The sequence below is a fragment of the Papilio polytes genome, unplaced genomic scaffold (genome assembly GCF_000836215.1).
Source record: "Papilio polytes unplaced genomic scaffold, Ppol_1.0 DF824303.1, whole genome shotgun sequence".
Classification (NCBI taxonomy): domain Eukaryota; kingdom Metazoa; phylum Arthropoda; class Insecta; order Lepidoptera; family Papilionidae; genus Papilio; species Papilio polytes.
Genome location: NW_013524901.1, coordinates 222375 through 293387, shown reverse-complemented (window position 1 = coordinate 293387; position 71013 = coordinate 222375). Strand labels below are relative to the sequence as shown.

The window sequence follows — 71013 nt, the reverse complement described above, 5'->3', positions numbered from 1 at the left end:
TACTGATACAAAGCACATTCAAGCAAAAAAAAGAGACATTGCAAACATCAGATAAAGTTGTCTATGGAGCAACTGGATCCAGCCCAATGTGTGACGTGAGCGGTAACGAACTTAGCGCCGCCGCGCGCCGCGGCATTTTATTTTCACTTTGTAATTACATTGTGGTCAACAATATTCTGTAAAAGTGATAATGTTCCATTAAATTTGCGTCATTTTACACCGTCCCGAGTAAAAGGTTGATAAGTAATCACGTTATGTGAACGATACCGAAAAGCTTTTAACCATAGAAATAGAGTAAGTTTGCAAATATTAATTACGTTATGAACATTTGTTGGCAAATTTTAGTAACGCGCTGTAGAAGTGAAGTAGATATCAGTCTAGGATTATTTATAACGCAAACAAACAAAACAAAGCAGAGTTTCAAAGAATAAATAGAAAAAGCATAGTTGACACTTCACTTGAAACATTTCTCACATCATCCACTGACGTTATCTATTGATATCTCCTCAAAATAATGATACAATAATGTACAATAGGTGGTACGACGTAAAATTAAAAAAAGAATATTTTAAAAAAACTTTATTTGTAAAACGTTTTACAACATGTCAATACAACTAACAAGTTTCCTTTCAAAGAAGTCACCGGTGAAAATATTGTTCAGTATATCTAGTCCATATATTTCTTAAATGTCTTTGGTTCAAAGTAAAATAGAGGTAATTTTCAAGGAGGTTCTTGGATGTTGTCAACTGTGTGTGCTCCAGGGTTTAAGGTTGATGAAGGAGAGGAAGCGCGTGGCGTGGATCCTGCTGCTGCTGGCGGTGCTGTTCGCGCTGTGCTGGCTGCCATACAACATCATGCAGCTGTTGTTGGACATCAACGCTGTCGACCCCAAACATCTCAGCATCTATCTACCTTACGCATTATTTATAGGTATTATATTTGTATAATTCAATTTACACCAATTTCTCTGGTACAATATCATTGCTGTTTCTAGCAATCTTTAATTCATGTCAATGAATTAATTTGAAAAATACGTAACATTATTGTCTGATGAGAATGAAATAGAACTGGAATTCAATTATTTAAACCTAAATAACCTCCTTTACTATTATTAATGGATTGTTTGTGGTTAGTAATGTAGTGTCATTCCAGTAAATGGTATTTTTTGTGGGGCTGATAAAATTATCCGACGATGACAAGCATTTAGATGTTTTTCTTTAATACAAGGCAATAGAGGCGCTGTTAACCTTTCAACGGTTGCGAAAAGGAATCCTATACATCCATTGTTGTGACATTTGTGTCGAAGTAGTTTAGTAATTGAAAAGGGTGCGTTTGGCTAAAAGGGAAAACGTCATATCATGTTTTGGCTCGCAAACTCAGCTAATGTAAAGGTATATTGAATGTCTTGTATTTTGATCTATATTTTCATTTTATTATTCAACCGTTTTCCTCAACAATATTGATGTTAACGGATTTAGTTTTTATTTACCATCTGTGCGTAACTTGCGGATATTTACTTTTATCATGAACAATTATTTCTTCTATTCTAAAGAACTATCCCACCTAGTTGTAAATTGTCTGATAACAATCCATCGTGTAGAATATGCGACGAAAATATCGGATTTTGTTTCCTTATCTGACAGTGACATCATTTTTAAGCTATCTGAACCTCTATCAGCCAGTCGGGGGACGGGCCCTTATACTTGTATTAAGTTTTCTGAATACGGTTAGTAATTTTTAACGGTAAATTAGTAACATTTATAATATTCTGATGTTAGACTGTAGATTTCGTATGGGTTTATTATCATACTTTTAATTGTGTTTGAAATTACTAACTCTTGAACGCTGGTTGTAAATTACAACAGTCCATTTACATTAAACCCTATTTTCTAAGTTAGAAGAGGTTTATAACTGTGTTACTGTAGGTCACGCGAACTCTGCTATCAACCCGATAGTGTACTGCCTGATGACGCGCAACTTCCAAAGGTCAGTGCGGAAACTTGTCTGCGGCCGCTCTGCCTGCAAACAGAACGATTTCACGGTAAGATATGGTAGGATACGGTAACTTTAACACGCAATATCCGTCACATTTACATGCTTATGTTATCAAACCAGAAGTTCCTTGTAAACTATGTTATGTAAATCAGATAAACACGAAATTATTACCTAGACTTGTAATAAATACTAGTTGTTTCATGCGGCTTCCTTGTAATAAATTAAACATAATGAGATACATAACTTTGTTATATATTGAATGTGTTACAAATTTATAAAAAGTATGGGAAATAATGTTTTCTATAACTTTAATTTGTTTTTCAGTGGCGATGTAACCAGAAGACGGAGCGGTCCTCCAGTGACTACGAGCTGTATCACGAACCTCACAAAAGATGTTACATACATGTAAGTTACCATTTGTTTTCTTAAGATTTTTGGCCTAATTCAAATAGAATAGACATAGAATATTTTAGAGATTAAACATTACATTATCTGTATTAGGCAAAAAATATAGTTACACAACACTGTTAAGTCAAGCAAAAGTGAGTAGTCTATGTATTCTTCCATATTATCCTCTACAGATATACCAAATTTCATCAAAATCCGTTCAGCCGTTTAGGCTACAAACTCTAACAAACATCCATTGCTATCAGAGCTAGTATATTGCATTATGTGTTAGATGAGGACGCTGCGCGTGCAGGGCGCGGGCGGTGTCGCTGGCGGCGGCGGCGGCGGGTGCGGTGCGGCGGGGGGCGGGGCGCGCTGCACGCAGCTGAGCCACGTGACGCGCTCCTCGCGCCGCACCGCGCCCGCGCCCGCGCACCTCCTCTCCGCAGACATGCTGCAGCGACACGGACACGCCGATCTCAAACGTTAAACTATCTCCATTGTAAATTATTTTTTAAATAAATATACTTTCACACTATATTGGTTGTCGTTTCTCATTTTGAAAACGCCAACTAGGATTCATTTAAAAAAAAAACTAGCTGTTTTTCTATGAGTATATTGCCAGTAACTTTACCTGTAACTAAGGTAAAATCTATTTAATGGTATTATTAATACGTGTGGGAATTATTTTATACTAGCTTTCGCCCGCGACTCCGTCCGCCTGGTATTGAAAAAAACTAAAGTGAATAGCCTGTGTTCTTACAGACTATCCTCTTTGTGTATGCCAAATTTCATCGAAATCCGTTTGGCCGTTTAGGCCTCAAACATCCATCTATCCATCTATCCATCAATCCATCCATCCATCTAAACTTTCACATTTATAATATTAGTATGATTTAAAATACTGACCTGATCTATTTTTGCAGCCAACATAGTTTCGTTTATATTAAAAATGCCGAGTCCTACCCTTGTCTTCCCACGCGATACATGTAGCGTATAGTTTGCTCAAATGTTCATTTGTTTTGTGTGATATAAACTTCTTATATGTCATCCTTTAGTACTCTTACAATATGTATTTTATATTATTTCAATATAATATAAATAAACTAAGTTTCATTAGTTCCTGTCGTTTTGCTCTTTAAACTATATAAAGCAGTGTCTAGAAAATCGTTTAGTAATTTCCAGGGAGCAGCAAGCGTAGGTGGGATAACGCCGTCGGCAGATAAACAGTAAGCCTTTGTCTCACTGGAATTGGAATGACGCCCACAAACAACTGTTCATTGCTCAGGTAAGAAGCGTTAATTCCTCTAACTGTTTTACCAAAAGTTTTACTTACTAGTTTGCACGTTTTAGTGTTTACGTCCTGTAGGTCTTTCGACCGAATAATTTATAGGTATTCGGTTCTAATAAGGTTTGAGGTTGTGCGCTCCAGTAACCAAGTTTAAGATTATTCGATTTACTCTTGTACTAACAAAAGGAATTTACACAGAAGTCGAACAGTATATCCAATACATTTGCCATTAAATAACTTACACGAACATATTTATTTCAATTGTTTTCTACTTATAAATCTGGTCTGATTATTATTCTTTGTTTCGGTGTTTGAGTTAATTCATACAATCATGTATGTTAAAGGCAAATGTTTATTCTGATCTAATATGTGTACAGTTATTAATAGAGGTCAGATTACGTCAACAGAGTCCGTCCGAGAGACACATCTCGTTGATTAAAGCTGTATATCAGTATAACTTAGAGCGCGCACACCTTTGACTATCGGACACTGTTTAGTCTGTTGATTCCTATGAGCTTACATGGATGTGCGCACACTACCCGATTTTAGTTGTACAACTAAACAGTTGAATGAGTTACATAACATTCGACAATCGCACAACAGTTCTGCGATATCTATAGCTACACTGATGAAGAAATGTTTGTATTTCAATTTTTTTGATTTTTGTATGTATTTGATTTACGCAAAAACTACTACGCCAATTTTAAAAATTCTTTCACCATTAAAAAGGTAATTTATCTGTGAGTAACATAGGATAAATTTTGTATTATTTTTCAATTCCACGCCTGCGAAGCCGTGAGCAACAGCCGCTAGCAACAGTAATAATAAGTTAATTGGTTCTGCGATAATTTAGTCCAAGGTGTGCACCCGCTCTTGTTTTCAACATGTGTAAATATCTACAATCTACGGCAACATTTCTAGTAAAGTTTAAGTCTGACATATGTGTCCTATGTGAATGGGATAGTACTTGTTAAATCTTCCCCAAAAAAACACAAAGAAAACGATTTGAGGATCGAGAAATGTTTGTTAGTTTCAAATATCGTAGGTATCAGTCACAAAACTTATTTTATTACGCCTCAATATTAATATTGTTCGTCAATAAATGCGATATATTGAAAACTCTGAATAAGCGCGTATTTATATTGTATATACTTGTATCGAGAGGATCTAGTTTGGGTTTCGTAGAGAATTAACAATCTTTATTACAATCTTATCAGATTTGTGTATTACATAAGAAAACATATACGTTGATATTTGTTGGTTATATAAAAGAGGTAATAACTAATAATAAAAAAACCTCTTTAAAGATTTCTTAGAAAGATATAATCTTTAAACGCGTATAACAAAGCGCATTCAATGACACGATTAGATATACAGATTTGCTGTAAAGGTCACCACGAGTAAGTCTGTGTCAAGTCGTATTCTTTGCATGTTTAGTTACTATAACAAAATTCACGTTAAAAATTGACTAAAAAGGGGTAAGCGTTAAAAAGATATGTCATTATTTGAGGTTCAAGCTTTTTATACAGAGGTAGAGATTAATGCTTTCTAAGCGTACTATATAATACTGAGTCCCTGTCGAAGAAGTTTCTATAGTTTTAGGTTAAATGCCATTTGCGAAAAAGAAGAAATCAAATTTTAAAGTAAGAAACTTTTTTCATTGTCTTTTTTCTGTAAATATTACGCAATACATGTTTCTTTGCTCGATTAAAAGTGATTTTTTTATTTAAAACCTAAACAGTCCCCATTTAACGAACGCAGTGCATCAAATTTCATTTTATGTGTTTTTCCCCTGTTGCTATATGCTTTATAAAGGAAAATGTACTTTAATACTAATGAAAGAGGGCATAAAATGACTTTTACATATTACACTTTAGACATAACAAAGAAATGTTTAATTTGATAATCCAAACAGTTGTAGGTTATAGAAGCACCCAGTGGAGTTGTGAACTCAATTAATTAAGTTATTGTAACCATCTCCTTTGTTTATTCATCTGTACCGTAAAGATAATTGCTTTATTGGCTAACATATTAAAAAAACAACTTTTAAAGACGTAGTGAATTGTAGTAGAGATGCATTTATAAGTCGAGGAGATATGCCTAGAGACACGAGCGATAAAAGGTTTTACTGCATTGTTTAAGTGCAGTTTTAGTACGTGCGCATCGTTGGGAAATCCTGAGTGTGTGTTAAACATTTCACTTTATTTTTAATAATTTTTATTATAAGAGTCATTGAGATTTAACATGTGTGTTTAGATAAGTATTTATCTGCCAAAATAAACTCTTATCGCCGTAATAATTATACATAATAAACGTAGTGAGAAAAAAACTCAATGCGACTTCGAATTTTCATATTCAATTATGATTTGCAGTACAAATGAATAGCTTTTAGAAATGTAGGTTGCGTTACTTATGATATAATTGTTTAACAAAAAAACTTCCTTCTATGTTCTATTATCTTGTATTAGCTTTTTCCCGCGACTCCGTCCGCGTGGTTTTTAAAAATCAAAATAGCCTATGTGTTCTCCCAGACTAACCTCTACATCTATGCCAAATTTCATGGAGATCCGTTCAGCAGATTAGGCTGGCTAACATCGTTTTAGTTTGAACATTCGTGAAAGATACAATGATTTTCAATAATGTTGCGACTGTTCTTATTTAAAAAGCATTCGACTGATGCAAGTACTATTTCTGTTTTGCTAAAAAGATATGTACACGTCATTCATGCGTTTGCTTTGGGAAACGTAACGATGACGTAATTCTTGCTTTTTTTAATAATGTTAAAAATGAAACATTAGCGTAGTAATTTTCTTACATACATTTAGCTTTTAATTTATCTTGAGTTTCCTGTACAGAATGTTATAATGTAATGTTGCGCCGTTTTTTAAAAGAGAATAAGAGACAGGAAAATACAAAAGAGACGTCCAAAATCCCACGCAACTTTTTATACTGACATTGATATTTGGTTATTAATTTCCAATAAAATTTAAATGATATCTTTAAAATTGAAACAGATTAAATATGTTAATTGTTATTTCATTATAATTAATGTCCACTGAACAAATAACTGCGAGAGAGATGTATTTGTATAATCAACTCTTTTGATTAATTAAATAAATCCTCGTTTTATTCGCAGGTAACGGTTACAACATTAATTTTAAAGAAATTATATCGCTTATGGAATTAAGTTCGAAATAGGCTTTGTAAATGACACGTTGATTGAAAATCGTTTCACCTATAGTAGACAGTGAGGATTATTAAGATTATTGTTGTTGTTACGTAATGAAAATAGTTTAAAAGTATATACTTGTATCGTCGAAGTGATACTATGTAAATCAAATTTAATTGAAGTAAAATATCTTATTTTCTTTTAGACAAAAATACATGTCAAGTAAATTAATTAAATCATAGGATTCTACGTAAATTGATGTCGTCATAAATGTAATAATATATTATTAATTAACCAAATGTTATATTTACACGTAAACAAGCAGTGGACAACAAATTAATTCGTTCTCATGAGCAATTAACTGTATATTGAAACGAAGCTTTAAAGTTTGATGAGCGGAAAATTAGAAAACTGGATACAAAGAGAATGCAGGAAATGAATAGTTGATATTTTTTGTACCAGTTAGGTAGCAACATTTTCAAGGAAGCAGTTTATTAAAAAAATATACATTCCTCGAATAATAGGTAGTTATGCTTACAGGTTATAGTTATTTACTTAATAAATAAGACAATTAAGGAAGGGTTTTTAAATTAATTTAATTCACCAGCATAGAAGATATATAGTGACGGGTCTATTGTATTCTTTACAAAGCGACAGGCTTTTCTCTGTCAGCCCAAGTGATTAAAAACAATTAATGGACTTTTTACAAACATTTTGGGTCTTTAAATACAAAAAACCCTACAAACTCAAACTCTTATTGTCCATAGAATTGAATTTATGTTCACATAAAGTACTGAATTTATAAGATTACTTCTATGGGTTTCATCCCTGAATTTACATAATTATTTTAACTTTCTATACGTAAATTAAAGTCAAATTAATTTTTGTATCAATTTGGTAAATGATAAAAATGTACCACGATAGCCATGAAATATCTTATTAATGTTATAAATGCGAAAGTTTAGATGGATGGTTGACTAGACGGATGGATGAATGTTTGTTAGTGTTTATAGCCTAAACGGCCTAACGGATTTTGATAAAATTTGGTATAGATGTGGAAATTAGTCTGGAAGAACACATAGGCTACTGACTTTTGTTTTTTTTTTAATTCCACGCGGACGGAGTTGCGGGCAAAAGCTAGTAAAAGTATATTTATCTCTTTAAGAATGTTGTCGATAATTATAACTTCATTCGTTAGGACAGATAAAATATAAAACTGATGGCTGATGGCCTAGTTTTAATCAATATGTATGTCACAGTGTGCTGTGTCAGCTAAAACATAAAATCGGTCAAGGCGAAGAAAAATATCGTTTTTTTGCTTTACTTTGTTATATTCTTTTAATAACCGTGTAGGATATAGGTAAAAAAAAAAGTAATCGATTTGTAATTTGGGTAAGTGGATGGAGCTTTGGTCAGCTTTTGTTACCTTTCAAAATCGAACAAACGCAAAATCATCTGGACTGATTTTAAAAATATACCCTATTGAGAGCTACACTGATAGTGTTATTTCAAAATCCACGCGGACGACATCGCGAGAAAACGCTAGTCAATACTAGATTTGTATTTTTGTATGAATTGAAATTGTTAACTCAAAAACCACTGGGCCAGTATTTATAATTCTTTTAGCATTAGAAAATTAATTTATCAATGAAGAACATGGGCTATGTTTATTTTATTATTTTCTAAAGTCCGAGGAACAGCTAGTGTTAAATACAGAACATTGCTTTGAATTGTATTGAAAAAAATGGCTTTGTTTAGCTAGAGTGTTAGTTATTGCGAAGACTGTGCCGTTCTAAACTTGTGCGAGACTGTATGAGAATGTTATAGACTGCAAATGTAATTTACGCACTTCCTGTTTTCAATAACGTGAAAACTGATTGAATCATCCTGACTTTGACGGATTAATTACAATTTGTATCGACGATTCTTTTTCGTCTGTTAAGTAGATAAATTGCTTTGTTGAGTTTCGAGCGGAAATGTAAAAGTCATTGGAAGAGATAAATTACTTAACAATTACGCACATAGAAGTCTGTAAACAAATGTTGACATATAGAATACCAAAAAAAATATAATTAAGTAAATAAAAAACCTATAAGAGAGTGAGAGTAGCCCCCGTAGTAGAGAAGGTAAGGGGTAAAAGGTGCATGGTATGAGCATGTTTTGAGGAGGGATGAATCGCATGTTACAAGGAGAACGTTAGTTAGAGGGTACATCGGTAGAGGTAGACCTAGAAAGAAGAAGAATGGATGGATTGCATGAAAGGTGACATGATCAAAAAGGGAGTGATGACTGAGATGAGGTATGATAGAGTTATGTGGAGGACAAAAACCTGTTGCGCCGAACCTACGGGAGTAGGATAAGGAGATGATGATGATGAAGTAAATGAAAAAACCCATAAGTACGTGTAATTTTATGCGTATGCATGCAAAGCAATAATTTCGATAACGACGAAGGTTTTCCTATGTCCGTCAGTAAATAACTTTATGTACCTTGTCATGTTTATTTGTTTTCCATATACCTGCACCTATATACGATAGTACATAGCTATGATAATAAGATTCTAGTTCCTTATCAATTATTCATTACATTACGTACATAGTTTTCATAGAATTTAACACTCGACATTTTCCAACGATGAATTTGTGTTTCCTGTTTTAAAATTTATGTCGTCAAAATAAATATTTGTATTAACTAGCTATTGCTCGCGACTTCGTCTACGCGAAATTAGAAATTGAAAAAAGAAATGGGGTAGATTACTCAGCGATAACGTAGCTCTTTAATATCGAAAGAATATTTGAAATCGGCCCAGTAGTTTTTAAGTTTCAATACATACAAAAATAACAATCTTTTCTCTATATTAGTATATTGACAATAATTATAACTTCCATTCTACTCTTTTTCCTTTGTGAAAAATGGTATCTTATTTTTTATTTGGTTCTACCCGAGCTGAGCTTGTATCTTATACAACCCTCTTTTAATCGGATTGTGAATATTTTTACATTAACAAAAGCGTATTAACCAAAACAAAAGAATCACGTGCCACGTATTTCAAAAGCAAACACAATTTTCTCTATTATAACGGTTTCATAAAAAAGTTTAATTTCATTTCGCAATAAAAATAACAATATTTTGCACCACTTTATATCATTCAGTGTTCATAGTTCATTTTATGACATTGCCATAAAAGTTTAAATAAATTTGAGTAACCATAAATGTGTTTCGAAATCAAAAATTTAAAAAAAATTCGCTCCACTATTTAAAAGAACAATGCTATCGTTCTAATGTTTTAGAGGTTTTATTACAGCAATAAAGTGTACATGAGTGAGTTCTTATATAATTTATGTTCAATGTTCAACAAGTCGTTCATGTGGAACTGCTGACAAAACAAAATGTATTTTTACTGGTCTAATTCCAAAACATTCATAGTAAGAACCGTTTCGTTATTTGTGATCCATATCTCTTGTGTAAAGAAAAGCAAACATGAATAAAGTAAGCTTATACCGAGCTTAATTATGCGGAGCTTTAAGTAGGCATACTGCGCTGTTATGAGAACTGTATACAAGGTGTAGAATGCTTGTTTTATCAACAGGAAATGGTGTCACCAATGATTTTTTTAATTAAGTAATTTACTATTAGATACCCATTACTAAATAAGAATTCAGTGTGTAAACTTAAATCTCGGAGTGATATTTTCTTTTCTGTTGAGTTGTTTGCCGTTGTTTTCTTTGTTGGATATTGTAAAGACTTCTTTAACCATGCCACGACTCTTCGGGGTGACTCTGTCAGTTTTATAATTACCGCAGCACGTGCAGACGAGATCCAGGATAAACCACACAATCTCTATAATGCTTATTATTGACCCTCCGAGACAGAGTCCGAACACGCCGCCTAGATTAGCTGAAAGTAAGGTAATGTTTATATCAATTACTTATTAACCTATACAAATATTTGTTTTGGTTTAGAACGGGCGCACACCTTTGACTAAACTATCGCACAGCAGTTGTGCGATTGTCGATTGTTTTGCAACGGATTCAACTGTTTAGTTGCACAACTAAAAATAGAGTAGTGTGCGCATCTTTATATAAGCCCATAGGAATTAAAGCGAAACTAAACAATTGTGCGATAGTTTAGTTTCAGGTGTGCGCCCGCTCTTATAGTGACTACTTCGATGTTTGCTTTGTTTCTGTTCTGTTCTTTTTTAGGTTTCAAGGCATGGATAAATAGGAATCACTGAAAAAATAACCAAAGCGATTAAAATTGGAATCACTAGATGTGTTGTATTTAAAAGTAATTAATTATTTATAAGAAATATTGTTTCTAGTTCATATAGTACGTACCCAACATCTGGTCCCACGTGTAGAGAACCTCTCGTCTGTACTTCATACAACTGTTGTCTTCGAAGTGAACGGTAACGCGACTGTTTGTTCGTGGAATCCTAGAAAGAACACTGAACTTAACACTCCGAACGGTCGATATTGGGTCAGTACACGTTTGCCATACGCGGACCAATGATTTAATTCACTACAAAGGCTCCTGTAATACCTTTTGTTTGTTGTTTGTATGATAAATGTATTGTACTCGTATGTTTCACGAAACGTTACCTAATTGTTCGGTCCCGTTTTAAATATTCGACTTCTGTCTCATACTCGATGTAATCGCAGTTCTGATGACAATCGTTACGAGAAACGACTTCACGTATATTGCCTTGCACAAATTCTGAAAGATAAAACATTAATTTCAAATAATCCAAACCTGATAGACGCCAACTATAGTTTTTAAATTTCAAATAAGGTACAGTAAATCATTACATTTTTTGGAGCATTACAAATCGTTTGTTAAAACTATTTCAAAGGGTCATACCCAAGGAATCGTAAACGCAGGTAAGACGACCCCAGGAGCAAGCAGGGAAATTGTCAACAGATAATACACTACCTGTAAAAATATTACATAAGCAACTTAATATAAAAAATACCGTAAAAACTAGCACACGTAAGATGTAATTTACCATCAAAGTCGAATGGTATACATTGACAATATTCGACAATTCTCTTCATGACTAAATTCATCATACAGTTTTGATAGGAAGTAGCTCCAGTTTTTGAATCCTAAAATAATTTACAAATTAAAAACACGCCTTTTAAACACAAGAATATCAATGAGCTTCCAGCTAGAGAAAAATATTTTATTACCGTGTCTAGAAAACACTTTCTATTAGAAAGGGAGAGTGCCTTAACATCTGCGGATGAATCCATTATCCAAACAGTGATGGTGGCATCGAAATACGCCCCTGTGGTAATTATTATAGAGTTGTCTAAAATTGTTATATTGTCGTCCTTGTCGAGGACATACAACTAGAAAAAAAACTTGGTTCATGTTTCAAAAACAGAATAAGGATATGGTTATTCGATTAGTAATTGGGACGTTTATTAAGATAAAGTTCTGAAAAAAAAAACTTACCGATGCGTAACCATCGCTTTTATTTCCGTTGCTATCGTATTTATCTGTATTCAATGTTATATCTAAGGCTTCAGTTATCTCCGTACCAGCTGCAAAGTTGGTTCCTTCTTCAGCGTGCAAACTAAATAATTAATATAAATATGAATAAAGAAATTTTCTATTTATAAACAGAATTCTCAATTTAATTTCAACTTACCTAAAATAAGTCAGATCAAATTTGCAACAATATCCAACATACGTGAGCACTATACGAAACATTTCCGTACAATTGACCAGCTTCGATCTCCAAATACATTTCTCTATCAATACTTCACACGGTTTCTTAAACTAAAAAGAAATAACTAGTTTTGTAAAAATCACAATATCTTTGCTAAGTATAAGATTATCGGTGTAGGTACCGACTAAATCCAGACCCCTTTGAATAATTGTTAGACTCTTAAGAGTGAGTCCAATTAAGATTTTTTGCTACCCGTCTCGCACTTAGTTAGCAGACAAGTTGTTTTGTCCGTAGAACGAGCTACGGTCTACGTAGAGCTATGCCAGGCTACGCCGTAATTTTGTGAACCCTTTGCTGTCTTAACATTATTTTGCTATTATTTTTTAATGAAATAGTTTTATTCAAAACCACTTACCATATCTAATAGATCAAGATACGTATAACCAAGACTTTCCAGAATTGAGTGCATTTTGTTTACATGAGGTTGTATTTCGTATTCTGTTAGTTTTATGTCCATTAGACTCCGGAAGAAATCATCAATTTGATCGTTTTGAAATCCTCGTAGAACCCTGTAATAAAGTTTATTATATGTAATAACTTGCTTACCAAGTAAACTAGTGTACGTGAGCTTAGTACTGACAATATTTTTTTGACACTGTTTGTGTTAGGTCCGTACACCATTTCCGTATCGCAAACGATGACCGCAGGGAAGGGGATCTTGCTCGTGGGATAGTGAGTTGTCTCTACCTGGCAGAGTAAAATCATGAAAATGTAAACATTATGTCGATTAAATTAAAACTTGTAAAAACGTATATAAATAATGGGAATAAATAGGAAAATTGATATATACTTACAACAGTGAAAGTAGGATCTATGATGAATTTGTTCCAAATCATATGGCCTAAGAAGCCACAAAGGCCGATGCTTGAAGCGATTGTTAACAACCAGAATAAATTGACCCACTTGTTAGCACTAACATAGAAGTAATGAAGGCCATGGATAGTACTGTGCTTTAGAAAATCTGATGTTTTCTTTAGCAATTTATATTTTAATGGTCTTTTTTTAGACATCATGTACCGATCTATTACTTTTAGATATATCTTGTTTACTATTAACCGACTACGTTTGTTTAGTATCAATTTAACACTCATAAAAGTAAATCGATTGTATACCAGACAGTATACTTAGAGGTTTTAATTGAAAACTTTCTTTCTTTGTTTAAAACCTATTATTATTACCTTGTTTAAAAGAGTTCTGTTAATTTAAAAACATCAATATACAACTTTAATAATAGCATTAATGTTAAAAATGTGTCATTGTTTTTTTCTACAATCAAATAGAAACCTAAGTACTCTTAGAATAAAGATTTTGTTTATAAAGCTATTGTAATTAAAATACCCATTAATTTCTTATTAATATTCATATCTCGTGTTATTTTTCTCATAACTTATGAATTAATTACAGGAATTATTAAGAAAACAGTCATTAACAACTTTTATCATTAAAAGGAAAGAAATACGAAACAATTCTCAAGACCATTACTGTTTTAGTTAATATTCTTATTAGGTACATTCTAAAAGTCGGATAATAAAGACTGTTTTAAACAACAAACTCATCCCAAAATGACTAAAAAAACAAAACATTATAAGAATATGTTGCTAGCATCTCTGCCGACAATTACAACTTTACACGGAACCAATCAGTTTTCAGTACTATCGGGCAGGAAGATAATTCTATGGCGGTTTCTGATGTTACTGAATATGATATTGACAATTGCCTTTGTACTGGTCATCAAAAATAGATACAATAACGACCAGATTTTAACACGGGTAAGAGAATGTTAATCCTTTGTTAACGTACGTAATCAAGATTTTGACTAAAATTACCATAAATGAATGTAAAAAAATCAATTAATATAATTATTTTTGCAAAAAGAATTAAACTATAACAAAGGTTCGTGTTCATTAAAAATAGCTTTATGTAATTAAATTTTAAACTTACTTCGACTTTTTTCAATTCAGATCAGCAACAAATGCCAACTGAACGAGACGCCATTCCCTGCTGTTAGTATTTGTAATTTCAACACGGTGTCATTGCGGGAAAGTCAGACCATCACTCGAATATTGTAAGTAAAAAAGAAACAAAATTATTCTTCAAACTCTATACACCAGATTTTAAATTAATCATGATTTAGTGTCTATCTGGAACTACGTATTGATTGTTTAGTGGTCTTTTTCTTATTTTTTCTACCTCCAATTAACTTTCTTTGATTGTCCTTTGTAAACTAATAAAATAACGAGATGCCAAGGAACTTATATTCCTGCGGGATTGTCAAAAGCAATTAATTTAATTAACCAATTTGTTTGGTGGAGCTTTGAAGTTTCAAACTCACAGATTTTGTAACGAGGCTTAAAATATGCAGAATTTATTCTGCGGTGGACTGCTGAAGAATGAGATCTTTGAGTAAGGGTCGCCATACACGAATTGCATTAGTCGGCGTATATTTTTAGCAGGAGACAGCTAAAATGCCTGATTAAAATGTGTAAACGACGACATCTAATCGTCTAACGCTGACCGACATGATTTTGTTATACATAATACACATTGTTTTGAACAGGCCGTGTATGGCCTAAACCTAAACCTAGTTAAAGACGTTACGGATAAACAAAATATCAGCCATCTTCATTAACATAATAATAATGAAATTGTAATTCTTCTTAGGAAAAATCACGGCGTTTTAGAATCGGATGTAATACTTTTCTTGTACAATCTGCATCATTTGCGGGATTATAGTTATTCAGCGCAGAATGTTAGCCATTTTACTGAAATAATGACAATTCTAAAGGATCACTATTTCACTGTAGAATCAATAATGGAAGAGGTAATATTTAAATTGAGATTTAAATAGAAGTTAAAAGGAAATTGTGTTTTAAAATCATTATAACACTTTTTAGGTTCGTCAAAAATGTGACAAGTTATTATTGCACTGCACCTTCAACAGGAAGGTTAAAAATTGTGTCGATATGTTCAGATTAATTAAAACACACGACGGGCATTGCTGTACATTTAACTACGCTGCTCTCAATGACGACAGTAAAGGGTAAACAGTCTCAATAAACTATAGAACTGAAAAACAAAAACATCAAATAACAAAGCTTCAAACAGTGATTTTGCAAAATGAAATCACTTTTGTTGTTCTTTTAAACCTCTTTAGGTATTTGGAGAGATTTTGCTTTCAAGGCAATTTAGCATTGATTTTAATTAATGCAATAAAAATGGTAATTCTGCGTTTCTATTGGAGTTTACAATTCTGTTGTTTCAAATAACTGGTATTATTGAAAACAAAAACTTTATACGTTTTAATAATTAGATTATTTTATATTTAGTTCTGTGTCAGCGAAAGACGAAGATATAGAATATTACGAAGACCCAAGTGGTGAGGATGCGACTACAAATCAACCAGTCGTGGTGACGTCAGAGTCGGGCAGGTATTAAAACTTTAGAGATTAAGAAACAAGATTATTTGGTCTATATAAATAGAAAAACTAAACATAGATATAAAAATAAATCATAAATTACAGAGGATCTGGTCTCAGTGTTATATTAAATGTGGAACCAGATGATTACCCAGATTGGTCCGGCGTACCGTACTACGGGGCGAAGGTAATACAAAAATTATTTAACCAAATTTTATACATACGATCGCTAATACAATTTGATAAATCTCTTTATTATCGAGGAAAATTCAAATGAAATTCTATTCCTCCGGGTACGATGGTTACGAGAAGCTTATGTTCGTTATTTTCTCTCTGAATTCGTTTATTTTAGATTTTGATCAGCGATCCTAACGATTATCCGGAGATCACAGTATCGTATAGATTTATAAGCCTCGAAGAGTCATTGGACTTGAAAATACAACCGTTGGTGTTTCAATGTGAGGAGGATATCCGCAATGTGTCTCCAGAGAAGCGCGCATGTTGGTTCCACGACGAAGTCCTTTTGCAATACACCGATAGATACAGTTATGAAACATGTTTAACGGAATGTAAAATGAAAACTTTTCTGAAATACTGTGGATGTGTTCCTTACAAGTATCCGATAAGTGAGTTGCATAGAATCTATTATTTACAGATGTATTAAAATTATTTAAGTATTTTCAAGTGGTGATAAAAGCAATTTGTTTTTATTGTTTTTGCTTAGACGATTTGGTTATTAATGCAGGAATTATGAAACTTATTCGATTTTATTGCTCAATGTAAATGTAACATTACAATCTGTATAAGAGCGGACAAACACCTTTGACTAAACCATCGCACAACTGTCGTACTATTGTAGATTGTTTCGCAGCCAATTCAACTATTTAGTTGCACAACTAAAAATCGAGTAGTGTGCGTACCTCCATATAAGCTTATAGGAATCAAAGCGAGACTAAACAGTTGTGCGATAGTTTAGTTTCTGGGGTGTTCATTTAAAGCATTATTACGTTTTCAGTCAAGTCAACGCCTATTTGCGAATATAAAAATTTGGAATGCCTAAAAAATGTCACCAGTAAGTATGCTTTAATTTCCATTAAAGCTAATACAATTTAATTTTACAGACTAAACAAATTCACATCAAATAAAATCTTAGCTGTCTTGTTTTGTAAGAAGAGTCGACAAAGTAATTCTATCTCTTAAAGCAGTAAAAGTTTCATCAAGTTCAAAAAGTTTATTGTGCATATTAGTTATTTATGTTGGATATTGTTTCCTGATCTTGTATGAACTAGGTTACATATCAGAGGATCAGAGAGCTTGTGACCCGGTGTGCTACATGGAATGCTGGGACAAGAGGTACAGAGTTACTAGTGACATCACACCATTCGTTCCAGATATGTTCCCGCCGAGTGTCATGTGAGTTAAAACACTTTAAAGTCTAATTTTTAAGATAAAATTAAAAATATATAAGCGTACCCTTTACTGTGTTTACTAATGGGGAAGAATAGTTAATAAAAAAAAAAAAACAAAATGATATTTTCATATATAAATCTATACATTTTTATGATTGCCTCCTTTTTGTTTTCTAATTTGAAGATTATCACTCAAAGGTAAGATGTACATAGCCTTATATTAAAATACGTTTGTAGATGCCTATTGCGATTTATAACCCCGGTATCAAATTTGAAACTTCAGATATTTGAGGTTAAATACAGTGGAAAAATTACTAATAGTGGATACTAAAGTATACAATTTCATAACGCATTTTCTATCATATTACATCTAATAAAATATACTATTCATAGATATAATGTTTTAAACGAAGCTAAGACATCCCGCTATTTTCAGAAACACGCACAACGTGAGCGAGCTGTCCGCTCTACAAGTTTACTACGCCAAGTCTACGTGCAACAGCTACAAGTTAATGCTCCTAATGGACTTCAATTACTTCATCGGTGAGCAATTTCGTCTTATTTTCCTGTTTCACAAACAAATCTGTAAGAAGCTAAGCATTATTATGGAGAGCACGATTTCGCCTTGACATTATTAGATTCCAATTTTGTAAGAATCGTGCAATTGCCTGTTCTAATTTAATTACAATTTTTTATATATTCCTTGTTTATTTCTGTAATTGAATTAAATAATCGACTCTGTTACTGATGTCTTTTAAGTAATCTTGAATTTACTTTAATTATTCCTGTCAATTACAATTAAGTTTAGGCGTTTTTACGCCTAAAGGTATTTGAAATTAAATTACTAAGACCAGATAATTTTCTTTACAGCGACTTATGGAGGAATATTTTCTTTGTGTTTCGGCGTTTCTCTTTTAACTATATGCGAATTGGTATACTTGTTGTTAGCTTTCTTATTTAAGTTATTGTTACAAAATTACAGGTTGATAAAATTATAAAACTAATACTTAGCTTGCATCAATTATCAATAAAGTGTGAATTTTAACTAAATGTGGATTTATTCTTTTGTCGGTTTTTAAAATTGTTTAATAAAAAATTGATAATTTTAATGTAATGGTTTACAGTTAAATTATTTATATTGGTTTATAAAAAATCATTAAAATACACTTGTACATATATACATTGCTTTTTGTGTTTAAATAAAGCGTCATCTATTTTATGTTCTTGAAACGTTTTCTATTTTTCGTTGAATGAAATCTGGTACTGTATCAGTTGAAGTTCAAACTTATGCTAACAGATGTCACTATAAATATCCCGCAACGGACTTGTCGTATTCGTAATAATCCGATAGGTTCTCTTTTTATGTTTGGTGTATTAAAATAAGGCAACTATAAATGTAATAGTTTACAGTTAAATTATTTAATTTGGTTTATAAAAAAATCATGAAAATAAACTTGTACCGATATCTGTTGCTTTTTATTTGTGTTTGAATAAAGCGCCATCTATTTTATATTCCTAAAACGTTTTCTATCTTTCGCTGAATTAAATCTGGCGAAGTTCATACCATGTGCCGATACATGTCAGTATAAAATATCCCTCACGGGCTTGTTGTATTCGTAATAATCCGATAGGTTCTCTTTTTACGTTTGGTGTAATAATAAAATAAGGCAATTTTACATAAAATACTTTTTAGTTCTGTTAATTAATTTAGTTAAAAAAAATAATTTCAATACATTTGTAATAATATTAGTAAACCCATTCGGCTTTTTATTATTTAAGTAAAACGCCATCTATATAATATTCTTGAAATGTTTTCTGTTTCGCTGAATTTAATCTGAAGTTTATGTCCGTTGAAGTTTATATTTATGCCAATAGATGTCAGTATAAAATATTTCGCATCTTGTAGTTTTCCTAGTAATATGATAGAATTCTCTTTTTGACCGACTTCTCGAAAGAAGGAGTTTCTATTTTTCTTTTTATTTATTTTTTATGTGTGTATGCATATGTACATGCATAACTCCGCTCCTAGTAGACTGATTTTTTATGCTTGATGTTATAAAATAAAGTGAAATCTGTCTACGTTTATTTTCTATTTTTTTTAGGTTTCTTTCATTTAGTATATTCCCAAACAGTTATAAGCTTACAGTTCAGTTCAGTTAAAATTGATGGAAATCAGTGCTTGTAGCGGGCTTTAAAAATAACATACTGATAATCCCAACTGCTTCTTATCATTCAAGACTGTAAACCAGGAAACATAAAAGTCTTGTTTAAGAATGATAAACCACTGATGCAAACGTGCGTATGACTCGGTCGGGCAATTCGTTCCGGAGTCGTGCATTAACAAGTCTGGTCGTGGGGGATAAATCACGCGGGGACGGATCACGTCGCACGTAGTAAGGGGCTGTGGGGGAGGGGGCTGCTGTATTAAAATTTCAAGCCGATCGACGAACCCTCAAATAACTTTAGCTGATTTATTTTCCAGCTGCTTGAATTTATATTATCTGTCTTCTTTGAATAAGAAGTGTTCATGTAAAATGTAGCAGGTTGCGATCTATCCAGGTGTTGAAAATTGAACTGTTTCTGTAAATAATTGAAGGTGTTGTCAATTGTTATGTTTTTGGCTAAACCTTTTGCACTGAGATAGTGATATTCAATGTAGTTCACATAAACAAGTTTACGTAAATAAATTAACATGTTTGCTATGTTTACTTTCAGAAAATGTTTTAACTTAATGTTAGTAAGTAATTCATATCAGTAGGCGATATTTTTAAAAATTATTTTATTAATTCGAGTCAAACTTGTGAATTTTTCATATAATAATTAAAAGATTCTCGCAGCAGAATATTTAAATAGCAGTTAAAGTAATAAAAAAACTTTAATATATCTTTCAATATAATTATAATAATTTTCAATTACTTTTTACTTTGAGATGTAAAAGTAATTCGAGACTTTCGTAAGGTTTGATTAATTTGAGATTTCTAACTCCGCGCACCAAAAGCGTTTGAATAATTAAATCAAAGACTATTCTGAAGAAAAAAATTGATAGCTATCTGAAGCCAATTCCAATATTGAACACGTGACGCGTTTACTCAATCAGTATCGAACGCCATTTTATTTGATACCATTTTTTGTCGTTCAGAATTCTTTTATGCTTATGCGTTTCACTCCTCTATAGAGAAGTAGGAATATAATGCCTTTTGTCTTATTTTGTCACGTACTTACGTCTGTATGATGACGTAAAAATAAAATGTAAGTTTACACTGACGTAGAATAGCGTTAGATGTTTAAAATTTAATATTTCTTTATAATACTCAAAGGATATATTCCTCCTTTTGTTAGAAGAACGTCATTTAAGATAAATAGAACTGAACTTGGTAGAAGGATTAAATTTTGATTTTTTGTCAAAATTTGTATCTTTATTAGAAGTTACAGGACTTTTATTTATCTCTAGAACTAATTCTCTCGATATTTCCTCCAGATGTGATACAAAATCGATATCTATATTTTCTTTGTGATGCACTTTACTGAATCATAGACGGCAGATATCCTTATGGATTTGACAGATCAATATGGCATTGTTTCTTAAGATGTTCAGAAATAGGTCAAGAAAATATTCTCTAAAGAAATAAATAGAAAACGCAAAGCCTTTGTCCGCTGACATCCATCGTGTGTGGGGTTGTAAACCTTTGAAACGGTCTTATGTGTTCAAGAAATTGCTACTGCGAATTTTAATACGAATAAGTATTAAAATATTAACAAATAATGAGCAACAATATTTTCTTTTAATTTCATTTAATTGTAAAAGAAGTGAATAATGTGCATTGTTATCTGAGGCCTACCGGTGCTTTGTTTCATGTGGTTAGTAGATGTAACCGAATTCCAATTACAGCGCAGTGCTCGAGTGCTCCGGCAGAGGGCGCGGCATTCCTCCTACGGCTTGTTGACGTCACATAGGTAGACCGCATTCTCTATGTTATTCTCTACATTATTTTTGCAACACTATATCCCCTGTTAATGTTAAAAAAGCTCAAATAAAGAGAAACGTGTTTTACTTTTCTGGCAAAATTAATGTTTCCCGTAAATCGGACACTGAAGATAAGATTTATTATTTCTTTATGAAATCACATAAAATATCTAGTCAGTTTATTTTACCTGCAAAAACAAACATTTGTGAATTTTATAATCGTTGTAAGTGGCACTTAAGGGCGAGGAAATAGACTGAGCATAAAAATAAAAAAGATAAGCAAGAAAGCCGCTATCTGCAAACAGAGAACATTATTAGAGAACATAAATGCCGCGTAATAAACATGTACTAGATTTTTATGCCTTCGCAATAAAAGTCTGGCTTCTTCGTCGCTGGAGGGAGGAAGTTATCCTATAAAGACACGAGTTCTGTACAAACTTTTTGTATGACACTTGAAAAAAACATTTTTAGGGTTCTATGCATTTTTTAAAATCTGGCTGTTACAAAACTGTCAAATAATTTTATTGCTAAGTATCTGAAAATAAAAACGTCTCGAATGCAATCGACTGAGCTGGTTTCAAACATTCGAAATACGGGTCAGGTTCTGTGCAAAAGGAAGAAGAGTCGAGGGAGGGGGGAGAGGCTGTATTCATTCGGAATTTCAATGTCCTTTATCTGGTAGGAAGTGAGCCATAAACATCGTCATAAATTGTTGTTATTCGCGAAAGTGTCGCGCGTTTCGTTATTCTTTATTTTGAATTCCTGAATTCGCACTGCAATAGTCTGTGTGGCCGAACATTGTTATGAACGCTTTTACGGGGAATGTCATATGAAACAAGAGTTTTCATTACAAAATTTTTGTTCTTTACAATTGGGGTTAGTACTCCATTGAATTCAAATTAAATAAAAAATTACACCGTTCGTGTGTTTTTTGAAATTGACTTTTAATAGATCATCAATTCAGTCTTAAATTTGTCCTACAATTATAACTAGTGTATGTTTTCTGTAGGTGTGTTTCCCGAGCGTGCCTCCTTAAAGTTCCTTATTGAGATAAGAGCCGGCAGACTTCTCGCTGCGAGATGTGACACGCAAACATAAACACGTACTTACAACTGTACAGACAAACTTTGAATTGCACGGTTCCGGACTTGCGTTCATTTTGTTTTTGTGAATGAGATGATATTTAGCATATTACCTCTGTAATTAACACAAGCCTTTTAAAGCTAAAATGGCTAAAATAAATATTAATTAATTAACTAATATCTACAAACATTTAAACTGTACCCTTCTTAAGGAACACATTTGTAACTTAATGTGCTTATTGGAGTATGAATAGGGTATTCAAAATTGCAGGTATAAACATATCAATATAGTAGGGGGATATTTTTCCCGTAGGTTATCACGAGGCAACGTGACCCCATTCCGTGTGGGTTGCTTACGTCGAGAGTGCCCCCGCTCGCCTTGTAAATATATTGCACTGCGTGCATTTAAATGTGTACGTTAAACTTTTTAAACCGGAATGTTACAGTTGGATTCATACGACTGTTTATTTTTAAATTAAACTTCATTAACCGCATCGCTGGTGGTTTTAGTATGTTACTGGGTTACAGAGTTCAAAAATGGATTTACAAATTCAAAGTTAACAAAATAACGTTGGTTTTATAGGCCAGAAGGAAATTGTACTGGTAATTATCATTGATGATGGTCAAATTAAATTGAAGGAGCTATCTCAAAATCATTCGTCGCGTAAGAAGGATAGTATAAGAGTTTTCTTTTATTCGAAGCATAAATAGTCGCTACTTCTAACATCGATAAAGTAATTGAATAATATATTAGCCTGTTAAAGTATGACTGTTTATAAGTTAAATGAAACAAAAACATAGCGCAGTTATTATTTACATCAATTTGTATTTGTAGAAGGAACGCGAAGTCGCTCGCAGCGCTGCAGAAGTGAATTTATCCGGGTCGTTGGCTCACGAAATATACGAGCAGAACTAAATGTTACACTTAATCCACGGAGAGACACGGATTAACGATAAACTTTGAAATATGCGCATTTACCTTCTGCGAAATAAACTCGATGTCTGTTTGCTGGAATCGTGTTAATGTTTACTTACTTTGTTATTTGAATTTAAATGTACAAATCATATTAATACGCATTAGGCAATGTTTTTCACTGGTTCCAACGTGCGAAGGCTTTTTATTTGAATCTTCGCTAAAGTAAAATTATGCCAGGCAGTTAGAAGTCGTTAACTCCATGCGACAAAATTAAGGAGGTGAAAACTTGGAAAAGTTTTTATTGTTACGGTCCCGGGGAATATATCTTCACCTCCTCCTGCACAACCCGCGCCTGCCCCTCCGCCAGATGCCTACTGAAAGTTTCGTTGCGTTCTCACTTTTGTCACATAAAATATGATTTCTTACTTGAGATACTTCGTACAAAGTGAGTATTGGCAACGTCATCCGCGAGTTTTATATTAAAATATCCCGTACACAGAAAACTTATTCAAATTTTGTCGATAACGATACGAATACTTTCCCACACATTTTTGTACTAGCCTCTCAGGACTCGGTAAAAAGTCAGTGTTACAAAAAAGTGTAAAAGATAAAGTATTGTTATAAAAATTGAAACCGTAAAGAATTGTCAAGTATTAAAGCGAGTGTAATCAGGCGGGAATATCAATGAATTACGCGCACTTGGACTTTGGAAACGCGCAGAAGAATGGCCGCCGAGATAACTTTCACCCTTTTAAATAAAGACGACAGTTTTATTGAAAGTGGGCAAGATTTTCTACTGTTATTTTGTGAGTCGACCTTTTACATTGGGATAATTTATAACAGGATACAAAATTATTTACTTAAGAATGAAAATATTTTACAGTGGTAGAGCCCGCTTTAACATCTTTACACGAATGGGTCGGCTCGCCCGGTGCAATACCACGACCACACAAAAGACAGGCGTGAAGTGGGAGCAATTTCGCGTTTCGGCTGATGAATGTGGTGCTGGAGGTCCAACTTTAGTTCCTTTTACTTCACACCCCGTTTCTTATACGAAAACGATTTGACGCTGGAGGAGACGCATAGGAAGATATGATATCCTCATTATGTGCCTTAAAGGGAAGGGTGCCTTCGTCATTCAAGGGAGGGCAAATCATCCGCTGTTGCGAATGTCAATGGGTAACGGTCGCCTCGCCATTTTGGCGGATTCAGGTTGCCGCTTGTTCGTTAACCACTTTATAATATTAAAAAAATTGGATATTTTACGGCTATATTTATCTAAGCGATTAAGTAAATACAGATGGTATAAGCAGAGTTAGCAAAGGTTAACACGGTCCTATTTGTTTCTCTGTCTCGATTTTCCTTTCGACACCAGAGTTAGTGCTTAATTCTTTCTTTGGCTACAAAGTTAAAAACTCGTTATTCGCGGGCGAAAAGTTAACAGAGTCTCCATTGTGAGTGTCTGGAATTTATCTTAACTCGGTGTGACGAAGGCGACGATTCTCTGCTTAATTGAAAGATGGTTCGGCTGAACTCGCAGAAACTTCCTACAGTCTTTTGTTAACAGGAATCAACATTTTTGGAAGGTGTTTTTAAACTGCATAGCTTCGTTTCATAATATATTCAAAACTCTGTACAATGTTTTAAAGTTTAATTTACCTAAGCGCTATTAAGACGATTTAAAGTAAAAACGTGGTCTAAAACCCAAATGTGTTTTTTAGAAAAAAAACCCTATTTTACCATCATATTCAAACTACTTACAGATATATATTTGTAAGTGAAAACATTTGTTACACAAAACCGTAAGTTGTTTATTGCATTTTTTGCCACTTGCAATTCAACCAACCATCTAATTAAGCCGCGAAAGGTAAAGCGGGGAAAAAAGATCTCCGGAGCGTAGTTTATTCACAGGAATAAAACAGCTAGAATACGCGTGGAACTCCCACATATAAATACCTAAGTTGCCGCGTCTTATTCTGAGATCATCCTTAAAAATAATAACTAACATGTTCTTTTTATTTTTATAACTTTACATTACATTCGATTTTTGCATTTAGCGACAACAATTTACAAAAATAGAAAACTCAGGGGAAAACCGGTAGACAGGAAAAAGTTAAAAATGTTCTTTTTTTCTTAATCAAAATAAGTTTAGCTAAATATGTAAAAGAATAAAAAAAGTGTTTTAGTAAAATTGAAGTAGATTCGAGTATTGTAGGCTCAGTTCAGAATAAGGTATCGTTTCAACCCTCGCGGATATATTTTATGGAGACTGCGCGCTCTTTTTGCAATAGCGAGCAGAAGGTGCGCCCCAACCCTTCATATTTACGATTAAGTCGTGATCAGAAATATAATACATGTGTGTTTTTTGTCGATGAAGCGGAGGGCGGAGCGGCGGGCGGGCGGCGCGCCGGATACACGTTACCATATCGATATGTTTCTTCAAATTTTTAGGCCAATTTCCATTTGCAATAACAAATAGTAGTATAAGGAATAGAGTAAAATAGTTTTTTTTTTTGCAAAAACAAAGGTTTTTTATGATATTCAAACTACATTAATAGCTGTAGTACTTCTCTAAAAAGTACTAATTATACCATAGATCAGATGTTTAAGAACGAATTGAAGTTATATTCAGTTTGATGTTTAGTTCAAAAACACACTTTCTCTATTATAACATTAATAGTCAATCATTGGGACATACGTCAATATTTAATTAGTTACATCACTTAAAAAACTCAAAATGAAACTAATTTAGGAAATAATTTTTCCAACTATTAATTACATAAAAAAATCATTTTGAATACAAGTAATGTGCTCACTAGAAATTGAATTTACGAACAAAATATATAACATGTTGCTTGTATCTAAATAGCTGTTATAACTTCCAGCTTCTACGAGAAAATATTGGTATTTTTTAAAGCAAATTAATTTAAAGTTTTGCATAATTATATAGAGGAGATGCATAGACTTAGTTCGTCAGGTGTTGTAATCAGGGTGCGACGTGCTTTGCTCTTACATTCACTTATAAAGGGAGTACTCAAGTGGATACGGTATTTATATATTTTTTATTAAAGGTTAGTTACCTTTTTATTATATACCTTTTACAATATTACTACTATATATTATATACCTTACCCATTTTTTTTATTTTAATCTTACTTAAAAAAAAAATTATTGCTGACTAACAAGTCAGTTTAAGATTTTTTTTTTTTTCTAATACGTTCTTGGCATGGAGTAGCTACTTAAAGATGTTACCTATTATTGGCTATATTTCACCAAATATATGTAAAATTTATGCGAAACGTAAATTGAAATTGCCATATCCTCGTATTTATAGTTCCAGTTAACACTTCGTTATCTTGTTTATATAACCTCCTAATTGTAAATTCACTTTATGCTTCTTAATTTTAAGCTGCAGCTTAATTAATTACGTAAACAATTTTGTTTTCTATCGATAAGATAATAAAAATGATATTTGATTTACAAAAATAAAATTTGAAAGAGAACAAACACATTAATAAATAACTTATTATAAAATTCACAACTGAAGACGAGTATAAATATTTGAACAAAACAATCGCATCTAGTTGCATATAAGATCAATATAAAAGTTACAAACCACAAATTCCATTAACTACATAAAGATTAACGAAGCATTATCGAGATAAAGTAAATGTGAATTGTCTAGAAGAATATTTGTTTTTGTTTCAACGATATTTACATGTATCCGAACGGCAGCTCGGATATAAACAGGATTAAGGGTATAAACACAAATCCAGAAAATTCGGCATCGTATTGTTAACCTTCGCTACATTCTGTTATTGAGCTACGAAAATAAATACTTTTTCTACCATACTATGTTCTACAATTCCGTTGTATAGTGGTGGCATTCTTTAGATTTCTAGAATATATATCCCTGGACGTCCTTTTTTAGAATATATAGGAAGCGGTTGTATTTTTTTTGCAAGTTAGTTTCTTGGTTGTTTCGCCAAAGGCATTTAAAAATGAAGACTAAGATAACTATACTTCATTAAGCTAAACCTTAATTTAAATATTCATTGCAAAGTTTTACAATCACCTTAATGGTAACAGGTTTGTTTGATTGATGAAAGTTTGAGCGACGTTTCCAGTCAAAGAGTTGTGTAGCATTAACCTCCTAGGATTACATCGTTCTTGCACAAACTTGGGATCAAAGAAGGAGACGGGTTAAATATTCAAGATGCGGTTATAGGTCGCAAGTTATAGAGGTACAGGTGACCCGGGTCGAGATTCGTTGGACCCGCCTTTACGATGTTGACGAATTAATGAAGGTCAAGATTTTATACTGCTTCTGTCAGCTCACGAATACATCGGTCGAAGTTGACCATAAAATATCTAAACACTTTGATGAAAGTACTTTTAAAAAGTATTTGTAGAACAGGGAAATTACCCATTAAAAATTCATTAGACTAGGCTACACCACCAAATAAAACTAAGAATTTATTTGATACCAAGCTAGGCATCTTAACTTTTATAAGTAAAAACGGTAAAAGATACTTCTAAGGTGTACAGTACGACATTGGCTAAGTTCAAGTTGACCTGTTAATGGAGCGCACCGCGTGACACATACAGTTTCTCTTTTCACGGCAGTTTTACATTGAAATGCACATAAAACTATTCTCCGTCACGGCGAGCAGCGCGGCGTCCGGTAAGCCGCAGTAAATTCAGCGCGTCAGTACATATCACAAGGTGCACGTACTCCTTGTAAAATATTCAAGGCGACGGTCGCGGCGCCGGCGCCAGGACAACAAATAAAATACGTCTAAAACTCCGAGGAATACGTACCGAGTGTTAACAGCTCGATACAATACTTGTATTTGTTACAAATAGCACTACTTGATAAAAAGTTTCCTCTATGCTCTAAAAGTTTATTTGTAAAGGTTATGACCTAACCTTTTCTGAAACTTACTGATATTGACGTCATTTGTTTAAAATTGATAAAAAAACTTTACTGTAACTGTAAATTAAAAAGTAACCAATATAAGTTGCAAAGAAAAATGTTATTCAAACAATGAAAAGAAAATAAAAGATTTAAGTTACCCGATGAAGATCTAAACGATTTAAACCCGAGGCTCCTTTCCGCTTTTTTTTTAAAAAATGATTTGTTAAATCGACGCTACGATAAAAGGAAGAATCTTTTCAAATTTTCTCCCGTTTACCAATTACGTCGTTATCTCGCAACTCTAACTGAATAAAACTCGGCGACGTTTCATCATTTTCGCGTGGCGAAGTTTTAGTTAGTTTTTGTTCAAACTTCTGATTTACGACCATCCCGGGGCATCTCTCATGGCGCGACGCACCCCAAGCCCCCTAGCTCTGCTCTAATAAAGAAATTTGCGCAAAAAAGTTCTTTCGCCGTTCATCTTTTTGTGATAATGTAGTAAGCAAGTACTGAGAATTGATTACATAAATTATATGCAAGAAATACTAACACATAGAAAATTAAATTAATCATTATGTCTGTTGAAAGAAAAAAAACCTAACGCAACAAAAAAGCTTTAACTTTTTATACATAAATAGTAATTTAGTATTACAAGCAGTATCGATATTGTCCCAATGACCTATAACAAAAGAGTTTGATAAAGAATTTTACGTATTCCAACCTTTTGCGTTCTGTAGGCCACGAGGAAATACAAATTGCCTTCTTTAACATATGGCACGCTCAAATTTGCTGCCGACTGCGAAAAAAATTGTACCTACTTACTGATGCTCTCATTGCAAACCGATTTTCTTTTACTATTCTAGAGTATTAGGTATGTTTTCTTGACCAGTTGTAGGACTGAATGGGAATGAGTACGACCTTTTATCAATGTGTAACAAACAATAGATCTTCAAAGTCATTAAAGAAACAATCATCAATGGAATTAACCAGAAGTTTTACCCTTCACTGGCCACTGGATTTTAGTAAGAATTTGGTCTTTAATTTTTAGTCAGTATCCATTTCTGGTATCAATAGTTCTTGCACAATTATCTTGTTAACAAAGTTAACAATACACAAGTAAGATTATGATCCAAAGTTCTCCGTTATTGCTTGGCATCTTAAGCTCAGAGTTAACGCTCCCAAAAGTTAACGAGTTTAATTTTCTAGTTTAATTTTCATTAAAATCAAGCTTTATCAAAGATTAAATTTAAAGTTTCGATAACTTTAATGTGTTCAATAGCAAGGCGTAACTCGACATCATGATTGGAGGAAATAACAATTAAGATAATTATAGTTAAAATGTGTTTAACATTTCATTGCTATTGTGATATTATCCTTGTGTCAATTAGTGTGTGTGTGTGTGTGTATTTTTGTTTAAAACGACGTTAACAAAAGTAATAACGTTATTAAATGTTGAAAAACTATTAAAACCCAATCGTAGCTTCTACCAAAAGGTAAGTGTGGATAGTTGTCACAGTTTTAGAAGCACTTATGCTTCACATCGTGCCCTTTGACGCAGCCAAATGCATGCAAAAAGTCAAAATAAACGTTGAAACTCTATGCCAAAAGCCAGCATCAACTTTTTTTGTCCTCTCTATGGTACTTAGAAGAAATTTGATAATAATACACTTACTACTTACTAAAAAGTAAATTAAAAAAATGAACTTGTTATAAATTTAGAAACATTTACGATGGTATATTGTAGAATTACGTGATTTAGTTGTTGTAAGCTTATTGGGGCAACAGATGGCGTGTGCGTTGCGACACTAGCGCCAAACACTTTACGAGCTGCCCGTGGTGTGAATTGCAACTAACACTTTTAATGGAACAGAACGGGGATCTACTATTTTACGAATTATAGACAAAATCGTCAGACATACAGATTAACATTTCTGTGTATACGTACATACTTATACCTTAGTCCTCTACACAGATCCAAATAAAATCGAAGAATGTAACAGCATGGTAGGAATCATAGCCGCGTTGCATGCTTTAAAATGGCATCAGAAATTCGAGTACATTTTTAACAAAAGGGAGGGAGCAGGAAGCCAATAGAATTAACTAATTAATATCCGGTGCAAAGCAGACGCTATGTAAAGGACAGGTCGCCGGCGCAAGTCCTTTGTGTGGCGTGATTAGCCGGGTATTATGTCATATGTGTTCGTAGCTCGCAGCTCGCAGCTCGCACGCTGTCAGGGAATTAGTTTGACATCACCGTACAGCCTGGGAAGACTTATAAATCTTAATTAAGGTTTGGTTATATAAAATCTTAATACATTCATCAGTAGCTCTACTTGGAAGAAACGAGTTTTTTATCTTTTCAGAGGTATTCTATTTTATTCCGTGTGCTAGTTGCGAGTATATTTCAAAAGGTTTATGGTGAAACGTAAACTCGGAATCGAAACTACGGATCATTATTTCCAATTTGGTTGTACACTGGGTTGCATATTAAAGTTTAAATTGTACGTACACTGCGGCGCAGCGCGGTGTAAGTCTGCATTAACTGTCTCCGGGGAGACGGCTGCTTGACTGCGAACTTAGTAGAACAAAACTTTTGTTTCCTTTCATCTTACATATTTATTTGTGTGGAAACTTTGAGGTACATTTTTGACGTACAATTAATAACAATCATATTAAAATCTTCCAGTTACAGTTGCAAGTTATGATGTTTTTATGTACACTAAGTTGGTCGTTTCTAAAATAATAAACAATGTATGTAACTCCTTATCTCTTTGGTGATATTCATCTAGTAAAAGAGCTAGTATATGCTATCCGCTGAAGATGATCGCTAACGCTCATTACTAGATACAGTGTCGATGACATTCCTTCGAGACGAGAGCAAAGTATCGGCGCAGTTGTCTGCATAATTCACTTTATTGCCACCGACTGCCGCTCCCCGCTGCTACTACACCTCCAAGATATTCTGTCATAATATTATCTGGTAACATTTCGTACACCATTTCCCACCGTAACTGATATCCACTCGAGACCAAATACAAACCAATTAAAATCGTTCATTACAACGTAATTGAGATTGAGCACAACTATTTGAGATTCACTGCATTGGTTATTTGCAATTTACCATGAAATAGGAGAAATAACTTCGGGGAATGTACGAGTACACAAGGATATTTGAATAGAATGTTTCATATTGAACCTTAAAATTAAATCGTAAATGCAATAATGAAATTGTTATATCAATTTCATTAGCGATAACTAGGTCATTTAGAAAATTGCAATGCAAATATATTTAAATTTTTCACCATTGTTTTAGTATCAATAATGTAGTTGTTGAGCGATGTTCACTTCCGCTTCCTAAACTTAACTTCGGCAAATAGGTTTACGTTCCATTGCTCTTATTTCCTCGGGGAAATCATTCAGAGCTTTGTAAGGTGTCTTCAGCCTTTCAGAACATCCACAGCTCCACAGCTCGCACGCTCCTGCACTGCATTTATTTTCAGTTTCAGCGTGAAGTCATTTTGTACTTCCATTAAATAAGTCTGTCTTTCCGATATTTGAGTTGCTTTATTGTTACACTTTTTAAGAACAGAATAATTAAAAAAAAACAATACCAGACAGTCAAATTTACTTTACGCAGATCTGTGTCTGGTTAAATTATTTCCCAACCCGACCACGCAACGTCAATACGTTGTATTCAATAACCTCGGCAATATAAAAGCTATTTATGTTAACAGAGTGTAGTTTAGACAAGCTTTAAAAGTGTATTTCATTTTTATAGCCGTTCGTTTCGCGTCCCACGCTCCTTATCGCGGAGTGGGGCGTTATTTTATTATTGATATCGTCAATGGTCCGCGCGCTCTGCGTTATGGAGGTAATATATTTTTTAATACTTCCGACTGTAGGTGGAAAGCGGCGATAAACGGATACTAAACGTATTTAGAGATATCTTCAACATTTATCACAAAGGGCCTGTTCACAAATTTTCTATTGTTACGATTATAACTTCCGCACGGAAGGAGCAGCGTAGCAATGAACGCGGAGGTTACCTTATTTATGACACACGTTTTACTTTATTTGCAAATTTTGAAAGTAGAATATGACTGAATAAAGTCATGTGGGCCGTGATCTAACCCACCGTAACAACCACGACTGTGCTTCTCTTACATATATAAGTCAAAACTTAAGTATTTAATAATTACTATAGGAGTGTTAAGAGCTTGTATACCAAGGTATGTATGTGCATCTGATAGGTGAATCAGTGAAGGACGCCACTGTCTATATTCACGTAGGAGACAGAGCGGAGAGTTCGACTAAATTGAATGGGCCGGGAGACGCATTATCGCCTTGCTCGGAAACTAATTGATACTGTTGCAGCTGCAGGTGTTTCGCTTTAATGGAAATAGCATTTCGCTTCATGTATTTACTTTTATTGAAATAATAGAATTGTAATGTAAAATGAGATCTTAAGTTATCGCTTATCACTTTTCAGAGATTTATTTTTAATTTATAATCTGCGTTAGGTAAGTGCAATATTACGAGTATACGCTCAAGTAAATAGAGATTCAAAGCAATGGTTTTGTCAGCGCGGTGTGGTCTAACCGTCGTCGCTGTATAAATTTAATCAAACGTTAATAGCCGCGGCAACCGCAAACCTTCGACTCTCAGCCCGACCGACGTCTGTGCGGAAAATTTAGTCATTAATTAACTTTAAAGTGCAAATGCCATTAATATTCTCGGAAATTGCAGTTCAAGTTTTATAAAAACATACAGCAAGCCATTTCTAAAGTTATTCCACGTTAAAAACATTCAACTATTTATGCCTACATCTTCTGAAACGATGAAAACTATGAATATTTCATTTTACCCTCGCGTACCCGCACTCGAGGTTGCCGCTCGAGATCACGCCGGCGCGGCGGCGGCGGGCGGCGACGGGCAGCGGCGGGCGGCGGCGGGCGGCGGGTGGCGGGCGGTGAACGCAGTCGAAACCGAAATGTAAAAATTTTATTAATTCTCCTTTTCAATTTAATTTCGCGAATGAGTTTCAAAGCTGGAGAAATGTTCGTAGCACAAGAACGTCTCGACGCAGCGGCGCATGGACAACTTCTAAAGCCTTATGACACACGCCACGCGAAAATGTCTCTTAATTACCACTCAGTAAGGGCACTAGTCGCAAATGTTTTTTCCTCGGGACTTTGTCGGCGCGGGACGTCGAGTGGTGCACTTCAGTTTTAACGTGTGGTACGAGATAACTGTTATTTACATGTCAAAAAATAATATCATTACAATTTGTTTGAAGATAGAAATAAAATTTTAAACAGATGTCCGTACTTCTTTTTTAAATGTGAAGGAGGCAAAAGCACAGTGGGACATTTAATAAACATGAATCATAGACGCTCATAGACAGCATACGCAATACCAGAAAACCATAGATGTGTTTTAGTCTTTTGATTGCTGTAGTTGCATAGGTATAATTTTAGCAGTCAAAACTTTGCGAATATGTAGTGGTGTACTATATACTGTGAATTGGGCTACTTATCGACTGAGAGCAAAAGTATTTAGAGTGAAATTTCTTTCAGTCGAACTACGATAAAGTTAGAGGTTGAAAGAAAAATAAAACAAAGAAATTTCTTTTACATTTTAATATAAAAAAATAACAAACTTGTGATACAGACGTTGATATTTAGTACCATGGTTTGTATTCACAACTCGCCTCATCTCGTGACTTGCAGCGTAGTGTTTGTTCAAAAACGAAGGTTTTCTTGAGACGTCCCTATATTAATTTTCCGGCTGCATTTCTGTCAGTTTATTTTTCAACTGTAAGCTAATTTTACGCTGGATGTTGACGTTTATGAAATTAACCTGCGGAATTCGTTGAGCGTAAAATAAACATTGCCTCTTTTCGAGAGTTTTAACTTTTTTCATTACTGTACCATTTCATACATGTTTTTATCTATTTTTATTCGCATTTAACATTTGAAAAAGGGCAATTAATATTTTAGAAATCAGTTAACTTTTTACACATGAAAAAACATTAATTCGTTTTACCTGAGACACCAATTATTACGTTTCCATATGTTTCGAAACATTTCTAACACGACATTACAATAGAATCACTTCGACGGAGAAGTTGGTATAACATGATATATTCAAATAATTCAAGATCAGCTCAAATAGATCACGGTACAGTCACCTACAGTAGACAACGTATATGATGCGTACACTCGCAAACAGTGTCGCCGACGTGCGTCACAATTTACTAGCTGCAGAACTAACAAGACGCCCATTGTGATAGGACAATGGGAGCTTAACGCGAACCCGTTTAGCCTTTGTCAACGATGACACCGCCGGCGCGTTGTAGTGACGTGCCTGATCAATATTAATCTTCCGATAAACAGATCGAGAACGCGCTTTACATCTAAATGCGAGTGAATGCTTTTTGTGGTATTGTCAATTCATCTATATCAAACACACAATCGAACGTTGCTTAGGAATTTTGACTGATGATGTAAGTTCTTGTAGAATTATTTGGTACTTGCTGTTTAGAAATATTTACGTAGTTTATTATGATGATGATTTTAAATGTAAAGATTTATTACTTTGACTGTAACTATTACAACTATGTTTTAATTCATTTTTTTAAAACTATTTTCATCATATTGGTAAACCACAAACGGCAAGGTTCAAATTATTAAATAATTTAAAACACACCGGACTGTTCACATCACTAGTTGCAGAACGTGTAGGTTCAGATAGAGAGTTATGGCGCTGCTTCGATCCAAGATGTGTGACGTCAAGCGCGTATTAACACTTCAAACAAAATTGCTGGATCAAAATTAGCCAGAAGGCAGCAAGTGAGAATGTATTATAGTTTTAAATACATTTCGTTTACCTATATTTTATTCATTATGTTTCTGATTTATTACGGATAACTAATCAGATTTTATTAAAATTCCAAGTACTGTACATGTTATAAAATAAGTAGAATAGATTTAACTTGTAAGGTATTTAAATTATAAAGTGTAGAGTGCACGTGAGCGGTGGTTGGTGTTACAAGCGATAACTTAAGGAGGGAGCTTACAGCTTAGGGTATAAAGTGTAACTAGCTTGCAGACACATTATCTTGGCCTCCTGTGATCTCGGCGTCACTTGAATTTATTCCGGGGAGAATCCTTTCAGGTGAGGCAAGGAATAGTTAATGCGGGACTTTGCTGAATTTCAGAAAGCGGGGTTTAAAGGAAGTGAATGTAGTACGTTATGTTTTAAAATATTCTTTTAACGTCCGGGATATATAAAAGGTTTTTTTACAACTTTATAAAAGGGTTTCAATCGATTCAATTTGAAAGGTCTCGTCGAATGAGAATGTTATATTTAATGGATTACAACATTCAAGTGACTTTGGAAGTTAACCCGATAGGAATTGGTTTCACAGAGAATTTATAAGCGGTATTACCAATTTAAAATTTAAATTCTTATGATTTTTAACATTGTATTTACACGAAATCAAACTAGAACTATAGATTATGTGTATAACACAATTAAAAAAAAAACAATTATAACTACAGTAAAGCTATTGCATAATATCGAGTTCGTGGCATCAGACTACGTCCGTGGAAACGAAGCAATTGCTGTCTCAGCGGAGTTACAAGACTTGAGAGCTTGTTTCAATCTATTCATCGTTGAAAATATTGTAATTGGAAAATCAGGAACAAATTGCGAACTTTAGATCGTTCAGAAGGCTGTCTTTGCGAACGCAAAAGATTACCTTTAGTCCCTGTCAATCTGTCAACGTCATTTTATCCAGATAAGTTATGATTTTGTTACTACGGAGATTTATGACGGTGTAATAAAATTATCAAGTACTTTGTTAGGTTCTTACATTCACGATAGTAAATAGAACAGTATCTCTATTGATTTGATTATGGTTTAGGTGTGACAGTGGTTACACATGACCGTGTATTTTTTTTATAATATGAGATGGCACACGAGCAAGCGGCCACCTGAATCCACCGAAATGGAAAGCGACCGCTGCTCATACACATTCGCAATTGCAGATGCGTTGCGTACCCTTAATTGTCGGAGGAGACGCACATAAAGAGGAAATCCGTGTATTCTATTCGTCCTTAACGCTGTGAAACACGACGGTTACACTATTGTTTTGCAATACAATTTAGTTGATAATCTTGCATTCAAACAGTGTGACCTATTTTTTTTTCAACAACATTGATATATCATGGACGTTATTATGCGATATCGTTATCAATTAAACAACGTTTTATAAACAAACATTTTGATAATCCCCAACGCGATAACTCACACGTATCTGGCAACATTGTAGCTTACCTCGTCAGTCGTTCACAATTAGATTAAAATATTCAATTCATAACAAGACAAGGGGCTCAGGTTAACGTAAATAAAGACTTAAACCTAGGAAGCGTCGCTCTCCAAGTTATAAATGAATGAAACGCGAAAGACTTAGCGGATGATCAATCAACGTCTCCGGGGATAAAATGAAGTTATGTCTCCTCCGTCGCTTTCATTATTGTCTAGAAATGTTTCGGGAGTTTGCTGTTTCTTTAAATGTTATTCTAAATTATTTTCATCTGTAGAAAATAACTTCTAAAATAGTGTTTACTATATAATAGATACGGTTTAATATTTTTACTTACATCTCAAAACCTTAACATTCAGTCGACTAGTGTTTAAAAAGATAATCCGTTTAGTGATACAGCCATTCTCCAGCTCATCCGCGTTGCACACGAATAAATTCAAGTGTCCGCGGCGAGGATCACGGACGGGTATAATATGTCTGCAAGTTAGTTATAGTTTATACGAGGCAGTACCTTTATTGTACGAGCATAAGTTATAGCTTATTACACCAACGAGCTTTGCGATTTACGACTAGACTAATGTTTAATATTTGGATATAGTCGTAGAAGCTCCGCTCTCGGGTTTACGGTAGTCAGCAGATAAGGAAGTGGGAGGTTATTTGAATGTTAATTATTACAATGCGACCACAATAACATGATAGGTAATCATGTGACAATCCTACATGTTCATTGTCTTTTTTTATTTATTTAAAATAAATTATTACTTTATTTGGTGTTCTGTTTGTACCTGACATAGTTCTTTGTAGTCCGCGGTTGTCTATGACGGATGACTTTCGATATAAGGTCGCACGTGAAAGGTCGCTTACAAATAAAGTTCTGTTGCGCTTTGGCGGTTTCAATGGTATTACTTATCTTTGAACATTGTAACCATTAAACGGGTTTTCCATGTTTATACAATTTACACAGGCACGCTTATTTTGAATGGTAGAAATAAGTTATCCAACGTCTTTAAAAATTATGTAAATGTACGTTTTAAAAATGCAATAATTGATTTCTCTATTTATTAACTAAACATAAAAATTAAATCCGTGACTTAAATAAAACACATATATAAGAAGAGAGACGTACTGATTTTATCTTGCGAGACGTTGATTGATTTTCCTGTAATCGTATACAACCTTCATTTATTATTCAAAGTCTTATTAAAGTACGAGCATATTGTATGAAACTTTGTACACTATCTCTTTAACAAATTAGTCATATTGCGTGCCAAATGCTTATCCTATGTTTTACACAAAACATTTTATTACGTAACGCAAGTTTGCATTTCTTATTTTATTATCACAATAAAAAAACTCACAGATTTACTTATACAACAGGTAGCAGTGCCTAATTGTACGGGAATTTAAACCATTGTCGTTACATAACCAATTAAAAAAAAGTTAGTTCAGAAATAATTTTGTTTGTCCCGGATAAGGGCTTATACACATTAGTCTTTGGATATTTTTCCAATTGTCACTTATATTAATTAATGTATCCTAAATAAACGTAAAGTAACCCTTAAATTGGAATAAAATTATATGAATAAACATGATGTATTATTCAAATGAAGCTTACATTCCTTCACCAACAAGAGAACGTTAAGTCCCAGCCAAGACTAATATATAAGCGGTTAGTTACAGAGCTCGGTCAGTTGAATTTATTCCTCAGAGATAACTCTCGTGTGAGCGAAGTTACAGTTAACCTCGTAATTTATGCGACCTTAGATAGCTTGCATTTACGTCACCTAATATATAACCTATTCCTAATACCTAGAAATACTACATATTTCTTACTCGGACATCTCATTATTGACGGTTCGCTTGTTTTAGGAGATTAATAAATATCGGAAAATTATAATTAGTTTGTTCTTGATATTCTCTGCCGTACTCAGAGTTAAAGGGTCTCCCTTCGTGAGGATTTAATATGAAATTATTACATTAAGGGTCTTACTGAGTGACCAATTACTCTCGAGAGCAATTATTTAGCATAATTTCAATTGAAAAAATTGAAGTCTCGTTTCATTCATAAATGTGAACACGATTGTGAATTATTTTTCTGTAAATACGAAATCGTATACTAAAAATAATAATAAATGGAGTAAATGAATGACTCGTTGCTCGTTTGAATAAATATCTGATGGCAGGGAAACGGGGTTAGTTCATTACGAGAGCTGTGAGCTGGTAGCTGGTAGGTGGTAGGTGGGAGGTGGCCGAGCGCCGAGCTCCAAGCGGCAGCGGCAGCGGCACAATGCGGCGCCACTTCAGCACGTACGCGCGCACTTTGTGTTGTTATTAAAAAGCCCAAAACTCGTTCCATTTCGACGTTTCCCCGTTATGAGTTGAATCTTCACAGTTTTAAATGAACCCGCAACTATTGTTTTAAATTGTACATTTATGGAGCAATTAAACTTCAATGAACTACATACGTGTTTTCATTTCTAATTGAGAATGGAGACGGGTATTATCAAAGCACAGATTTCGATGGATAAGTTTAACGTGGAAGGTTTTAGGTATTATGGCCGCCACACACGTACATTTTGAAACAGAACATCACGACAGCCTTGAAGTCAGAAGTATTCTGGCCGCCTTCAGCATTGTGGCACTAATAAACGCAATACTCGTACATCCGAGTTAGGTGCCACTCAGATCTGCGCACTAAACAGTAAAAGTTCTAATAGATTTTTTAATTTAATTGACAAATGTTTATAAAAAATGCAACATTGTTTGCAACTACAGTATTCAATATATAATTATTTACAAACTTCCACTGACCCACAAAATGAAATAAACAAAAGAATTATGTAATTAATAACGTACAAATGAAATAAGAAAAAACTTTTGAGTAATTGATAAATTTCTCAAAGGTTATGAAAACAAGAATAAGTAATAGCGCAATAATCAATAATTAATTTTACCCCAGCCAATATAAACAAATGATAACTAGCAATATGAATAACAACTCGTTAAATGTAGCAAATTAATTAGTTGTTTATTGCGAGCGCACGTCTCAACTGTTCGATAACTTTCATTAATATTATCCATTAAGATATTTTCAATAGTTTTTAACGAATACAATAATATGAAAGTCTTAAAAAATGCGACACAAAAAGAATTTAATTTTATTTACTCTACTCGTCTCAAACTTAGTTGATCAGCCGGCGCCAGAAGTGACGATCGAACAAGGAGTTCTGAGCGGAAAGTTGAGTGCAAATGGAATGTTCTACGAATACATTGGTATTCCTTACGCTACTACGAACAGTAGTATGCGATTCAAGGTAATATAATTTAAAGACAGAATAATCATGCATAATTCTAATGTTATCTTACTTCTTACTAATATACCAAATTCGAAAGTTAAATTCGGCATATATGCAGAACAGATATAAAGGAACACATAGGCTACTGTTTAAGTTTTTTTGGTTCTGCGCAAATAGAGCCGCGGGCGACAATTACTAATGGTATATTTTTTCAGGCTGCGGGTCCACCACCATCTTGGGAGGGGGTTTATAAAGCTGTAGATGAGATATACTTTTGTCCTCAACCAGTTTATATCGGATACATTGGTGTCGAAGATTGCCTCAAGATCAATGTGTATGTACCCACTATGGCTAAAACACCATTTCCAGTCATGGTGTACATCCACGGTGGCACCTTTATTGTTGGCGGTGGAGGGAAATTGGTATATGGACCTGATTATTTAGTAGAAAAAAATGTTATAGTAGTCACGTTTAACTATAGATTGGGCGCACTCGGATTTTTATGCCTCGGTATTAAGGAAGCGCCTGGTAATGCAGGCTTGAAGGATCAAATAACAGCTTTAAAATGGGTGAAGAAAAATATTGCTGCTTTTGGTGGTGATCCTGATAATATAACGTTATTTGGTGAAAGTGCCGGTGCCACATCTACTGCACTATTGTTAGCAAGCAATGCGACGTTAGGTCTCTTTAATAGAGCGATAGTTCAAAGCGGTCCGGCTCTATCTAATTGGGTCATAAACAAAAATCCAGTGCAAGTAGCAAGACTTCTAGCAAAAGCTTTAGGTTACGACGCTGAGAGTAGATTGGATTTATATAAAATATTTTCCAAGTTATCAATAAGAGAACTGGTGGGAACAAATGTAAGGATTCCTTCTTTAAAATATCTTGATACGCAGTTAATGCACCTGCCTTGTGTTGAAGAGAATATAGTTGGTGAAGAAGCAGTATTGACAGATTTACCTTATAATTTATTTAATAATAAATCTGCGAGTGTTCCAGTTATATATGGATCTACTAGCAATGAAGGATTATTCTTGATATCCGAATATCGAGCAGACATGTATGAAAATAGAAATCAGTTTTATATGTTTGCATCAGATTTGAGTTTTAAAGAGGAAAATGATGCAGCAAATGAGTCGCAGAAAATTAGAAACTTTTATTTCGGAAATGATGAAATAAGTACAAAGAATATGAAGAATTTGTCCGATATGTATACACATTTGTATTTTGAAATGCCTTCCTTGTTTGAATCTAGGATATTGATAGATAGAACAAACACAACTGTATATAATTACTATTTCGATTACTCAGGAGCAAGAAGTTTCATGAAGATGCGTAGTGGTTACGTAAATGAAGCCGGAGCCTGCCATGGCGATGATCTCTTCTACATTTTCAAAGCAATGTTTTTACCTTACACTTTATTTCAAAGGGATCAAAAGATGATCAACACGATGACAACTTTATGGACGAATTTCGCTAAATATGGGTAAGTTAATCTTGATAAAACCTCATGAAATTTAAATATTTCTTTCTAGTTGTCTTCAGAATTATGTTCATCATCAGAACTAAAGTTTGACGCCGCCTTTGACGGTGGAAAACCTTCCGATTCTCATTCATATGCCAAGCTTAAAATTACTTAAATTTATTACACATAACTTCGTTGTATTTTGAAATAAAAATCTAAATATCAAATTCAACAGTGGTAGTGCCCGCTTTAACATCTTAGCACGAATGGGCCGGCACGCCCGGTGTAATACCACGACCACACAGAAGACAGGCGTGAAATGGAAGCAATTCCGTGTTTCGTCTGATGTGAGTGTGGTGCCGGAGGCCTAATTTAAGTCTCTTTCCCTTTACCACCCTTTTCTTATAAAGAGAGGTTGGGAAGAGGAAGTGGATTTGACGGTGGAGGAGATGCATAGGAAGGGGAAATATACTCTTTATGTGCGTCTCCTCCTCCGTCGGATAAGGGTAGGCAACGCATCTGCAATTGCGGATGTCTATGGGCAGCGGTCGCTTCGCCATTTTGGCGATTTCAGGTGGCCGCTTGCTCGTTTGCCACCTTATGTTATAAAAAAAAAAAAAAATATAATAAATGATAAGTCAATTGATTGCAGGGACCCAACCCCAGATGAAAAAGAACTTCAAGTTAAATGGATGCCAAGTAACAAAGATCAAATGAACTTTCTCTACATAGATGATGACTTGAAGATGGGTAAAATGCCTAATCCTAAACACTATCTATTGTGGAAGACTCTTTACGATAAATATCGAAAGCTTTCGATATAAATAAACTTGTTGATGCAAATGAAAGTAATTCTCCTTATGAAATGAAAGAATATTCATTGGTTAACGATTTTTTTAAATTAGTTAATCTTGCATTGATTTTTGTGTCAATCGTAAAAAAAGAGTAATCCGATCTCTTTAAAACTTCAGCAATGATTATAAACATAAAAATGCGAATGCGACACTAAAAAGGTCTAGAGTTGTTAATATCTTTAACAATATTCGTAAGAAATGCTTAGAAAGTAATTAACATTAAACGGGTAAGACACAAATTGTACTAATTATATGAACTTGTCACTTGCGCAAAGTCAACGTCGTATATCAGGATAATTATGTACAGTTGATTCAAGAACATGTAACGTGTTTAATTATTCATCACTTTCATAAATTTTATGCTAAATGTACTAAATCTCAGGTCCTTATTAAAATCAGACATAAGTTATTTTACTCATGTGTTATTTTACTTAAGAATATTTGTTTTGTTAACTAGTTATAAAGCTGATATGTTATTTATTTTATGTTTTCATAATTTACATTATCCTATTTTGTCCGACTGCAAGGCTAAGTCTTGTATTCCCTCTATTACTCTCTGTTCATTTATATTTCCAGCCAATCTTATGTGACATAGTGGTCATACACATTGTTGGCTCGTGTAACATTTTAATAATATGCAAACGTATAAATTATTAAAATTCAGCGCGGCGCCATCCTTCGGGCGGTCACGTGCGGGATCGGGTTAAAATTCAACAGTTTTCGCCTTTCGTGTAATTTATTCAAGTAAATTTCGGACAGGCGACGAGAAGAGAAAACGGCCTGTTTAGGTCGCCACCAAGTGGCAAGGGTGGCATTTCATATTAGCGAAATGCCCTTTTATTTTTCACTATACTTTTCCGTCCTAATTAGGCTAATAATTTAACTACATTTGAATAAGTCTTCTTGTAAATGAATTTAAAACAAAGTATTACGTCTAAGCAAATGAAAACTAATCTAGGAAAATCAACATTGTAATGAATATCAAAATTAGTTATCAATTGTGAGGCAAATCATAAAGAAAAGAATCCGAGCTAAGTTTTTTCAAAGTCAATGTAAATTATTGTTCAAAGCAATTTATACCCGGATACGTAGAACTTTTATTTTCTTAATCAATGATAGGGAATTCAATAGGCACGGGTCAAATTACCATAAGAACTGAAAGCCTCTTCGATTTAAAATTTCCTCGACGGCCGATAGAAATGAGACGAGATTCCGAGCGGAGGTTGCTTTATTTGTGTTAAGATAGAAATCGACACGTCCATTAAGAAAAGTAAACGGTTTCCTTCGGAGACTCTCATTCAATAAGGGTGAGCAATTTCAATGCAAATAACACTGACGCTGGAAATCCACTTCTTTGTTTGTAATTTATTCGCCGCGATATTAACATCAAACCAATTAAAACATTGCTGACTGTGTCTCAAACAATGTAATCGCATTCTAAACGTGAAATTTACAAAAAGCACATTTGGAAAAATGATTACAGTTTAAATAACTTTAACATTACAACTGCCATAGTTCAGATAAATGTTTGTAACATACTTCGTATCTCTAGAATCATTTGATATTGATGTATTTGCATTGATAAATTACATAGTCTGGAAGAACATATAACGTACTTTGGTATTGATTTGGCGCAGACTGAGTCTTGGACATCAGCTAATTGTAGCTGTAATAGCTTTGATAAAAACAAAATGTCATAACTGTACTAAGGGAATGTTTAAAAAAAATTGCAAATAATTTTATAATCCAGTCGACTCTATGAAGTTCTTAGTTCCAATGACCAAAGGCCACTCAGTTCTTAGCACTTTGAGGATTAGTTTTTGAGTCGTCGGTAATAGCTGACTGCGCTCTCCGTCTGCGATGCAAATCGCTCCACAGCGAATCAATTCAAGGGTCCGTCTCTGTCTCAGCAGAATTCACCACTTTTATATTCATAAGTGACTAGAAAGAAAAAATGTAAAAGTTTCTCAAGAAAGTTATAAGTCAGATATGGATTATGCTGGAGAAAAAGTTTTGATTATATTACTTTATTTGTGTCGTCTTGACTAAACTCTTAATATTTGAAACCTGTCTTGTTTTCTGTTTGCATAAAGCAAAGTTTTTTTTTGAAACTTCTGCTATTCCAAAGTATAAGGCAATCGTAGTCCATATGAGTCGACATGAAAATAATATTTTATTTTTCACAATGCCATGTTATATATTGTGTCATAAAAAGGGACATATTTTCTTTAATAATGTAATATTACATTTAAGATTAGGGCATATTGTTAGCAAATCATTTATTTATTTACGTTTTCCATTAGGCAACAATAACTAATGGCTTCTTTATACATTAGGATTTTGCCCGTGGTCATTTTGCTTTGTAATAATTCTTTATACTCGTATGTTTGGGCCCAACGCGAGACTTACTAATTCCCTTTGTAAAGTCGACAAAAGGGCCCAACCTTTGAAAATGTGTTATAAGCCTTGCAGGAGGTGTACCGCAAACAAATTAATTAAGCGAATTTGTATCATTTTAAAGTTAAACATCGAATTTTTTTCATTAATTGGTTTGTTTGTGGCTGCCGACGTGCGAACAGAAATGAGAACGAAACCTTTACGTTAATTTGCATTTTAATTACTAAATATAAATTAGGTCGAAAAATTACATTTATGAAACATGAAGAGTAATATTTATGTTAAAAGGTAAAAATAACAGTCAAATAATTATGTACTTAAAATTGTTACAAGAAATCGACAGGTGCTGGGTAAATAACAACAATTAAAAGACTATGATTTGATCATTGAGTACATTCTATTTATATCTACGTCAGTTGAAGGCCAACACGCTTGTGCGACGCACGCGTTTGCAACTGAGCTCATCGTGATGGCGGTTACTGAGCAATAATCAGACCAACATGTCAATTATCCCACTACAAAGTTAACTTTACAACTATTGTTCTATGTGATAAAAAGTTATTGTGTGTTAACATGAAGTATAAAACGAATTTAGTACTATTTACATTGTTCGCTGCGAACTTAATCGACCAGCCGGCGCCTGAAGTGACCATCGCGCAAGGGACTTTGAGCGGTAAAATAAGCGCAGATGGAACTATTTTCGAATACGTCGGCATACCTTATGCTTCCACAAACAGTAGCACGCGGTTCAAGGTATATTTTTCCGTAAAACAAACGTACCGTTGTAGTTCATACTCCAAGCACTCAGTTTTCACTTTAGTTAATGAATATTCTTTTATCAAATACTTTCTACGTTAACTTGTTAAATGAACAGAGACATTAATGTAATGAAATTATTAACCGTATTTAAACTTGTCTTTATCAATAAAATTTACACAGCGTCAGATATTGAAACGCAATTATAAGACACAAACCAGTTGCAATAATTAACAATTAAAGTCAATAAACAATTCGTCTTTTTTATATACATAACTGCTTGTTTTCTTTCATTTAACGGTCAATCCTTATCAAAAGTAGATTCAAGTTCGTCTGTTGTTTTTATAAGATATGCCAAAATAGATAAGCTCAGATAAAGGTGTAGTTGATATTGTAATCTATTGGTTGTGTGCAACTTGCGGCTTGATGCACATTAATGAAATAAAACAAATTCCAGGCTCCGGGTCCACCTCAATCATGGAATGGTGTATTCAAGGCAGTCGACGAGATCCATTTCTGTCCACAATCTACACCAATTGGAGTGCTCGGCTCAGAAGACTGTTTGAGAATTAATGTTTATGTTCCGGCTTTAACTAAAAAGCCTTTACCTGTTATGGTATACATTCATGGTGGAGCATTTATATTGGGCGGAGGAGGAAAATTGTTGTATGGCCCTGATTTTTTAGTAAAGAAAGAAGTTATACTAGTCACTTTTAACTATAGATTAGGAGCGCTAGGTTTTACTTGTTTAAGAATAAAAGAAGCCCCTGGCAACGCAGGATTAAAGGATCAAGTTGCCGCTTTGAGGTGGGTCAAAAGAAACATAGCAGCTTTTGGAGGAGATCCGAATAACATAACATTATTTGGCGAAAGTGCTGGTGCAACTTCCACAGCTATATTATTAGCCAGCAATGTTACCGATGGGCTAATCAATAGAGCAATTATTCAAAGTGGATCATCTATTGCTAATTGGTCAATTAACAGAAATCCTGTCTGGGTAGCTGCTTTATTGGCTAAAACGTTTGGACTCGAAACAGATGATCCACTGGAAATATATGAATTGTTTTCTAAAATGTCTTACAAAGAATTAATCTCAGCAAAAGCAAAGAAACCACTTACCAAATATTTTGACACACAGCTTTTGCAATTGCCCTGCGTTGAAGATATAATTCCTGGCGAAGAGTCTATAATCAATGATTTACCTTATAATTTATTAGCAAAAAAATCCAAGAGTGTTCCTTTAATTTACGGTTCAAACAGTAAGGAGGGATTCTTTTTAATATCCGGAGACACGGATGAATCGCTCGAAGAGAGAAACGGACGGTATTTGTTCGCGTCCGATTTGCTATTTCAGTCGGAGGATGAAGCGGCTATTGAAGCACAAAGAATACAAAAGTTTTATTTTGGCGATGACAGAATAAGCATGAAGAAATTAATGAACGTCTCCGAAATATATACTCACTTGTATTTTGAATTACCTCCGATATTTGAGACTGAAGTTCTGATCGAAAAAACTAATGCCGTAATTTACAATTACTACTTTGATTACTCTGGTGGTAGAAACTTTGTTAAGAAGAGAGCGGGATTTGAAAATGAAGATGGAGCGAGTCATGGAGATGATTTGTTTTATTTATTCAATTCAATGTTGCTTCCTTTTAGAATCAACAAAAAAGATTCTGAATTAATTGATACGATGACAACTTTATGGACCAATTTTGCAAAATATGGGTACGTGACATAATTTGTAATTACCATTCTCATTATCAAAACACAAAAGGTATCTGTGAAATCAACAAATCAGCGCTGGGTAGCGTGGTAACTATAACATAGTCACGTCTAATTTAGGGTGAGTTCTGAGCTCCTCTGTGGGAACGCATAATGAGTTGATGATGATTCTCATTGTCTAACAAGGATACTTCGTGATTATTTATATAATGATAGTGGGTAATTATGTTTACATTGTTTTAAGTAGTGCGTAGAAACGTTTGTCCTGACCTTTACATTAGGAGAAGTATGGTCCTATGAATAATGTAACGTATTAGTGAAAATTGATTGATGAAGGGTGGCATTGACGGATGTTATGGGTGTTAAAACTATCATCCAAAAACATTCAGAATGTCTAAACCAACAATTTTCTTTACTTACCAGTTTATCTAACTTTTTAAGTATTTGTGTTAAATTCAATTGTAACATTGATAGAAAAACATTACATTTCAGGGATCCGACGCCAGATTCTAAGTTAAACAATCGACATTTTCGTTGGCTACCAAGCAAAAGGAAAGAAATAAGCTTTCTTTACATAAACGACGAGTTAAAAATGGGTAGAATTCCGAATCCAGAAGCATACAACTTATGGAAGAATTTGTATGCCAAATATCGTAAAAAGGAAGTCGATTAAAATTATTTAGTTACATTATAAATCGAATTGAATGTGGGTGGCTACAAAGGAAGATTCAAGAAAGTATGGCTGGATTGTGTGAAAGAAGGGAGTGAATCCAGATATGACGGCTGATAGAGATGTATGGAAGAGCAACACATACTCTGCCTGCCCTCCGTAGTGGCAAAGGCAGGTTGATTAGTTGCATTAAAAAATTCAAATGATATTGAAGTATTTATTACATTCCTTTCTGACCCTGAAGAATTGAAAAAGTATTTAATGGAATGCAATAGCTTGCAAGTGTTATATTGCAGATATAAATGACGATATTGGATATTACTTTAATTAAAAATTAATACGAAAACGTTTTATTTACTAATAGTGGTTTTCCAGCTTGTTTATTTAATTCCAGAATCATGTTAAATGAGTAATTATTTTAAGTGATGGTTTGTTTGGCAAGTTAGTCGGTTAATTTGACAAGTGAGGTCCGCTGGGTTCTTTTTATCGCCGCGAGAAGGTTTATTGGGAATGGCGTCAAGCCACTGTTTCGTTATGTTTTAATTCTCCAGAGTACTAGATGCTAAGAGATTAAATCAGAACATTTGCATTGTATGGTTTTATAAAGTTACTGATAACTTTAGTGGCAAAGAAGACCTATGGTACTGATACCATAGGTCTTCTTTGCCCTATTATTAATAAGGCATTAGATTGTAACAAATATGGAGGATAGAAGCAATAACAGCGATGTTAAGATGGCTTGCTGCAGAGCATCAGATTAGAATACAGTAAACTCTCGTGTATACTTGAATGCTATTATTTTGTTCCAGACCAAAAGAATATACTATTGAACTAACCTCTTACAATCCAAGTGGTATATCAGAATTCAAATTAATCTTTTACGTCAGAAGCACTTCAATGGTTTTGTCATTGAAAACTTTGAGAAATTTCTCGGAATCTACATCAATGATTGAATTAGAAAGTTTTTCAATTAGATTAGAAAACATATAAGTTAACGACAGTTGTAAAATTGAAAAATAACTTAATTTTTTATAAGTCTCGTCGAATATTACATAGAACTTACATATTTAGACAGAAAGATGCATATGCCAATGATACTACAGACAGATTGGAGATTATTTCTATAGCTTCTTCAAGGGAAGTATAAAATTTTCTCATCAAAAGTCATAGCGGTTGTTAAAACATAACTTAACTGATTTTAACCTGACGTTAAAATATGCAAAATTATTACAAATCCGAACTTTAACAGCATAAAGAACATTTCAAAGCACGGACTGAAGTGTTCCCCTCAGGCCGTTCATTCCGCGGCCTTAACAAGATATCGCCCTTCGTTTGGTTGCATGTTGCCCCGGAGCCGGCTAATTACTACATTTTATATGAATGAAGGTGATAAAATGGAATTTATAAGACTTCTTAACAACACTGCTAGGCGGAATAATGATTATTTTTATTTTGAAGAGAGAAAAGACTAATTAATAATTATCAGAACACTGTTTTTCAAGGGTTATCTTGCTTTTTCGTTATGTCATGTATGTAATTGCCCAGTATTGAACATTGCCGTTATTTGCACATGCCCATTGTGTACAGTTTGAATGCACAGAGAACATTACTAGGTATTTTGATTAGATAAATCGTAATTGTTTATCTTTACTTTGAAAGCGTACAATATTTCCTTGAATAATGTACGTCAATGTTTTTCAATGAGAGTGAAATACATTTCCAAGTTTCGAGGATTCTCAGTTAATTTATCCACATCGCTGAGAGCGGGCGACAGACGAAAGCCCTTAAAGTGTTTTATTAGCAAAGCCATATTTTTGAACGTGAAAAATATCCAGGTGTTTGTCTTACGCAATCAAGCAGCTGCTGATGAGAAATGGTTTCACATTACGTTCTCAATTCGACCAAATTTGATTAGAAAATTAGCTTCAAATGAAAACGTATTTGTTCTCGTTGCTCAAGGTGCTGAGTATTATTTTAATTAATTTTATGAATTGCAACGTCGAGAGCTTATAATAGATTCATGACAAAACGCTGCCTTTCTATGAACGGAGCAACACAGAGAGTTTTAATGTCAGGTACATTTATAAAATTACTGAGGAAATCTTGACTACGTTCCCAAGAACTTAGAAACTTAAACGACAAACACCTCGTTATGTTATCTGCTCATTTTAGCAAAGTTACTTTCGCCTCAGAGTCTAACAATCGTGAAATTTTCTAAGTATAAAAGCAGTAAAATACAATTTATAGCTTTTGTTAACAAAGCTCACCTTGTAAAGATAATTGCAACTTTAGCATAGGTTATGGCTAACTCTGCGTGTTTCTGGATACTTTTATTAATTAGTAATTAGAGCTTCGGTAACAAAGTTTTGTAGATGCTGTTTTAGAATATTAAGGAATATAGTGTATTTACGTTAAATACGTTAGGTTTTCATTGCACAAGTAACTGGATATCTATTTCTTTATGAGTGAACGAATTGGAAATCCTGTATTAGTATTTTATGGACAATGGCCATTGAGTCAGGTCGAGATACCTAGGATTTTTTAGTAAACAGTGAAAACGTCTGAAAATATTATTACGAACAGCGAGTAAAGCTTCCTAATTACATTCGCTAATGCCGCGGCTGGTGGGGCTGAAGGGCTTACGGCGATATCGTTCTACCAACAGATACAACGTAGATACAATTTCATATTGTATTTCTACTTATAACACGATACGACTGGTTATTCTTATAAAATTAAGGTCAGATTGCAGTTTGTTTGTGATAAAATTAAGTATCGAGAGTAGTAAGATAGTTTTTAAAATAATCAACTAACTAAAAGAACATAGTTTTGTCTACACTATTGACTATAATCAAATTTGTCCCGTGTCTTTTACTCTTTCTTTATGTCTTGTTTATTGCTTTTTCGTTTTTAAACTTTTTATCACTTTTAAATATCGTAATGTCTTTTAATTCCCAGTTGGATATTCTCATTCTCTATTCATGGTATCTTATGAGATGCAAATACGTTCCGGAGCGGCAGCGCGCCGCCGGCCCTCTTTAAGGTCCCTTGGAATCCGACTGGATACCTTAATCGTTTTAATTCCTGCTCTTGTTCACCTTTGGGACCATGAATATATTATTTAACAAATTATGCACAAAACACTTATATGTTGAAGTAACACGTCATAAATTACATGTTACAATTAAGGGCCTATTTAACATTTTGTATTTCATTTCTTGAAAACTGTAGAAAAAAGTTCATCAGTTTTTCTTTTCTCATGTAGAGTTAGGGCTTGTAACTAGTAAATGTAAATGTAAACTGATTAAATTATATACGTTAAAGTATTAATTGGTAGTGGTCTCATAATATCAAATTATAAAACGTTTCCAAACAATTTTTAATTTACTCGCAAAGTAACGCTCATTTAAAAACGTAATACATTAATATCGTTTTTAAACTTGACTTTGGCATGTGTAGTTTCGTATGAATATTTTTATAACGTACATACATACACATACAAGCCCCCGCGTATTACTCTCGACCCGCCTAATTAGTTCGAGCCGGAAAATTTGAGAACCGCTGAATAATTATGAAAGGCAAGAACCTTTGAATGATACCAAAAAAGTGACGTAGCGTACTGCGAAATTATTTAAACATTTCTGAATAACTGGTTCTTTTGAATTACGTTAACTTATGAATTTATAACTCTATTAAATTGGACAAGATGACATTAAAAAATGTTTTTCTTTAGGTTTAGCAAAAATAATGTACCTTAAAGTATACCTTTCTATTAAATGTAGTGCTTTTAACACATGTCTAATTCAGACGGTTTTATACGTTAGAAGCTCTGAACCCTTTTTTAAAACATTTTCATATTATAAACCGTAGAGTTTCGCTTTTAAAGTACATTTTGCATTGATGGAATATTTAAGATGAGGTCGTTTGAAAGTTTTTAAGTGTGAAAGCTAGTGTCGGCACAGGCGCGAACTTAGCCGCTATCATTTAATATTAAGCAGATTGCTCCGCACTTCACATCGTAGGGGAGGCGCTCCAAGCCTGGAGGAGTGTATTACCACTTAAAGGATGATCTATATTTATTATTCTATAAAATACTTTTGTATTTTAGTAGACATTTTGAACCCAGACTGCAGTGATTGTTAGCGTTTTTCCCATACGATGCTATAGTAATGAGAAGTGTTTCTTATATGTCTGGCTAAGTTTTTACTCTGGCAGACTGAAAACAAGCCGTTCAACCTCTCTACTAATAACCATGCAAAGTTAGTTAATCCACGTAGGAAGGTAAAGTGAGAAATGCTAATCCACAGATATGTGGTACATGTTTTTTAAAACAGCACACGGCTCATACGCAAATTGTTGGAGCTCGTTGCGTCATAATTGGTGTAGTTAGCGACATATTTGTGTGTTACGACGCGCGCCTCATGAATACATAATGGTTTGCGGGAAGAGGGAAAAATTATACCGAGGGAACGAGTGGGGTTGTCATTAGAGAGAGCTCGTCTTCGGTAAATTAACTTTATATTTCAGTAACTACACGATGGAGTTACCTAAAAGCTGGCAATTATTTTTAGTCGCTCTGCTTGGTCCGGGTATAATTACTTCAGGGCTTTGTTTGATAAATAATATATTAGGTTTGTATAAATTTAGTGTGTTCGTGGTCAATTATAATTATTTGACACGCTGAAGTTTAATTAGCAAAGGTTTGTTGTTTTTTTAATTTAATTGCAATAAGCATCAGGCATAGTTTAACTATTATTGTTAACATTTCTGCATTTTAAACAGTGTAGTAAATTTTTAATGTTTGAATGAAAGTCTGTTCTGTTATTATACGCGTTTATTTAAAATTATAAAAGAAACTGTGTAGTCTTTCGATAACAAACAAGATAAGTTGAAAAGCAAAATGCCGGAGTCGAAAGTAAGGTTAAGTGACAAGTTACAATTCTTATTCAACTGCAAGTTCAACTGTGAGAAATGCACGCGCTCGCGTTGCTGGAGGCTGCTTTGTGCTTGGCCACTTAAAACTTTTTGTAAGTATAACTTTGTATTACAAATTCTCTCAGCTTGACTCAATATTTATTGTTTTCTTAGAAATCACAGTGAAATGAGTATTTTGTAATATAAAAAAAATATGTACCAATAAATTCAACTTGTAAAACTAACGTAAACCCAAACAAATAACGACCGAACATGTGATAAAAAGTGTATAAGCGATATGAATATGTTACATATTCGATGTACAGTGAGGCCCCCTGGCGGCGCGGCGCGGCGGCGCGGTGCGGCGCGGTGCGGCGGCGCGGGAGGGATTCATAGCCAGGTCCCAGGTGCGACGTCAATGTCACAATCATAAAATGGAAATAACAATAGGAATCCCGTTCGTCCATAACTCTGTACCGAACATAGTTACTTTTTTCTTCATTTGTCTGTTGAATAAAATTTATTTAGTTACGTCTTACATGAATTTCCTTGTCGTATATACCGCTTAGCTTTTAAATTTTTGATTTTTTTTATCTTGCAACTTATACTACACTGTTTACTTGTGGATTTTATTAAAAAATTAACTTTTGTTGAAGCTGTCCAAAGAAAATGTTATAGTAAGTATGAAATAAGAAGAAAAAGGTAAAGCGTGTTCGGCCGCGGGCAGGGGACGCCGCATTCATTCCATTACACCTGCGAACTTGTTTAACAAATCAGCAGAATGACGAAACAAATACAGCAATTCCTATTTTCACTTTCCAATTGTTGAGCGGCGGTTGTTTTTGCGTCCTCCCCCCCCCCGCGCCCCCCTCGCGGCTGATTGACGACACTGACAAGTTGAGATTGCTCCGCAACACAACTTGTTACAATGTTTACCCATTTTCTATTTTACGCCTACCTGGAAAACATTTTGTTTATCCCCTTTTTATGCTTTGTTTATTTTTGGTTAAGCATTTTCTTTGCCAGTTATATCCAACATTTTTCTTTAAGATATTAAATAGTAACTTTTTCAATACTTACTGTGCATCAGTGTGCAATGACAAATTGTGAAACTTTCTTATGCGACGACACAAACTTTTATAATGAATTTTTATTGGTATTATTTCATGCATATTCGTCATAGAGTTTAAAAAAAAGGATATTGAAGATTGCTACAAGAACTATAAATTTATGTATTCAAATTAAAAATCCTACATGGGGAATTACGATCTATGGTTTCTACGCTTGTAAAAATAAAGCTACGTCCTTTAAATTGTGGACCATTCTAGTGACAAAATTGTGCCTATTTTCTCATAAATTATCCGTTAATTGTACTTAACAAAAATAATTTCATACATTTCATATAACAAAAAAAAAAAGATTGTGAAGTATATTTTCTTATCTCAGTGTTTCTATATGATTTAAAATTTCACATTATTATCTCAATATATCAAATTGTCTATTCCAAAACAAAAAGAACAACACTGATAGATCTGTTGGGTCGTCTAGTTTAATTGGCATGTTCACATTCGGTCTAGACTGAAACATAAATAAAACAGTAGCCAATATTCATAGTGCGACTGTGAAATGAGATCGCCGATATGCATAGAGACGACCCGTATTTATCCAGCTGTAAAAGGCGCTAAACAAAGGGTAACAAATTCTGTGCGGACGCATATTTGTTAGAAAATCAATATTTGTTTTTAAATTCACAGTCTGCGGAGTTAGCTGCCAGTTTTATTTTCATGTTTCAAACTAAACTGAAGTTTGTTAAATTGTATAGACAAGCGAAGTGAAGCATTTGAGCATTGTAGCCGCGGATTCGGACAATCAATTTATCGATTATACTTTATCATGCTAAAGTTAGTTTAATACGTTCATTAATAATTAAAACTTATTCTCAATAAACAGATAATAATATCATATTTATTTGTTTACATTCCGTCTAACTGTTAAATACTAAGTAATAAAAAAAATGAAATTAACCTAAATGAATTGAAAAAGGAAATGACGGGTCTATAGAATTTTATTTATAAAAATAAAAATAATGCTGGCAAAAGAAATCGGCACAGAAAAATTACGAGCAACGTTTTCCCGCGGGGTGAAAAGAAGACTTGTGTTCAAAGTTAATTAGGGCATTCCACGTGGATCACAGCAAAGCGACGGTGGGATTTAAAACGAGCCTCTACACGTTTAAATTCAAACCTATTTTAGTTGTGTGTTGCAAAATGAATTCTTATAAAAGAACGCTGTATTTTTTCTAATCTTTATGCATCATTATAACAATTATAAAACTGAAGTCAAACCTAATAACCGACCTATAAACAGTTGGTTTTCTAAATTAGTCATTAGTACTAAGACTCGAATTTGTAGGTAGAGTGTACTATGGCGAACTCAACTAAAACTGCCCTTGTCTTTAAGACCTCTGAAAACACGTATTTAATTGCACACAATTATATTTCCAAATAGCGATACAGCTTCGAGTTCGCTCCAAATAAACCTGGTATTATTGTTTTAAGTTATAAAGAGCAGCGGCTGCGGATGACAGCGCCACCTATTGTGAACTTGAGAGTCGCACGAAGGCTTCAGTACCGCTCCGTGGCGCAAGAGATGTAGCGAGAACCTTCACAATAGAGCTAAGTTATAATCAATTTAGCTTAATTTACAAGCCTATTGTTAACAGTTAATCGCTTATTGCTGTAGAGGATAGAGAATATGTTAGTATGCGGGGAATTAATATTCTCTTTACTGGTTTATTATGAAGTCTTTGCAATTGGAAATAAATTTACGCGTAACTTTCAGTGTAGTTAACGAGTTTTTAAAAACACTGTGAATTTCTCAAATTAAAACAAGACTAAGGTACTCCAGTAATGATTATGAGTACGACAGTGGTTTATAGATCACAGACGTAATTACATAAAATGCATAATTTGCAGCAAAATGCAGTATTTCGTAATTATTAAAATTCAAAACTTCGCGTGTATGATAAGGACTAAAGTTAGTAATGTTGCTGATTTTTCTCTTACAACACTCAGAGTCATATTCACTAAGACATTCTCCTAACGTATGTACAGCACTATTAATTAACACTAAGCCACTTTTAAGTAACCGTTAATTAAGTTCGGCTGTTAGTCTTCTAGGCACATGTGTGTATTTGCAGAAATGAAATACAATAAAAATTCAAAAAACAATATTCGCTTTAAAATTGTAACTTACGTCGCTACTGCCTCTGCAATGTTTCCAGGATAAAAAATACGATACGGCCTGCTTTTGTTAGCGACTGCCTTTGTCTCAAATAAGATAGTTATCGGGTATTCACTTGTTTACCTGCTGTTGTTCTTTTTTAATAAGCCCCGTCTTATCTTTATTAAGGACTGGACATCTCCTTGAATTACTTCATTGAAGTTACCTTGTTTTATTCTTTTGTTTTTTATTACATCAAGAAATGCAGTTTTTACGTCAAAAGTTTCGCAATAAATGTGACAATAACTTAAAAAGATTTTATCGTTTCTTAATATATTTAGATTTAACTTGTAAAGGTTTAGATTTGAGTTGATTATTTCGGGCTATTGCTATTATTGGACGATGTCGGTCTCGAGTCGAGGGCCCTTCCGGCGAGTGCGCTCGGCTAACCGTAGAGCACTTCATTGGCCCTTCGCTCTGAACCTATTACGGTGTTTAGTCGATACTCACGGGAATACAGACATTTATTTTGTTGCGATTTTGTGTTCTTTTATAGAACTGTGAGATTACCACAGAATATAAAAACAAGTGAATGATGAGTTCTTGGAATTTGTTCATAATTCAATTGTTTCAATCTATTTAAAACTTACATTTTGCTAGTGTTGTTAATGACATGTAATGTTACGTATTAATTATAATATTGGTACGTACCCCTTTGCCAATTAGCTCTTATTTTCGGGTTAATGCAAAACCGTAATGTCATGCCCGTAATTTTCATCTTGTAAAGTAAATGCTCTCATTGTGATACTAAAAACTGTTCTATTTTTTTTATTTAGGTATACATTTAAATATTCCAATAGTTTTACATATGAAATACGTTATACATTTAAAAAGTGTAGAATGCGTTCAAAATACTCCATAATAACATTCTTATCAAAAGTTGTTGAAAACTCACAAGATATTGGGATTGATTACTGAGGTTTGTTCCCTCTTACAAACTTAAATATGCAAAATTAAACGTTGACGCCTTTGTAAAATAAAGGCTAGAAGTCTTGTTCAAATCTTTCGATAAAACGTTGATCCCTTTATGATTTATGTTGGCTTATTAATAGGACAAATAGCTTAAACATTTAAAGTTAACAAAACACTTGGAGCAGCTCAGTGTGAACACACCCGGAAAGCCTTAATCACTATTTAATTATGCGTAACTTCACTTCGCGCTGCCGAAAAGAGGCAAAGTTGGTGCGATTACCCCATATTTTTGTTATTAACCCTCCTTCCTACACCCTTTCTGAGTACATTACAATCAAATGTCATATTCAAGGGTTGATAACGGAAATAAGTTGATTTTTGTTATTGAAGCAAAATTACATAAGCTTTTATTGCCACGACTTTAATTTCTTATCGTTATTTAAACATTTTATTTTAATCTATACTATTATAATAAAGTATAAACACACTTCTTTGTTGCCTAAGATGTCAGCAATTACAGCATATTTTTGAATAATTGTTTTTTAATAAAAAAAAAACCTACACTTACGTCACGCTTTAGGCTGTATATTTTCACGACATGAAACTTAGGGGATAAATATTTTGGATAAAAACCCTAATGTGGGAAAGAGACCATAAGTTGCTGCCAACATCAAGAAAGCAAGTTTGCTAAGTTCATGACATTTTGACATTGACTATTAATAATTTGACAAATGTAAACAATAAAATAAAATTGTCACAATTTCATGCGGGTATTATATACAGCATTTAAAAAACTATTAAATATCAATGACGAAAAGAACGTTGAAATCGTAAGAAGTAGCCGATAAAAGATGGTAATCTTAGTACACTCAATAGAAAAAAGTGCGGGGAGAAATGAAAAATATCGAATTTCACAGGCACCGTAGCGTTGTAATATTAATGCCGGCGGAGCTCGGGCTTACGAACGCAATAAAAACAAACAAATTGCACGTAAAATAATACTGTGAGCTCTGGCGGTGTCTCGCGGGAATTTATTCGGATGCCCTCTTAAATCCTTATTTATATGATAAGGTTATAATTCATCGCCCACTTGGTCGATCTCCACTTTAAAAAAAAACCTCTTAAAGATTTACCTAGATTAACTGTAAACTTATTTCTCTATTGAGAAAATTTCGTTCCTCTCTTAAAACCCTATAAGTCCCAGTACAGATGAATTAAGCTGTACCTTTTTATTTTTATAAGCGTAGAAAGCACAGTTCGTAATTCCCTGTGTAGGATTATTTATATGAATAAATTTATTTATAGCAGTGTTTGGTGGATTTCTAAGCAATCTTTAATACACTTTTTAATAAAACTCTATGATGAATATGCATGGAATAGTACCAATAAAATTCCATTACAAAAGTTTGTGTGGATACATAGCAAACTTCGTTCACAATTCATTATTAAAACGATGTATAGCGTCACTAAAAGTTTTGTTATAAAGTGCTGACACGTTATCGCGTCGTAAAACAAAAGTAATGACCGCGCTGCGTGGCGCACTGTACATCGTACACTGTATCCATCTCGGTGAACGTATCTCTTTGTGGTGCGGACTATTTACTTCTGAATATATTTCATAGCCGTTAGAGAGCACCAAACAATTTCTCACGGCTATATTTTACGTCGCCATATTTTATGGATAATAGCGTTACCTCCTTTATTTGTTTTTTTATTCGATTCAACCTCCTTAGCATAGGTAAGATTATCTCCTGCAGAACTGTATAGTTGGATAAGCATAATTTTTTACAAACTTATTTGTTAGTCAGTCTGACACAACTTGAAAGTACTTACCCGTTATCATTTGATGAACTTGATTAATCCATATTTATTGATATAACTTAATTGCTCATAATTGCTTATCTTTAACGCAAAAGTAGAATATTTTCCCTTTAATACAAAAATGATAAAATCTTATCTTCATTATTCCTAACTGGTTGCTTTATTAAATTCTTTGTCAACAATATCTTTCGAAATATCGAATAGATATACCAGTTTATTTGCTTTGTTGATTTTATTTCCAATAAAAAAGAACGGGCTAATCTATTCTTACGAAAGACAAAAATATTTCTACTGCATTTCTTCGTAGTTGACATAACTACAAAATCAAACTTGACATTTTATAATAGCATATTATCACCATTTCCCACCTCAAAACCAATTTATACATATTAAAAAACAAATGTCCCAAGATATTTATGCAACTATTTTTATCTGAGATTACTCAGAATGTATTTGCTTTTCAGAAATATCAATGACAATAGATAATACGTTGTCATGATAAGATCGGACGCTATGATTCACAGAAGCACTTCATATTTCTCTATTTGCTCCAATATAAAACTCTCACTGTGTTTCTTACATTTATTCACAACGTTACTCTGTTAAGGCATTAGCTCTGGTTATCAAAAATGTCACTATTTTCAGTGTCTGTCCTATTATTTAGTGTAATTTTTGTTGGATATGTAAGCACTGATCATCTTAATTTAGGTACGAGCGTGAACGGTTCATTGGCATTAGTGAAAAATGTAAAATTGTCGGCTGTACCATTTAAAGTACGGACGAAAAATGTATTCTACACAAATGAAACCAGTCCTAAAGTTATAAAGGTATGTGGTTGTATTTTTTTGTAACAAATTTACAGATTAACATCGATGTAGACAGAAGGAAGTTGAAAAGTATTACTATTCAATGCTTTTAGTATGTTAATGTATAAAGAAATAAAAATTTATTTTCGGTACCTCGATTTAAGAGAATTCTTATACTCGGTTGCTAATTATAAAACACGACCAAGCAAAAATGAATTAATACTAGTAAATTTCAGTTTTTAAAACTTTTTCATACAGGTTTAACTTTTTCTCACTTCCTTTTAATTGTTGTGAGTCTCGATGTCTCTAAAATGAGCCAATTATTGACATTATTCTAATTTTCCAGGGTATAACGGCCATAGATTCCCTCAACTCGAAAGCGAAGGCGACGGTGACTGCGGGCGGCGTTGGCTCCACTTTCGCTAATATAAAACTGAAGAGTGAACGTGGCGGAGGATTGGATTATCAAGTACAAATATTTGTATAACATCTGAAAAATATTCTCATAATTTGATTTTGTTATTGAAGTTAGAAATGTGATTATTAAATATTAAATATGAATTTAACATATGTTTTTTTAATGTAATAAACACATAGTTATTCGCAACAGCTATGATCCGAATTAAATTTTGACAGTAAACTTTGGAGCATTTTATAGGTGAGCTTGTGAAGGTGTTATGTAAATTTAAAGCGAGGTGAAAATGCTCGGGACACCGCCCGCTGCCGGCCATCGGCAAGTGACGCGTACTGTATAGACTAGGAGCCAATTAATTTGAAACAAAACTTTTTCTACGATTTAATTTTCATTAATTCATTTATAAAAACTAAAAACACTTGAAGAACATTGAAATTATACTGCGTTCATTGAGTTCTACTGATAATAAAGAATTAACAAGAATTAAAGTTACTTTTTTAAAATCTATTACGACATAATTTTTTAATTTGTCTTATTTACAACCAAAGAACTACCTCTATATTTTTAGATTTTTTATTCTACGTAGTATTCAAATTGGCAACCAATTAAGGATAAAACAATCAGTTTTTCGTATACATTCAAGCAACAAAAATAACTAGCTCTTTGTAGCTACTCTGTTGACTGTTGGACGCGATGAATATGCAGCGAGCGACGTGGGCGTGGGCGTGGCCTAAACTCTTGTAAACCTTTGTTTGCCCGCCGATATTGGATCCGAGGCTTATCGTCCACTTTGATGCAGTCCACCGAAATATTTACTGTTTATCTAACGTCAACCCGAGCGGAACGACACACTGACGAAATGAATGTTTCATGCGACGTTTAAATTTTCTTAAATATTGAATTTTGCTTGTTATTTGATATGTTTGGTTTAAATTTGCATGTCGGTTTATAATGAAAATCTAGTTAAAAATAGCTTTTAGTCTAAAGTTTATGTATGTACTGCATTTAGTATTTGTTTTGTAATGTTATTACTAGATAGTTTGACAAGATTACAGTTACAGTGTACAATTACCGATATTCACGTCCCTCAGGACCATAAACTAAGCTGTAAATATAGTTTGAATCGTAAATCTCTTGCGGACAGTCGCCGTGCGTCTTGGCTGGCCGATACGCTCATCCCCCAGGAACAATATGCTCTGACACTTGCTTGAATTGTTACGATACTGTAGATAATGGTATTGCACTATACATGTACGTCCTAAATTTAACTATACAAAACTATTCAGGTACAGGACCTTTAGATATCTATACAATACAATTTACATTATTCTCCGCTCAAATGTTTGATAGTAAAACATTTATTGCACAAGTTTAGCATATCACAAACTTCGTTCAGCTTGTTTGTAGACAAAATCTTCGTAACAAAGGCAAGTTTCCAGTCAAACTAACAAAGACGATGTTGCGTCGGATGAGAAAATTATATTAAACTCACCGGAAAGCTAATGTTTTAACTCCCAGATTAATTTGTATTGCAGGTCGCATTGCATATATGTTAAATGCAGTTTATATTGAATCTAGCTAAAATAGTTAGCACATAAAATTTTAATAAAACCAAAGCTAGTATTGGTAGAATTAGGAAAAACTATATCTAACCTAACAAATCATATAAACCTCGTGTTTAAAAGAAATGAAAAGTACAACAACGTTTCCCGCGCAAAACAGAATATCCTACAGCAAATCCTAAAAAGAGCTCTGTGCGGAGAAAAAAAAATATTATTTGACGGCGAAGACAAAGACCAGTCCGCGCTACACATTTGCGCTTCCCTCTCCACTCAATTGTCCTTACATTTTACATTTCTGCATCATATTCCGTCGTCGCAATGAAAAGCAAAAACTTTGCAGGAAATTCATCTTTAAAGTAAAATGAACTATGCACCTCCAGCGTTAAGGTTTAAAACAAAATACACGTTTAATTCGTAAATTCGGATGCAAGGGAAGAGAGTGGCTGGATTGAGGGAGACAGTAAAGTGTGGAATAAAAGTGACTAGGGAAAAAGAAACAAACAAGAAATGAACATTCGCAATGGATCGTGTAAAAGATAGCTAGTGAATACATCATTTTAATGTTGTACGGTGTATGATTAATTTAACGATTTCATTTCGTTGTTAAGTAACTGTGGACTGGTAGTTAATCCAACACAATTGTATTATCACGAGTTGATAGTTCGAAACTTTGGAAATATGAAAAGAAAGTATGTATAAGTACCTTAGTATCATTACATTCTTACAAAAAAAGAAAAGAAATTATAATAAATACGAACAAACAAGTTGGATGCTTGACGTGCACTTGTGTGTGTGCCTTCAATATATGAACTGGGTGGACCCCAATTTATAAAATAATTTAAAAAGTGTTGCAATTACTTTTACTGTGAAATAATTGAACAATTGTAAAGTTAAGAATTTCACACGCATGAGGCCTGTGTAATCTGATTGCCTTTATAAATGGACACCGCAAACCTCGCCGTAGCGCCGCCCGCCGCCGCGATTCCATAATGCCTGCATGTAATGCATTTATAACGAAATATGATCAATTTTGTGCCATCAGTGCCGCGACTGAACGCGATAATACGATGTAATGCCATTTTTATTTTAACTGCCAACATTTAAATGTAAATAATTATGGTAACACTTGTGATTGCACAATTTTGACACTAATGACGCAGAACATAAGGATCACATCATCTGATACAGTACTAAATTGAAACTTAATATTATGTCAACTTTTAGACGGATTTTATATCCATTTTCCAATGAAATGAAAACGATTGCCACGATCATTATCAAAGATGCTATTAAAGTTGTTTTTTAATTACTTACTCCTTACCCAACTATACTTGGTTTAACTCTATTCGTACGAGTCACGTATCATTTTTACAACCGCCTCAGCTGCTCGTCGGGCGGGCAATTGGAAAAAAACGAGCAGTTCAAATATTTCATCTGCCCCCTCCCTTCTTTCCTCTTACCGCAATCGATATATTTTAAATTCCAATCCAAGTCAATACTCACAGCGCATTTTGCAGCACCAATCGAATACTCTGAATATAAAGTGGTTGTGACGTCACTTCCTGCCGCTAGATGTCTATCTAAATCATACATACGGAAGCGCAATGAATTCTTTAACATCACTTATCAAAACTTATCAATATTAGATAATTCGGATCACGTCTACATTTACGTGGAACTAAGATTTTTATTCATTGATATTATTTGATAGGTAAAATTTCCTGAACCAAATATAGCTGTCAAATCTATAACGAGTTGAAGCATCTATGAGATAAATATTGTGAGATTAAAATAAAATAAAGGTATATGTTTATTGCTAGGTAACAATGTTTATTAAGCTTATGTTTTTAACATGAAATTAAAATTGTGGATGCAAACTGGCTAAGCCTTTTCCGCTTTTAGTAAACGCAAAGTGTGCGCTCAGTTATCTTTCTCTTACTCAAATTGTGAAATATTGCAAAATGTTATGTCAACTTTGGTTACCGCGGTAACAAGATACTTCCCAGCATTTCTACTGCTTGTAAAGGAACAAATAAAACGCACACTTTTAGTTGCATCCTTATAAAAACCGTTTCATCTCGTATCATCCGTACGTTTGTTGTTATAGTTACAAACCTTTTAACAGAGAAATCAGCTAAGTATTAATAAATCGTGAAACATAATACAGTTTGTTTTTGTAACGAAGATATTTTCCGATAGTTATGTTTTTAAAACAAAAGTTTTCATGCAAATTTTCATTTCTTTCATAACTGCAAAAAAAGAAGAAAACCCTAAACTATTAAAACTCAAGTTTTTCTTAAATAAAATTGAAATAAATATACAGGTTTCAGTTTGCTTAACAGTTCTAAGCTAAGCTGCGCATAAATTTAAAAGAAATACTTTGAACGCTGTCTGCGAAGTTCAAGGCTCTTTGTAATACGAGTAGTAATTGAACACTGAAGAGATTGATGATCGCTGCTTTTCAAATTCGAAGTTTAGACAGTGTTTTGTTTTTCCCCACTTTTAAGACTTTAATTCCCATCTCTTCATCACTCAGTGTTTTTTAAAGGTCCCTTAAGGTTTTTTCAATGTATGTTTAGTATACACCATTAATAAGTGGTCATTTAATGGCCGATTTCCCAGCTACTTGAACTGCGTTTCTGAACTACGTAACTACAGTTTAACTCTGTTGAAGGAAAGGTCAACCTAACGCTAATGAATCACTAGATAATGATAAAATAAATGGAAACTTCAGAAACCCAGTATAAGGAGCTTAAGTATTTAATCTCCGTGTGGCAGTTGTATTAACATATTGTTATTGTTTTAAGCAATCTGACTCTTTTGAAATACAAATTTCGATACATATTGAGAGTACAATCATAGTTTAAAAATGAATCGGGTGTACAAAGGCTGAAACATTTAACGGGTTGAGCGTATCAACATGATAATGAGGCGGATACTGCCGGCTGCATTCCGCGCCGATACATCGCCGGCAGTTCCCAGCCGAGTGCGGGATAAATTCGTAATGTGGAAAGAGCAGTTTTGTTCGCGGAGGGAGTTTGGACGAGCTGTAATGTGCGACGTGACTCGCTTCCAGTTATCGACGGTTTAAGTTTTCCACGGATTAGTTCGCATCGGCTTAAATATCTCAAACTTGAATCGTGCACGTGTGGTTCAACTGTGCTGCAACTCATGCGAGGTTTCCAGGATATGTGGTCGAGGAAAAGACACGGAGATAAAACTTTTAGTTCAAAATTGAGACAATGGAATGAATAGCACTAATGGTTCATAGAATATAGATCTTAGTCTAATTCCGGGCGGACGAAGTCACGGCCAAAATTTTGTTTAAAAACACGTCTATTATTCATAAATTAATAATTAAAGTATCTATAAATAAAGGTACCCTAAAACCTAAACTAATCATCTTCAGGTGTTTGTGTTTATCAGAAACTGAGATAATGAAATTCCGAGCATCCTTCACAGTAATAACTAACACGCAGCCCAGTTACAGCGTGACGTCACCTGACTCGATGCTCTCTTGTTTCCAGTCACTAAGACAAACAAGTTAAATGGGATAATTTAAAAACAAAAGTGTAAAAACCGTAACGTACTACACAAGTTTAATGAAATTCAGTCAAAAGTCTTTATAATTTATTATCCATACACACGCATCGTTCTGTTCGTTTACAATTCTCAGTACAACTGTTCAGTTTAAACTGTCAGTTATAACTGAGCATCTGTAGCGGGCTTTATAGGATTAAAAATTGTGATATTGCTTTTGTTTAATTTTAAATAACAAAATGTAACAACGCTTAAACATGTTTCGGAATGTTAACAAACTTAAAGTCGATGAGATAATCCCAATTTAAAAAATTAAAAACTACTTTGTTGATCGCAATTTTTTTACCTCGCGCACCGTATTGCGGTACTTTGTTAATTAAATGTTCAAAAGCTGTGACGTAGCATAAATTTTAGTTAGGGCACAAAACATTCTACTTCGGGAAGCGCAGCTACTCAATTTTCTCTTAGTAATTGCATTTATTTTTCAATACTAGCGAGCTTCTTCACGAAAATTCAACTCAAATATTAAAGTATTAAATATTTAATTATAGTATTTTAAAGTTAAATAATGATGTTAATTAACATTACCTATTGATGTTCAAAATCGTCATGTTATTTTATGAATTACCGCCCGTTCATTACTAACTTTATCGCTGTAAGCTATAATCGGTTTCTCCCTGTTAAAGAACCATTGTAAACATTTCATGCATATCCATTAACACTATTACATAATGTAACCAATTCTTATGGCAATGCAACAGGCAATGTAAAGAGAACTTATTACATGGAAGATTAGTAAAGAATTGTTGTGGTAGCAAGTAACACTGTTGATTCATGGCGCCGGACGGCAGCGCGGAACTGGAATCATCAATATCGACGAACAGCGAGTTTGATATCGGCCAACGTTATTGCGGACCGTACGTTCCTATGTATTGTGGTACCGTTCTGTATATATTCTACGTGGTGAACATTCACTTTGGTAAATTACAAGTAGGGTCAAATTAGAATTGGATTATGTTACTATTGAACGGAAAAATATTTCAGTCGGTTTAAAGTCAACAGAAACATACTTTAATATGTGCAATGTATCTTAGATAATGAACTGAATTTATTTAGTAATCTATATAATACAAGATTTGCTCGTAACAAGCTTCTCACAGTAACTATATCAGCCATAGGTTTTAATGGGCTCTTAATTTTTTATAAGGTAAAAAGAATAGGAACTCAGGAACAGAATATGGTATGTAATTAAAATTTAATATTGAAACTTTAAACAGAGAACTGATAGAATATTCTTTCAATTTATGTAACTTGTAAATAAAACAAATGAAAGGCGAGCGCTTTATTTCAGCGACTGTACCCAGTTTTAAAGATAAATCGCTCGTCGTTTAACCTCGAACGGGAATTGAATTTATTTTGATAGTAATTTTTCCTCTGCTCATTGAACACTGCCATTGTGGCTTTTATTGGACCATTGCAGTTTTATTATCTTTGAATACTGTAATCATTTCATATTTAATATAACATTTATCCAATGAATGGAAGCGTAAAGCGTATGTGGCTAAATAATTATATAAACGTATTTGTTCATCTAAAAATGGATTGTTGAAATAGAAAGTCAATTTTATTTGACGAACTATTTTAATTCAAATATATAGTAAATAACCGACAATATTACAATGTATTTTATTCCGTAAGCTATCTGCCTAAAACTAGCAGTAACCAGAAAAAATATTTTCAGGCACATTTTACACGAAAACCATGTGTAAATAATGTTCTACGTTAGTTACATAAGTTTATAAAGTCATTGTTGTCATATCCAACACCAGAAAATTTATTGGAAGCTACGTGTTGTAGTCAAAATTACATCGGACTATGTTCCCCGCGGGAACAGCGGGCCGCGCCGGGTTATTTCCATTAATACGTAATACAAACTATACGCGGCCATTTTGTAACCGATATCTAAATTTTATCGTTACAATATAATTAACTCTCTAAAATATATGGCTGAATATCCTTAGATTACTTTATATTTCCAATTAAACTCATAATATAAGAGTTAACGAAGGTATTTTCTCACCATTTAAGTTGATCACATGTAGTCTCTTTTACTCTTTTTAATTTAAATTAAAAACGTAGTTAAAATTGCAGGTTTTGTATACGACATGCGTTTGCATTATTTTATATTAAATATATTTTTTCTCAAACCTTGACACTAGTTTCATGCGACTTGCTTTCAAATATCCCCTCCGCGTTTTCTTCAGGGCACTAAAAGCATCCGCCTTTTCAATTTTATTACAAAAGACTGAAAAAATACAACTGTCTGACATGAAGCGGGATATTTACTTTTAAATCTACGAGAGACCAAGGAAAATTCCAGTTATTTTTATAACAATATACACTCGGTTTTTACTTAGAAATGTTTCTACAAATTATTATCTACGACAGATTTCTCATTGGCTCTTGAATCTTTATAATTTAATAAAAATATCCGACAAAGGAATCTATTACATTGAATTTAACTCATTTCTGTAGAATGATAAATATGAGTTGTCAATGGAAAGTTTCTTAACTAATTTTAAACTAATTCATTTATTTATTCAAACCGCTAAAGCCGCAACTTTTTTTCTCTAGTTGGAATTGGAAATTGAAAAAAATCCGTGACGTCACAGCGTTGTCCGCGATGCAGAATCCGAAGCTATTTGTCAGAGTAAATGGAGAGAGAAGAGATTAACGACGACGGCGACGCGACGGCGACGGTCAGCGCAATGATCGCTCTATCGGCCTTTTCAAAGCTACACTAAGCTCTCTGAGGAACATTTTTACACTGCCATTTTATTAAATGAATAAATAGAAACGAAAAATCTTCATTTCTTTGTCAGACGTGCATATTTTGAAGATGCTTGAAGTTTAAACTCTATTGATAGTAACTCGGTTATCATTTTTCAAAACTTTTAGCAAACTGCATCGAGGCATTTTAGGAGTTAGTAGTCATATAATCTTCTATTGAAATGCGGTATTGATGTTGCATTCGTATTCAAATATGGCGTTAAAACGAAGCTATCCAATTAGCAATTCACAGAGATGCGTAATACAGCATTTGCTTTTATGCAAGCTCACGGAAAGCGACTCCGCACCACTCATCTGTTCCACGATTAAATAACTCTGTTTAAACATCGAGAAATGTTGGCAAGCGATTATACCGCATCTAGTTGAAACATTCAATATTTAAGCGCAACCAAAAATCATTCGTGCAATGAAATTATCGAAAATCGAATGCGGTTTACAGTTGAAGAATTCAATAATGACAATTTTAAACTCAATTTCGTCTGGTTTATACGTTTTTATGGTATAAATATGGAACAGAAGGAAGGACAGGAATATAGGTCATCCAGCATCAAAGTATCAGTTTACAAACTAATTACTACTCTATGAGGTCCTAGTACTTAGAAACAATTTAACAAGCAGTTTAACTTTTTAATTGTTTTAACGTTTCTCATTTTAACACATGTAATAGCTCACTTATGTAGAAATTTAAATTACAAAATACCTATGTGGAGTAACTCGACACATTTTTAAAACACTTGGTTCGGAAATCAGGTTATTAGCAACTTGACATAATTTAGTCGTTGAAAGTACAATTTATTTTAAAATGGTCGTGTTCGTATTTTTTGCACTAAAAAATAATTATTTTACCATACTATTGTCACGATAAATTTCAGTACTTTAATAAATTAATTACTCCTCTATTATAGCTGAACATTATTTTGGAAAACGTATGTATGCAGTACCTTTCTCATAACATCAAATGTAGACATTGTCTATTATGTAAATTGTAAAATCAACGAAACTAAATGATAGTTGAATATCCCGGTACCGATGTACATTCCTATGAACTATGCAAACATTGTAGATTAATGTTTTAATTTGATCCGGAACGAGCACCTGGTTTAACAGCGTAATCAAAATTCAGTTGAGCGGTCGCCGGCACGGCAGCGCCGCCGGCGTGGCGCGGACGCAGCGCAAATTAATAATTACTAGTTTGCATCTTTGGATTCGTTTGTGAACAATCTTTTTACATCTCTGAAATTCTGAAAGCTGAAAGGAAAATACAATGCTGCAGATAAAGAAAATACCTGACGTATTTTTAAACCGAAAAACGAGTAACGTAACTATGTTATTTTACCGTCATATAACGGTCTGAAAAAGTAACGTATATTTTGTTACTATTGCTAATTTCGCTATGTTTTAGTTACACATTTTATACACTTGAAGCACATCTATATTTTTGGTATGAAGTTATGACACCATTTATATGATTCTGGATTATATATTGTTGAAGCTGAATTTAGCTGCATAATTCATACATGCATTAAACAGGACCTATCAGAGAGGGAGCCACTGGAATATTACTTTTACTAGCAATTATATCAGTATTCCCCTTCACTAAAATATCCATTGAAGGTTTTACTTCAAACGTATATTAATACACTTGTGTATAAACAGACATGTATGGGGTACGTCTCGATGTTGTGGATCGCTTCGGGAACAATAAGGATTGATGGTGTAGGTGAAAGGGCACGCTCGTTTCGAAGCAATAACTTGAGTGTACATTGACGAGAGCGTTCGAGTGACGCCCTCTTCATTCAAATGTGAATGGTCTTAAATCACGAACTTTTGACATAAGGAACTTGTTACTAGATATAATAGATAAAGAGAGGACACTCTCTTAAATATATCGGCACAAATCTTCAAATGTACATTTTCATCCAACCATCAATTACTTCAGACGATGTATTAGTCCGATATCCTTTAAGATTGTACAATTTGTAAAATAATATTTCATGATCATCTATATTTTCCAATACTTGTTCCTTAACAATAGTGTGAGCGGTTTGGCCGACTGCCAGAAGTTACCAGGAGCACAGAGGCTTGTGCGGTCAATTTGTTACAAGCAAATTCAATGATGTCTCGGAGTCAATTTGCAATAAAGGCTGAAGTGCTAACATACTCACCTAACATTCGACAATACGAAGAATTAGTGCTTAACATATTTTGTCGTCATTAAAGTTAAAAGTTAAATGTGAACGATGTAATTAAGGTAACTGGGACGCCGACAATAACGTTATTCAATAAAATCCGTTGTTGCGGTTTAAGTAATGCTACAATATGCCGAGCTACGCCCCGCTCCGCTGCTACGTGGCGCTACGCCCGCCGGCCCGCAGGGATTACCTGGCTATGAGTTATTTTCATTAATACGGCTTAATTCTGATCACATCCAGTATATATTTTACAAATAACACTTAGTACATTTAAATTAGTAATGATTCCTTTCAATTGGGTCCTGAGATTGTCAATGATGCTTATAAAATGAGGCCTTCAGTCGAATTAACATCAGTTATTACAATTTTTTTTTGTTATACGTTTAGTTTAAATGTCATGAAATAGGTCATATCAGTACCCATCAGTACTGATTTTTAATGAGAAAAGAATTTTTTATGTAACAAAATTAACTGAACACAACTTTATAATCAAAAAGTCAATATTTGAATCCGAAATCAACTTTTTCAAACTAGTTTCTCATAATATTTATCTCCTCTCGGTGAAATAAAATTGCGCTGAATACGAACTTTACAATCCTGAAACTGTTAACGTTGTTTAATAAAATTGCTGTTACGACTCGATGTATTAATTTTACAATACAAATTTTGGTTCAGTATCAAATGTTAATAACCTTAAAAGTAATTCTTAAAATCTCTGATTTGAGAATGTGAAAGCAAAACCACTTTATATTCAGAGTATTCGATTGGTGCTGTAAAAGGCGCTGTGAGTATTGACTTGGATTGGAATTTAAAATATATCGATTGCGGCACGTGGAGTGGGGGAAGGGGGCAGATGAAATATTAAACGGCGCGTTTTTTTCCAATTGCCCGCCCGACGAGCAGCTGAGGCGGTTGTAAAAATGATACGTGACTCGAACGAATGCAA

At 33.7% G+C, this 71013-nt stretch overlaps 6 protein-coding genes across 6 annotated transcripts in view; 5 read left to right on the top strand and 1 right to left on the bottom strand.

Annotated features, from left to right (window-relative positions):
• LOC106101179 (neuropeptide FF receptor 2-like) overlaps positions 1 to 2922 on the top strand; it is a 15291-nt gene extending 12369 nt beyond the window's left edge. The window contains exons 6-9 of the mRNA XM_013280328.1: positions 762 to 930; positions 1926 to 2041; positions 2320 to 2400; positions 2675 to 2922. Coding sequence (XP_013135782.1) covers positions 762 to 930; positions 1926 to 2041; positions 2320 to 2400; positions 2675 to 2872 — 564 coding nt within the window. The 3' untranslated portion in view covers positions 2873 to 2922. The remainder of the gene's footprint in view (positions 1 to 761; positions 931 to 1925; positions 2042 to 2319; positions 2401 to 2674) is intronic.
• A 7578-nt stretch (positions 2923 to 10500) lies between these two features.
• LOC106100478 (sodium channel protein Nach-like) lies at positions 10501 to 13412 on the bottom strand. Its single transcript, XM_013279347.1, has 11 exons — positions 13371 to 13412; positions 13157 to 13263; positions 12932 to 13085; positions 12496 to 12626; positions 12300 to 12420; positions 12032 to 12193; positions 11848 to 11947; positions 11703 to 11774; positions 11444 to 11558; positions 11180 to 11277; positions 10501 to 10739 (listed from the first exon to the last, which is right to left on the bottom strand). Exons 1-11 carry the CDS (start codon positions 13410 to 13412, stop codon positions 10501 to 10503), a joined length of 1341 nt encoding a protein of 446 aa, XP_013134801.1.
• A 726-nt stretch (positions 13413 to 14138) lies between these two features.
• Positions 14139 to 32644, top strand: LOC106100468 (sodium channel protein Nach-like). The gene is made up of 10 exons (XM_013279336.1): positions 14139 to 14345; positions 14538 to 14641; positions 15238 to 15397; positions 15471 to 15616; positions 15903 to 16004; positions 16098 to 16179; positions 16345 to 16492; positions 17282 to 17405; positions 17838 to 17944; positions 32532 to 32644. The coding sequence occupies exons 1-10, from the start codon at positions 14139 to 14141 to the stop codon at positions 32642 to 32644; spliced, it is 1293 nt and encodes a 430-aa protein (XP_013134790.1).
• A 7007-nt stretch (positions 32645 to 39651) lies between these two features.
• On the top strand, positions 39652 to 42620 carry LOC106100977 (esterase FE4-like). Its single transcript, XM_013280044.1, has 3 exons — positions 39652 to 39924; positions 40122 to 41392; positions 42024 to 42620. Exons 1-3 carry the CDS (start codon positions 39745 to 39747, stop codon positions 42193 to 42195), a joined length of 1623 nt encoding a protein of 540 aa, XP_013135498.1. The 5' UTR covers positions 39652 to 39744; the 3' UTR covers positions 42196 to 42620.
• Positions 42621 to 45023: 2403 nt separating this feature from the next.
• Positions 45024 to 47981, top strand: LOC106102347 (esterase FE4-like). Its single transcript, XM_013281786.1, has 3 exons — positions 45024 to 45375; positions 45836 to 47106; positions 47596 to 47981. Exons 1-3 carry the CDS (start codon positions 45196 to 45198, stop codon positions 47774 to 47776), a joined length of 1632 nt encoding a protein of 543 aa, XP_013137240.1. The 5' UTR covers positions 45024 to 45195; the 3' UTR covers positions 47777 to 47981.
• Positions 47982 to 59256: 11275 nt separating this feature from the next.
• Positions 59257 to 60073, top strand: LOC106101170. The gene is made up of 2 exons (XM_013280316.1): positions 59257 to 59529; positions 59855 to 60073. Exons 1-2 carry the CDS (start codon positions 59332 to 59334, stop codon positions 59993 to 59995), a joined length of 339 nt encoding a protein of 112 aa, XP_013135770.1. The 5' UTR covers positions 59257 to 59331; the 3' UTR covers positions 59996 to 60073.
• The last annotated feature ends 10940 nt before the right edge of the window (positions 60074 to 71013 follow it).

Bases quoted from the DNA above. Each gene is read 5' to 3' on its own strand.
- LOC106100478 (XM_013279347.1), bottom strand. From the start codon at position 13,412: ATGATTTGGAACAAATTCATCATAGATCCTACTTTCACTGTT. The intron at 12,421-12,495 runs GTAAGTTGAAAT...TTAATTATTTAG, and splicing joins TTTGATCTGACTTATTTTAG to TTTGCACGCTGAAGAAGGAA. The intron at 11,775-11,847 runs GTAAATTACATC...ATATTTTTACAG, and splicing joins TATACCATTCGACTTTGATG to GTAGTGTATTATCTGTTGAC.
- LOC106100468 (XM_013279336.1), top strand. From the start codon at position 14,139: ATGACTAAAAAAACAAAACATTATAAGAATATGTTGCTAGCATCTCTG. The intron at 14,642-15,237 runs GTAAGTAAAAAA...AATTCTTCTTAG, and splicing joins CAGACCATCACTCGAATATT to GAAAAATCACGGCGTTTTAG. The intron at 17,945-32,531 runs GTGAGCAATTTC...TGCATCTGATAG, and splicing joins GGACTTCAATTACTTCATCG to GTGAATCAGTGAAGGACGCC.
- LOC106100977 (XM_013280044.1), top strand. From the start codon at position 39,745: ATGCGACACAAAAAGAATTTAATTTTATTTACTCTACTCGTCTCAAAC. The intron at 39,925-40,121 runs GTAATATAATTT...ATATTTTTTCAG, and splicing joins ACAGTAGTATGCGATTCAAG to GCTGCGGGTCCACCACCATC. The intron at 41,393-42,023 runs GTAAGTTAATCT...AATTGATTGCAG, and splicing joins ACGAATTTCGCTAAATATGG to GGACCCAACCCCAGATGAAA.
- LOC106102347 (XM_013281786.1), top strand. From the start codon at position 45,196: ATGAAGTATAAAACGAATTTAGTACTATTTACATTGTTCGCTGCGAAC. The intron at 45,376-45,835 runs GTATATTTTTCC...AACAAATTCCAG, and splicing joins ACAGTAGCACGCGGTTCAAG to GCTCCGGGTCCACCTCAATC. The intron at 47,107-47,595 runs GTACGTGACATA...ATTACATTTCAG, and splicing joins ACCAATTTTGCAAAATATGG to GGATCCGACGCCAGATTCTA.
- LOC106101170 (XM_013280316.1), top strand. From the start codon at position 59,332: ATGTCACTATTTTCAGTGTCTGTCCTATTATTTAGTGTAATTTTTGTT. The intron at 59,530-59,854 runs GTATGTGGTTGT...CTAATTTTCCAG, and splicing joins CCAGTCCTAAAGTTATAAAG to GGTATAACGGCCATAGATTC.